Here is a 70,426-nt window from a genome sequence, read left to right as displayed (position 1 = left end):
AAGTGGCACAGACGGCCCAGGAAGCAGGAAGAATAACAGACAGCACTGGCTCTGAGTGGTGTGCCGAGGCAAGTGACCCGAGAGGAGAACTAAATCGAGAAATTTAGAGGACAATATAGTCCCGCTGTACGAGACAGAGCCAGCTACGGCTCCCACCAGTAACGGGTCCTGGAGGCCGCCTGCGAAAGAGAACAGCCGAAGAAGACAAAAGCTCCGACTGAAGGACTTTATAGTCCGACTGTGGCACTTGAGATAGTTGAGTGGTGCGGGGAGCAGGCAGAGCATCAATAACAATGCACCCGAGAAATGTGCTCATTGTCGTCCTCTGCATCGTGTGCTGTCATCTCCTATTGGTAAGCGAATGTCATCAGTGTAGGCTATCAGATTAGCGTGATAATGAATATGATATCGAGTTTTGGTTGTTGCCCTTTGCTTTATGCGATATGTGTTTTTCAATGTAAATACAAACATCTGATTCCAGCGTCTAGCACATGGGTGTATGTAACTGGCATTGCTATCGGCGGTTCCTTTCACCGTCTGTTCATTCCTTTAAGCACATTTCCAATTTCTTAAACGCTCCATGATCTTGTAAAGGCTCGCTTGGTCAACGACACTCTGCCTGTTAACGAATGCGACAGGCGTCCGTAAACAGCGCCTGACGTCTCTTCCCCGCTCGCAGGTGGACTGCGCGCGCCCTTCCATTTCCGGTGGCGGTCTGACCACCTGCTCCGTGGGGGGCAAGTCGGGCCGCCGCGTGCCTGGCGGGGAGTGCCGGCCAAGCATCATGTCACCGCCCTGCCCCTGGTGCTACCGGCGCTGCGGCCGGCACTGCTGCGCCCTCTGGTTGTGCTTTCCCGGCTAACGACGCGAGTGGATGCTGCTACAGAAGCCGTGGTTGACGATGCTGCCTCGGTTGGCACTACTACAAAGGCCGTGGTTGACGATGCTGCCTCGAGTGGCCTTGCTACGGGAGCTGTTGATAGATATGGCGCTGCAGTGGTGACCGACACCATGACGCAGTTGCACTAAAGCGGCGTATGTCTGGACACAATCCTGCTGAAGCGACGTATGTAGAAGCAGGCCTGCTATTTCTGCTGCGTCTCGCACTGCTGAAGATATCACAGTCGATGGGGTCAACACGCGGTGCTACTGCAATAGATGTAGTCTCGGCGTGGCACCATTATTCCAGGACGGCATGGTGGTCTATTCCAAGAAATAGTGACTTGAGAAAAGTGCGAAAATGCTTCAACAGACGTCTAAAAAATTAATCTTCGGTAAATGGCCGTAGTTGTACCTTTCCCATGTTGGACCAACTTTATCGCTTCTGAAACTAATTGCCGCGATACCTGAACGCCTGTTCACCAAGAATAGGTTTAAAGGTAATTTGAAAGATATTACTTCGGACATTTGATGATTTCCAACAAGATTTCGCCTCACATTAAGGGTTTAGTTTTAAGGCATAAAAGGACTAACACGGCTAAGTGGAAGTGTGTGGTAGATTAAGCGCATCGTTAACGTTGTCTAATAATCACGCGGGACTGACGTATGCAATGCTTACGATAAATGCTGCCTATTTCCGTATCAAAGACACACATGCGAAAGGGGGTACGCGATAAGCGTCTTTGAAACGTTCATGGAAAGTTACCGATTTTCTCATCTTTAAATGGTCAGCACGCGTACTGCTACCAAGTTCTAATATAAAACTTTGGAGCAAATGTTGCATTTTATTGCTACTTTGTCGTCTCGATTGTACCAGTTTTGTCACTAGCCATTTTGATTGGAAAACAAACACGTGATATGCAGTTTATTAATGCCATAAAGAAGATCGAATAAGACGTCATTACAGAAGGAGGACGTGTCCGTTGTTGCATGCTCTTGATTATTCGAAAGCAATTATTTTACCCAGTACCTTTAGGTAAAGTGTTATTACCACACCCTCTTATTGCCGGTCCTTTCCATAACGCGGACTGATAGGGTGTTTGAAGTGCTGCCTCCACTTTCCTGCTTTTTCCAAACTAAGAAAAATACAAGCTCGCGGAAAGCATCAGAGGATTGGTCCTAACTAGATGCCGCAATTGGTAATACAAGTTATGTTTCTTGGCCTGCGATAGAACCCATTATGTCACCTCAAGGCCAAATGTCAACTGTTTCAACTGTAAGTGCAGCGTGTTTGTGAAGCTGATGGCGTATAATTTCAAGTGCCAACATACCTGTTCTCAGTTTGTCACAAACACATTAGCAGGCGCTGACGGGACTTTGTGTGATGTGTGCGGCACCTAAGCAATCTGAGTACCTGTAGATGTATAAGTCACAGTTTCTGACCACGGAAGAGCATGGTACTCAGATCTGGAAGGTACTTTGATTGTACTGGAAGATCCTAGGCACTATGAATAGTGGCGGGCAGTGTCGGTAATAAGACTTTAAGTTCACATTAGGCCTACCTGACGCCGCAGGGGGCCGTATGCTTTCAAACGTGCTTTAGACCGGTTTTGCCAGCCTACCACCATCTGCCAGTTCATCCTCAGATGGGCTGCCGCCGCCATTTTTTAGTGGCCACGTGATATCATCAAAAGTTCACATTCCATGTGCGAGGACATTGGTTTGAGAAAGAGTTGAGCCTGTGCAAGCATTGTCGTCGTGTTGCCGGAAAAACGGGCTTTGTTGAGCTGCAAAACTTTGGCGAGCCCCAATGGATCTGGCAATCACGACATCTCACAGTATTGCGATCACCAGTAAGGATCAGCTTTGCTCTATGCAAGGACTCGGCTGTGGCCTCCAGCAGCCGACCACGGTTTTTCCGCGGACGCTGGTTACCGCGCCGCCACCCTCCAAAACACGGGCCCAGACGCCCTGCTCAGCCACGCCTCGAGCCGTGACTTGAGCGGGGGAGGGGCTGGTTGTGAGCGCGCGGACGACCGACCTTCGGGGCAAAACTGGCATGAGTTGTATGGTGTCGCATGCCCAGCCACGGCTTAAACAGTTTGCATTCCAACGCCTCATCTTCCAATTGTGTGCGCTTTACCAATCGATTAGACAGGGGATTGCCCGACAGTTATCTACACCACAAAAGCGTATTATAAGATATGTATAGATCAAATGCATGACACCCATCTAAAGGCTGATCTGCTACATCCAATCGGCATTCAAATTACACGCATTTCCGCCATGGCACTCGCCTGCTGATCGCCCTGAGTATTTCGCTTGTTTTTGTTCAGCTGCTTATCTCGGCACCTCAGCTGCAGCGCCTGTCTTCGAATGAGCCGGCCGGGCTCGAGTTGCTATAAGCGCTTGCCTTTGGCCCTCGTCTGGGAAAACCCACGGTTGGTGAAAGCGCATGTGCTTCACGTAAGCTGCCGTCAGAGGGCAGGACGGGGCATGTCAAACGCTAACGCGCCTTCCATTTTCCAGACAAAATTTCATCGCATCAAGACCCATAGAGCGCAACAAATGGACTTGTTTATATAATCAATAAGTGGACTTGTTTATTTCCCCATTCTGAGCCTTAGTGCTCATCTGCTGCATAAGCGTATGCTGTACAATACACGGGCAGCGGACACGACGGGGATTGGTCTCGGACACGACGGGGATTGGTCTCGGACACGACAGTGATTGGTCTGACCTCGGTGTTGCATATGAAATGCATACTGCGTAGGGATTTAAAGCCGCCAAGTAGACAAATGCATAACGAGCACATACTTGCTCACAGACACAAAACCGTTAAAAGCGCTGTAGCCGACTATTAGATCAAGGTCTATGGCGAGTACCAAAGCTCACGGCATAATCTCTACTTCATAATCAAGACTTCGCAATCGCCTGCTGAAACTTTCGCCTATAAAAACGTTTTGCCATTGCGCATCCTGTTAGCTAAGCGCTTCAAAATTGAGATGGCATACGTGTGCTTAGCAAAAAACGCTAGTCGTTGAATAGTCCAATATATCAATGGGGCTGGTCAGCAATGGCATGAATGAATAAATAAGATGGTTATGCCCAATGCAGCTATAATATTTAATGCATTATTAACAGACAAACCCCAGATTCTGCCATTCAAACGACATCACCTTGCTGCCAATATGCCGATTGCTGTTTGCGGGGCTCTTCTGGTTCACCTGGCTGGGCTGGCCAGATTAGCCGAGGTGTTCGCGACACTGCCGTGCCACACATTGTCCTGGACGGTCTGAGTGTGCGGCAGAGAAACCAATAATTTCACAACGAAATGCTTGCTCCTGAAATCAGCCTTCCACTGTCAGGACTCGAATGAACTGAAGCTAAAGCCATCTCTCTCAGAAGAGAACTATTGTCTTCTGTTTCAAAACTAAATAGAGCTAACGAATTCATGCCGTCATGTCAGCAAAGTGATCAATTATGTCTAAGCTTACGCATGCATTTCAGTTCTGGATCATTTCCCATGCCCGAACATCCATGCAACTAAGTAAGTTCGCCAAAAAATACTGCGTTTAACTAGCATGCCCTAACATTCAATGCAATGCTACGAGCTGTCATCATTCTTGTCTTCGTTTGTGACTGAGTTGTCTGAGACTGATGTCAAGCTGTTAAGTGCATTAGCGATGAACATTATTCACATGGATAAGACAGTAGTATTAGCCTTACTCCTCGGAGAAAAACCAGGAGAATGGAGATATGGTCGGGCTGATATCTCGGTAACATGCCTTTATCGAAACAATATCAAACTCAACTATATCTCCATTCTCCCGGTTTTTCTCCGAGGAATCAGGCTAATGCTACTGCCTTATTGATGACAAGCTGCTCGCATTCCACAGCAAGCATCGAGATCACTGAGGTTCCGTAGCGGCAACGCATTGGAACGTGACTACAAACGCACCTAAAGAAACGCGCCTCGGGACGGTTTCTTTTGTTGCGTTTGGTTGTCACGGTGCGCCCGTTTAACGTCGTTTTCTTATAATGCATTGTGAATACTGTGCGGGCACTTGACCGTATTCTCAGGAAGGCATGATTAATCTGCAAATAACAGCCACCAGTTACAGTCAGTTACAGTCAGTCAGTTACAAATAATCCTCTCCCGCTCGACGGACAGCGTCGTTCCGTTCCGTACCGCTACCGATTAAAGGTGCATTTAAAATGCGTTGCCGTCAAAAGTCGGTGCTGTTAAAAAGCTGTCTGCGCGGCTTCGGTGCTTTGAAAAACGCCCTCATTTGGCCGAGCTAGATGGGCCCCAGACAGCCAGTGGGTCGGCTGGCAGCAGCAGCAGTGGATCACAGGTCATCTTCAGCGATCAGTGAAGTATTGCGCAGCATAGCACCGCGGTACATAGGCAGTCCATGGAGGGTGAACGGCCAGTGGGTCAGCCCTCCGTGAAAACCGGACCACCAGCGGGCAGCCTTCCGTGGAGATCGGACAACCACCAGCGGGCAGCCTTCCGTGGAGATCGGACAACCACCAGCGGGCAGCCTTCCGTGGAGATCGGACAGCCACCAGCGGGGCAGCCTTCCGTGGAGATCGGACAGCCACCAGCCGGGCAGTCTTCCGTAGAGATCGGACAGCCACCAGCGGGGCAGCCTTCCGTGGAGATCAGACCACCAGCGGGGCAGCCTTCCGTGGAGATCGGACAGCCACCAGCCGGGCAGTCTTCCGTGGAGATCGGACAGCCACCAGCCGGGCAGTCTTCCGTGGAGATCGGACAGCCACCAGCGGGGCAGCCTTCCGTGGAGATCAGACCACCAGCGGGGCAGCCTTCCGTGGAGATCGGACAGCCACCAGCCGGGCAGTCTTCCGTGGAGATCGGACAGCCACCAGCCGGGCAGTCTTCCGTGGAGATCGGACAGCCACCAGCGGGGCAACCTTCCGTGGAGATCAGACCACCAGCCGGGCATCCTTCGGTGGAGATCGGACCACCAGCGGGCACCCTTCCGTGCATACGTCAAACTCAAACTCAAACAAGGTCAAACTCAAACTGGTGTTTCCCAGACACCCGCATGCCACCGCTGCGAAGTTAAATACTTGCTCTAAACAAGAGGTCACTGGCATTCAATTGAGGCCAGTGATCTTTTTTACCTTTAAAAGGTCAAGGTGACCAAATATCTACGATATTGCGTCTGTTTGCCATTCAATTAAGCGTCAGGGGTTACGCCAGGTGGTATGTTCCTGAAAACAAAATGTTCACTTGGGTCATCTAGGGTCATTGACCTATTCTGACGAATAAAAAGTCTATGGAACATGTCTTTTGCGGTTCCTGTCAGTCGCATATTTGCAATGAGTCTCAGAAACTATTCCATAAGCCAAGCTCTCGAGTGAAGAAGCAAGTTGGTTTTGACCTTTGTCAAATTTCATACCTGATCCTAGGTCAATGGAGCATCGCATGTAACAGAGGTCACGTGCACAGCACGCTTCTAGTGACACCTGTCCCGGCGATATGTGAGTGCCTCCAGCAGATTTGTGTTTGATTCCAGAAGAATTGACCTTGGTCTCAGAACCGATTGCTTTCCGATCAGAATCGGATAAGGATGGGAAGCAGAAACGATGGATCGGAATATGGTATAGAATAATACAAAATGAAAGGCATGGATATGATGGAATGCAATTGAAACTGGTTGTAATAGGAAATAATTAATAAAAAGAATATCCGCTGCCCAGCTTAGGAGAGCTTCCGGAGCCCCATGGCTGTGTCATGTCCGGTGTGCTTTCTGCATGACGTTGTATAGTTGTATTCGCTTCACCGGAAAGCGAGCACGTAAGTGCACGATAAATTCTCCTGCTCGACAACTTTGTGCTTGTGTGAGGTTGTGAGCGACGACTCCCAACGCTTTGAAAGTGGTGAAGGACGGTGCCCTGCTTTGTCTTTGCTCCTCCCAGGTACCTAAGTAACGTGTCTGCATGCAAATATTGCGCACATGTTTAACACATGAACACCACACTATTTGTACGACAGTTGCACGCTACAAAGTAGCGCGCTTTCCAAAATAACTTGAATACGTGGGCAAATCTTCCTGGGAGAAGTATATCTACCTTTCAAAGTATCATGCCCTCCTGTCTTCTGTCTTCCAAAGTAAGCGTGCGAATACAGAGGTCGGGTCCACCAGACCCAGTACAGAGACCGGGCTCAGCAGAGCCAGTACAGAGGCCGGGCTCAACAGAGCCAGTACAGAGACCGGGCTCACCAGAGCCAGTACAGAGGACGGGCTCACCAGAGCGAGTACAGAGGCTGGGCTCACCAGACCCAATACAGAGGTCGGGTTCACCAGACCCAGTACAGAGGCCGGGCTCACCAGAGCCAGTACAGAGACCGGGCTCAACAGAGCCAGTACAGAGACCGGGCTCAACAGAGCCAGTACAGAGACCGGGCTCACTAGAGCCAGTACAGAGGACGGGCTCACCAGAGCGAGTACAGAGGCCGGGCTCAACAGAGCCAGTACAGAGGCCGGGCTCACCAGACCCAGTACAGAGGCCGGGCGCAGAGGCCGGGCTCACCAGAGCCAGTACAGAGGCCGGGCTCACCAGAGCCAGTACAGAGGCCGGGCTCACCAGAGCCAGTACAGAGGCCGGGCTCACCAGAGCCAGTACAGAGGCCGGACTCACCAGAGCCAGTACAGAGGCCGGGCTCACCAGACCCAGTACAGAGGCCGGGCTCACCAGAGCCAGTACAGAGGCCGGGCGCAGAGGCCAGGCTCACCAGAGCCAGTACAGAGGCCGGGCGCAGAGGCCGGGTTCACCAGACCCAGTACAGAGGCCGGGCTCAACAGAGCCAGTACAGAGACCAGGCTCACCAGAGCCAGTACAGTGGCCGGGCTCACCAGAGCCAGTACAGTGGCCGGGCTCACCAGAGCCAATACAGAGGCCGGACTCACCAGAGCCAGAACAGAGGCCAGGCCAGAGCAGTACAGGCCCAGAGCCAGTACAGAGGCCGGGCTCAATAGAGCCAGTACAGAGGCCGGGCTCACCAGACCCAGTACAGAAGCAGGGCTCAAAGCAGCCGGCTTAGCGGTTGATTTGGGCAACCGGCATCCAGTGCCCCCGGTCGATGCACATTGCTGACGGCAAGACCTATTATTCTCCTAAAATTTGAGTAAACTAAAGACATCGACTGAATAGATGTCTGTAGAGGATCTCATTTGATATCATAACTTGTTCTCAGTTGAACACTTGTCGTTTGGTGGTTACGTTTAAATGGAATTGCATGAAAGCAATGTTTTTGTGGTCAGAATGTTAAGTAAATACTTAAACTTCAGAAAGATATTTCAGCTTATGATAAACTTTTCAGTGCACTTGTGGAGGGCCATGGCCCCCCTGCCCCCCCCCCCCCCCTCCCCGCCCCTTGCTCTCGCGCCATGCTTTGATAGAAAGGTATCATGCCAGCTCCCTTGATAACGAAAGTTTTCGAAACTTATTAAAAACAGTCGGTGGTATCTCTGGCGCAGTCACGACAAAATATACTTCAATATCCTTTAGCGTCCCTGTTTATAGGTATGCAGTGCTTACAGATCTTACTTACAGCATTTACAGAACTTAGAGTTTGGATGAACTAAAGACATCGAATAAATAGATGTCTGTAGTGGATCTCGTTTGATATACACTTTTACTTAGTTGAATACATGTCGTTTGGTGGTTATGTGTAAATGGAATTCCATGAAAACAACGTTTTTCTCGTCAGAATGTTAAGTAAATTATAAAACTTCGGAAAAACATTGCAGCTTGTCATAACCATTTCAGTGCACTTATCCATCGTGCAAATGATCAAAGTGTATTGCAATGTTTCGACAAAGGACTGCGGCTGACACATCAGTGTATCTCTATTTACATCTTTTTGTTATTCACGAAAACATGATAAGGCCAATCGAGATTTGTTTTGGTGTGCTTTGTGCTCTTAACATTTGCACCGACAAACTTACATAAATTCTGAACCACCAGAAGTTGTTTATGCGCGAATCATGCTGGTGCTTGAAGTTATTGGTCCCGTCCTAATAAAGCCTTGCTCGTGCATTACGTTTTGATTCAGTTTGTATTATGTATTGTTCCTGTTACTGTCATTGCTTGCAAGACACAAACACACTCATGCCAGTAAAAACATCGACAAAGTCACGTGCAAATGTCCGAAATCCTGTTTTAAATCATTTGTAACGGCCACGACACTACATGGACTTCATTCGATTGATCTAGAGCGAGCCTGTCTTGTTCTCTGCCCTTATCACCAGATACTTCACGGCGTCGCAAAAAGCGATTGGTCTGATAACCTGTCGATAAATATGCTTACATCCGCCATGGCAGCTGCTTGAAAGTCTCCTGCCTTCGGGAGTTTTTAAGACTGTTCATAGCTATTGAACTTCTGGTTACTATTATTACGAATTTGTATCCACCAATGCTCATATATGCATGTACGTCCGATCCTTCGGAGGCGTTCTGCAGTGGGCCTTGGATACTTCTTAGTTGAGAGGAAGGTCTTGCGTTTTTATTGGGGGCCATATATGGTATCCTTCCCGGGCACACTCGATCGTTCGGGGCCATCCACATCGAGTCTTGGGTACGTCCAATATGAATGAAAAACCGGACGCACTTGTCGGGCCCCATCTGTTTACCTGCTCAGGTGAACAGACGGGGGATTCTGGAACTGGAACATACTGGAGCATGAAACTGATCGAACCATTCATAACACAGGTGAACTTTGGTAGCATTATGTGTCACACACCGAAAACGACAAACGTGCCATACGAAGCCTTGAACAAACGACCACGTCGAGCGTCACATTCCCCGAACATCGCCTGTCTGTGCCGCACAGCAGTGTTATTTGATCAGTCTGTTGAAGACAGGGAATGGGTCACCCGCGCCGAAATCGGTTTCATTCTGACCACACGGATGTCTGTCGACCGAAGAACAATGCCATCAAGGCTAAGTCCGCTTAGCATTGTGAGGTAAGCTTCTAAGCGGACCTTGAAGCTTAGCAGCGTAGTAACAGTCCATGGTTCACATCATGCTGGGATGCCGGTTGTTTTAACATATCAGCGACAAATTAAACATATGTTCCGAAGAAGACGCCGCGAAGACCACATATAACCGGTCCACAGTACCGGTTATATGGACAAGGAAACAAGCGCAAGAACAACGTCAGCGAGCCTGCGTTTCCCTCCGATGTGATAGTTGGAAATCCCTGGGGTTCGCAGGCCTCTGTAGAATCAGACTGTGCACTAGGAAGAAAGGAAGAACACTAGGAAAGAAAGGCTGGCGAATGTAAGAGTTCTCCCATTTCGTAGATATACGGCACGGACTGTGCTGGCAACTGTGCGCGGACTGTGATGGCGACTGTGCGGGGACTGTGATGGCGACTGTGCGCGGACTGTGCGTGCTTGGGCGGCCGGCTCCATGTCGTTAACTTTTGTGAGGGTTCGTCAGCCAACTGCCACCGCTGTCTGGTGGGAAGTGTCTGAACTACTAGTTGTTCTTAGGGCATTAGAGCGCCTCTGACGACCGCGACGCGATTATGTTTTCCTGGGCTGGTGTGATTGCCTGTATGTTGTTATATCGTATTGCGGTGCGGTGCCCACGTGCGATATTGTGGGTAATGTGCCCGCACCGGACGCCGCACATCGCGCCACTTGACACGGCCGCGCCCCGGCCGCCGGAGCTGCGGGCGAGTTTAAGTCACGTGGCTTCAATCTCTGTCCCAATTAGCGGCGGCCCCTGGTGGGGCCGAGCCGCGATCAGGCACGGGGCGCAGACGAGGGATCAGTCGGGTCCTGGGGTAAGCGTTCCGGATGTCCCCGTCCTTCCTTTGGATCACTAGAGCCGCTAGAAACTGTGCCAAGTACTAGAAACGGTAAGTTATTAAAGGGTCTGTATCCCATCTTACTTACGGCCGACGGCTCGGGGCACCCCCAGGGAGCCGCAATCCTGTCCTCCCATTAATCCCGGTCAAAGCACCTCCTCGACGTTTACCTATGCCCATACTTACCTACACCTACCTATATCGTCGATCATTATTGAAGCTCCGGCATGCTTCGGTATAGGTAAACTTCGAGGCGGGGCTTTGATGGATTGATGTTACCGGTGTTGATACGATGTTCTGTCAGGTGTGTCAGGTTCCCGAGAGCATTGTCTCCGCTGGAAAAAAACATCGGAATAACCCAAGAGCAGCTGTTGTGTGTTCGCTCGCGTTCCTCCAGACACAGTTTCACGCAGCTTCTATCGGCGAGTTCGCATAAGTGAGGTGGCATCGGCTCATGCATTGCTCTTCTTGTGTCCACCAGCGTGCGAACGACCATCACTCCCGGTCTCTGCCCATCTCCGGCCGCAATCATTCCAGGGACATTGAACGGTGCTTCCACCGGCCTGCAGGGGACCAAAGCCTCGGAGTGTGGTAATATCGTGACTGGCGTCCTGACGCTCACCCCAAACACCCTCACTCCGTCCCTCTCCGGTACATCAATGGTCAGAGGCACTTGTTTGCCGCGGACCTCTATGGTCATATTTGACTTACCCAACACGCATAATTTTTGACTGAGGTAGTCTACCTCAAGAATGTACGGTTCTGCGAGGCTGTTTGACACATAGACTTGATGTGCTGATGTAAACTTGTCGATTTTGAGCTCAACATGCACCGGGCCTGGTAAAGGTGAAGGCTTCCTCGTGACATCGCTAAGTTCCTCCGTGGCCATAGGCAAATCGTTTTCGCCGAGCACGTTACTACGGAGTGCGGTTTGATTGGAGCCTTAATCGACGACGATTGGCCAGCGGTTTCCGTTGATGGTGCCGGTCGCCTGAATGCTGTCCATCCCATTTCGGCATCGCATCCGGAACTTGTTTGGAGACGTAGGCGTGGCCGATCGTCGCTGCCCCCGGTCAGCCCTTGCTCGTTTCCCGAGTTCCTCGGCTTCCAAGGCACAGTATGCTCTTGGGTTTGCCGTAGTCTCTGCTGATGTGGCCCATTTGGTCGCAGTTCCAGCAGAACAGCAGCCTTGACGGTGCTGAAGCTGACCTTCTGGATCCCGGTGGCCTACCAGGTCTTGGCCCGCGCGCGAAGATGCTTCCAGTTGTTCCAGTCTGTGCAAGGAAAGCTCCTTGTCCTGAATACCACGCTCCTCCACCTGGCCCTGCCGACTGCGGTACTTGTGTTCGTAGAACGTACCACAACTCGCATGGTTCACTGCGCGCCTAATAGATTCATATTGTAAGGCTGCGGCAAGCGCATGTTGAACATCAACGGGCATTGCTTGCTTCGCAGCCATTTGCATATTGACGTCTTATAAGGCGTCGATAAACTGGTCGCACGCAATGGCTGCTCTGAAAGCTGCCTCCACTCTGGGATAGGCTTAATGGGCAGTTCGCTCGATCTCCTGTGCCAGCGTGTGTACAGATTTGCCACTGCCTCGGACCCCGGCTCTGAGCTGAGCTCCAAACAGCTGATCCTGGTGTGTGGATCCAAAGCGCTGCTCTGAAGCCCCTACGAGTGTCTGGTAACTCCTACTCCTCCGCAACTCTGGTAACTCCTCTGGCTGTCGGCAGGTCGATGACCCAATATCTCGAGGGCTTGACCCTTGAGACTTGCAGGTAGATGCGCAGTTTTTCCAGCATGTCCCCACTGATTGCTCGACGCAATCATCTCAAATTGCGCCCGACAAACGGATCACGACACCGTGCCATCGAATTCCTGGGGCTTCACTTTCACCATCCGCTCCGGCTCCAGCTAGGCTGAGGCTAGCTGCACAGCAGGAATATCTACACCTTCATCGGTAACTTGCATTGGTGACAAACGATGATTCAGTTACAGTTGGCGACCTGTCCTAAAGGACTTTCATCCGAACCGGCATATCCTTCTGCATGACCTCCATTTTTGCAATGAAGGTATCTATCTGGTCCCTCGCGGCCTTCTTCAGATCCACCATCTCTCCCGACAGGGCAAATGCACCGCACTGAGTGGCTTTCGAAACCGCTGTACCTGGATCTTCGCGGTCTGGGTCCACTCGTCTCGGTGTGGCCGCTGGACTATGGGTCACTCGCTTCTCCCTGTCGTCCTGCATCGTCTTATGCGCAATTTACCGCGGAACGACCAACGAAGAAAAAATGCACGCGACGCGGCGTTCCTAAGCAAGTGCTGAGCGGCGAACTATGACAATAATAACAGGGCGAATACAGGTCCCAAATTTCTGACACCAACATTGTACCCCACACCGGATTAACTCACTCCGTGTTATGCTGGTGACATCTCGAAATCGCTCCAATCATGCTGCTATATTACATGCACGGTATCATTATACGTACACAACATCTCCCGGGCAGCAGCGGAGCCCATTACCATTGAGGCTCCAGTAGGACTTGGTAGGAGGATAGGATTGCGGCCCTCGGTGAGTGCCTCGAGCCATCGGTTGTAGGTAATGTGGGATACAAACCCTTTAAAAAACTTACCGTTTCTAGTACTTGACACGGTTTCTAGCAGCTCTAGCAATCCAAAGGGAGGACGGGGACATCCGGAACGCTTACCCCAGGACCCGACTGATCCCTCGTCTGCACCCCGTGCCTGTCTTGGGCTCAGCTCTACCAAGGGCCTTCGTTGATTGGGACAGAGATCGAGGCCACGTGACTTAAACTAGCCCGCAGTTCCGGCGGCCGGGGCGCGGCCGTGTCATGTGGTGCAATGTGCGGTGCCCGGCACGGGCACGTTACCCACAATATCGCACATGGGCACCGCACCGCACTACGATATAACAACATACAGGCAATCACACCAGCCCAGGAAAACATAATCGCGTCGCAGTGGTCAGAGGCGATCTAATGCTCTCAGAACAACTAATAGTTCGGACATTTTCCACCAGACGGCGGTGACAGCTGACTGACGAGCCCCCACAAAGGAAACGACATGGAGGCGGCCGCCCGAGCATGCACAGTCCGCGCACAGTCGCCATCACAGCCCACGTACAGTCGCCAGCACAGTCCGCGCACAGTCGCCAGCACAGTCCGCGCTGTATATCTAAGAATTGGGAGAACTCTTACATTCGCCAGCCTTTCTTTCTTAGCCTTCTTTTCTTCCTAGTGTACAGTCTAACTTTGCGGAGGAATGCAAGCCCCAGGGATTTCCCACTCGCACATCGGAGAGAAATGCAGGTTCGCTGACATTGTTCTTGCGCTTGTTACCACGTTCATTGCTCTACAGGTACTATAAACCGGTTATATGTGGTCTTCGCGACGTCTTCTTCGGAGCAATGTTGATTTTGTCGCTGATATGTTAAAGCAACCGGTATCCCAACATGATGTGAAGCATGGGCTGTTACTACGCTGCTAACCTTCAAGGTCCGCTTAGCAGCTTACCTCACAATGCTAAGCGGACCTAGCTTCGATGACGCTTTGGTCTACGGTCGACAGATATCCGTGTGGTCGGAATGAAACCGATTTCGGCGCGGGTGACCCATACTCTATCGTCAACAGACTGATCAATTGGTCGAGGCTTCGTATGGTACGTTTGTCGTTTTCGGTATGTCGACACATAATGTTACCGAAGTTCATCTCTGTTCTCAATGCTTCGATCAGCTTCATGCTCTAGTGTGTTCCAGTTCCAGAATCCCACATCTGTTCACCTGGGTATGTGAGCAAATGGAGCCCCGAATATGGCGTGGGGTCTTCCATTCATATTGGAAGCGCCAAGACCCACTGTGGACGGCCCCGAACGATCGAGTGTGCCCGAGGAGGATACTAGGTAGGGCCCCTGATAAAAACGCAAGGCCTTCCTTTCCAGTGAAAAGCATCCAAGACCCAGCGCAGAGCGTCTCCGAAAGATCGGACGTGCATGTTTGTATGGGCATTGGTCGGCAAAATCGCAATAATAGTCACCAGAGGTTTAATAGCTCTGGAGCAGAGTCTTAACCGCCACTGCGAACGTAAGCATATTTATCGACAAGTTATCAGACCAATTGCTTTTTGCGACGTCGTGAAGTATTTGGCGATAAGGGCGAAGAGCAAGGCAGGCTCGTTTTGTATAAATCGAACGATGTCCATGTAGTGGCGCGGCTGTTATGAATGATTTAAAGTAGCGTTTCGGACATTTGCATGTGACTTTGTCGATGCGATTTACAGGCACAAGTGTGTTTGCGTTTTGCAAACAAATACCTACACACACACACACACACACGTATGTGTGTGTGTGTGTGTGTGTGTGTGTGTGTGTGTGTGTGTGTGTGTGTGATTGGGTGTGGGTGTGGGTGTGGGTGTGGGTGTGTATGTGTGTGTGTGTGTCTGTTTACGTGCGTCTGTGTGCTCACATAAAGATAGATAGATTGTTTCTGTGGTGCTAATATTGGTTTTTTTATATTTCAACCTTTTAAAAGCTAAAGATACAAAGGCAGAGTGACATCAGATCAATGAAGAGCCACGATGGTCCATCGACGTTGGGCCTACCACAGGCTTCGCATCCATCCTTCACACTAATCTGACCACCTGAACTGCCTGAATTTAACTTTAAGTGAGATCCTTAGACCAATAGAGCCTGTGTGAACTTGCATCATTTTGAGTGATAGAACTTGTGTGTGTTGTCCAAATGAATTTAAATGTTGCTAGAGAGGGATTTCCTGCATTTTTGAGATTAAATCTTCGTTAAATGGCAGTAGTTGTACCTTTTCCATGTTAGACCAACTTTATGTTTCTGAAACTAATTGCCGCAATACCTGAACACCCGTTCACCAAACATAAGTTTGAAGGTAATTTGAAAGTGTTCACTTCAGACATTTGTTGATTTCAAAGGAGATTCGCCTTACATTAGGCTTTAATTCCAAGGCATAAGAGGTCTAGCACGCCTAAATGGAAGCGTGTGATAGATTAAGCGCATCGTTAACGTTGTCCAATAATCACGCGGGACTGACATTTGTAGTGCTTACGATAAATGCTGCCCATTTCCGTATCAAGGACACACATGCGAAAGGGGATACGCGATGAGCGTTTACGAAACGTTCGTTGAAAGTTACCGACTTTTTCATCTTTAAATGGTCAGTACGCATACTGCTGCCATGTTATAATATGAAAACTTTGGAAGCAAATGCTGCATTTTATCGCTACTTTGTCGTCTCGATTGTGCCAGCTTTGTCACCAGCCATTTCAGTTAAAAAACAAGCACGTGATATGCTTTTTCAATGCCATAAAAAAATCAGACAAGACATGATTACAGAACGAGAACGTGTCCATTGTTGCATGCTCTTGATTACTTGAAAGCAATGATTTTACCCAGTACATTTAGGTAAAGCGTTACTACCCTTCGCCCTGATTGCCTCTTTTCGTAACGTGGACTAATAGGAGGTTGAAGTGCTGCCTCCACTTTCCTGCTTCTTCCAAACTAAGAACAATACAAGCTCGCGGAAAGCATCAGGGGATTGCTTCTAATTGGATTCCTCAATTGGTAATGCAAGTTATGTTTCTTGGCCTGCGATTGAACCGATTATGTCAGTTCAAGGTCAAATGTCAACTGTTTCAACTGTCAGTTCATCGTGTTTGTGGAGCTGATGGCGTATAATTTCAAGTACCAACGTACCTGTTCTCAGTTTGTCACAAACACATTATCAGGCGCTGGAGGGACTTTGTGTGATGTGTGCGGCAGCTGTGTAGTCCGAGTACCTGTGGATGTATAAGTCACTATTTCTGACCTTAGAGAGCACTGAATCATCAATTAGACCTGGTTAGCACTTAAATTTTTCGGAATATTTTGGATGGGTAACAAGTTTGACCTAAGCTGACCTGACCTGACGTATTTGTCGGCCCACAATATTATTCTGCACCTGTGATATATTTGTCCCACTGATGCAACGCATTCAATATAATTTTGTTTTCTTGTACGGTGTCTGGAAGTTACAGATCCCAGGGGAAGGTAAACTTACACTCAGGCTGGGCGCGGTAGTCTCAGGCATCCGACCGGAAGCAGGCTAAGTTTTCAAGGTATATCAAACTTGATATAATTGTTTATATACCATGAATTTATCGTGAATTACCTGGATGTAAGAGAGTTGCGTTCTTGCTGAATGATTCAGTGACGTGATAACGAATTTTTTCAATGATAGTTTATACCATGGCCACTAAGTTACGCAGTGTACACGGAAGTATGCAATGAGCCTGTCACTAAGACTACCAGGTTAATGTTGCAATATATTCTGTGATGTGGAATGCCGCTGAGTACGTTACTTAAAAGCTGAAGGTAGTCACACAGCGTAATAAACCCAACAGTAAAAGAGGGGTCTTTCTAACCCACGTCGCGAGTCCTGGAGGCCAAAAGTGCTCCTTCCTTGGAAGATCCTAGGCACTATAAATAGTGGCGGGCAGTGTCGGTAATAAATATTTAAGTTGACTTTGACCTACCTGACGCCGCAGGGGGCTGGATGCTTTCAAACGTGCTTTAGACCGGTTATGCCAGCCTACATCATCTGCCAGTTCATCCTTGGATGGGTTGCCGCCGCCATTTTCGGGTCACCGCGTGATTTCCTCAAAATTTCACATTGGATGTGCGGGGACATTGGTTGGAGAGAGTTGAGCCAGTGCAAGCATTCTCACCACCATGGCTTAAACAGTTTACATTCCACTGCCTCATCTTCCAATTGTGCCCGCCTCACCAAGCGATTAGACAGAGGATTGCCCAGCGCTTATCTTCGCCACAAAAGTGTATTATAAGATACGTATAGATGAAATGTATGACACCCATCTAAAGGCTGGTCTGCTACATCCAATCAGCATTCAAATTACACGCATTGCCGCCCATGGTACTCTGAATATTTCGCCTGTTTTTGTTCAGCTGTCTATTTTGGCACCTCGGCTGCAGCGCCCGTCTGCGAATGGGCCCGCTTATGGTCGGGTGGGCTCGAGTCGCTATAACCGCTTACCTTTGGCCCTCGTCTCGGAAGACCCGTGGTCGGTCACTGAAGGGGAGGGTCACTTTGCCACTTTAGCCCCCCCCCCCCCCCCACCCATCAATCCGCGTAGTGGAAAAGGGCCAGTCAGGACGAGAGGTAATAACGTTTTGCCTAGATGCACCGGGTAAAACCATTGGTTTCAGTTGATCAAAGCCATATACCTATGGAAACTTTCTCAGCAATCATGCCTCAGCTGACTTTGTTTCTGGCATTGACAACATATCACAAATGTGTTCCTTTTTATCAAAAAGGCTGGTGACAAAGCTGGTACAATCGAGGCGACAAAGTAGCGATAAGATGCAACATTTGCTTCCAAAGTTTTCATATTAGAACTTAGCAGCATTGTGCGTGCTGACCATTTTAAGACGAAAGAAGCAGTAACTTTCCATGAGTGTTTCATAGACGCTGATCACGTGCTCGCCTCCGCATCGGTATATTTAATGTGGAAATAGGCAGCATTTATCGTAAGCACTGCAAATGCCAGTCCCGCGTGATTATTGGACAAGGCAAACGATGCGCTTAATCTAGCACGCATATCCATCCATGCGTGGTAGTTCTTCTAAGCTAATGTAAGGCAACATCCTGTTTGAAATCCTTATAGGGCTGGAGGAAGTACTTTGAAATTACCGTTTGACTTATTCTAGGTGAACATGCGTTCAAGATTGGCGGCAACTAGTTTAAGAACGTGGTAAAGTTGGTTCAATAGAAGCCAAGGTTCTGCTACTGCTATCTGCCGGAAATTAAAATTTCACACATCTGTTGACACAGCTTTATGCTTTTTTCAAGTCGCTGTTTCGACAAATGGAACATCATACCATCTCGAAATAGTGGTGCTGCGCCGAGACTAAACCAGCTGTAGCAGTACCACTTGTTTACCCCAGCCACCGTGGCATCTTCACGTACGACAGCAGTGCGAGACGCAGCGGAAGTAGCAGGCCTATTTCTGCATATGTCGCTTCAGTAGGATCGTGTCCAGACATAAGCCGCTGTAGCACAACTGCGTCATGGCATCGGTCACCACTGCAGCGTAATGTCCTGTCAACGGCCCATGTAAAAAGGCCACCCGAGGCGGCACCGTCAACCGCGGCCTCTGTAGCAGCATCCACTCGTGTCGTTAGCCGAGGAAGCAAATCCAGAGGGCGCAGCAGAACGAGCCGCAGCGCCGGTAGCACCAGGGGCAGGGTGGTGATATGATGCTTAGCAAGCACTTCCCGCCAGGCACGCGGCGGCCCGACTTGCCCCCCACGGAGCAGGTGGTCAGACCGCCACCGGAAATGGAAGGGCGCGCGCAGTCCACCTGCGAGCGGGGAATAGACGTCAGGCGCTGTTTACGGACGCCTGTCGCATTCGTTAACAAGCAGAGTGCCGTTGACCAAGCGAGCCTTTACAAGATCATGTTGCGTTGAAGAAATTGGAAATGCGCTTATAGGAATGAACAGACGGTGAAAGGGGACGCCAATAGTAATGCTAGGTATATACATCCATGTGCTAAGCACTGGAGTCATGCATTTTTTACATTTGGAAACACATATCGCATAAAACAAAAGACACAACCAAAACCCGGTGTCTTATCCATCATCATACTAATCCGATAGCCTGACTTTGTGGTATTTGCTTACCAATAGAAGATGACAGCACACGATGCAGAGAACGACAATGAGCACATTTCTCGGGTGCATTGTTCCGGATGTGCTGCCTGCTCCCGCACCTCTCAGCTATCTGAAGTGCCACAGTTGGACTATAAAGTCGCTCAGTCGGAGCTCTTGCCCTCTTCGGCTGTGCTCTTTCGCAGGCGGCCTTTGCGACCTGTTATGTTTGACTATGACTGGTGGGATCCGAGGCCGGCTCTATCTCGTACAGCGAGACTATGCTGTCCTCTGAATTTCTCGATTCAGTCCTCCTCTCCGGTCTCTTGCCTCGGCACACCACTCAGAGCCAGTGCTCTCAGTTATTCTTCCTTCTTCTGGGCCGTCTGTGCCACTTTTGACACCACCTCCGGCTACTTCCTTGGTTTGTGAGCTCGTTCCACAGCCGTCACCCACCGTCAGTCCTCCGGCCCCGGTCTCACAGTGCAGGCTCACTACTTCCAATGTCAGCGACCGGTCCTCTCTCCAAGCTTTATAGCTGCAGCGCCGAGCCAGCATGCGAACTGTGCCGCGGAAACCAGTCTAGGATTCTCACTAACCAGCATCAGTTGTCGCCAAGCAGGAGTCACCTTTGGACGTCAGGTTTCCTGAGCATGAATCGCAGTGGACTGTCTGCGACATCAGCAAGCTTGTGACTGGCTCCAGCGGAATCGACAGCGTCTCTAGAATTAATTCGCTTTTGGCCAGAGTCGATGGCGGATTTGGCTCTGTCGAGTGCATAAAGCATCGCATGGACATTGCAGGAGCCAGGGGCTCCACAGGGCTCCGGGGTTCCGGAAGTGGTAAACAAACATCGCATGGAACAGAGGTCATGTGCGAAGCAGGCTTCTAGTGACATTTATCCCGCAGAAATGTGAGTGGCTCCAGCAAATTTGTGTTTGATTCTAGGGGAATTTACTTGTTTTCGGAACCGATTCCATTTCGATCAGAATCGGATAAGGATGGATACTTGAATACTTGAATAGATGGATTTTGATATGGAATGAATGCACGAAATGAAGTGAATGGATAAAGTGGAACATAATTATGTCGATAGAGACTGTAAAAAAAAACAATAAAGTACAGTAATAAAATAAAAGTAATAAAAAGTAATATAAAAGTAATAAAATAACAATAAAGGTTCGAATATCCGTTGCCTAGCTTAGAAGAGCTTCTGGAGCCCATGGCCGTGTCGTGTACGGTGGGCTTTCTGCATGAAATTACATAGTTGTATTCGCTTCACCGGAAAGCGTGAGCATGTTCCGTAGCCTTGTGTTTCTGTAAGGTTATGAGGGGCAGCTCCCAAGGTTTTGAAGAGTGGTGGGGGACATGTCCCTCGCACGCATTTGGCACGTGGACATCACTGTATTTGCGCGATGATGGCCTGGTACAAAGTAATGCGCTTTACAAGATAACTTACATACGTGGGCAAATGTTGCTGGCGGAACAAGACTATCTGCCTTTAAAAGCACATATTATGATCTAGAATCCTCCATACCATCAATGGTGCTGCCTGTCTCTCCACCAACTGCGTAGATAGGTCGCAAATTTCCGTGTTATATTTATTGTGCTAGCTGTGTAGCGCACCTTTGTGTAAGGTGCGCCGACCATGTTATTACTTTACAGGCTGTGGCTGGATTCTTTGTTCAACCTGCTCTGTTTTTTTTTAAGTCAGCAAAATTAATGCTGATATTGTCATCTACTGCCTAAACCATTTTCGAATCCGTAACGTGCGAGGAATTAATATGAGCAATGAATATTTTGGGCTGGTTCCTCGCTGTGTGAATGCTTGCCCATGCTACCAAATTAGTTCTGTTCATATCATACTGTCTCAATAGTTAAACAAACGAGAGTACATTTCAGCGACACTTTATATTCCTAGCGCGTGAACAGTGTCATGGCCGTTCGCTGGCTCTGAAGGGATGAGCCGGTAAACTGGCTCTGGTGAGCCCGGCCTCTGTACTGTCTCTGGCGAGGCGGCTGCAGTGGGTTTCGCTGAGCTACTCCTTATTAGTATTAATTTGGTACCATATGGTGCCGTTGCTTATGTAGCAAACTTCATCGCCATAAGGCGGCTAGTTTGGAAATATCTGGCCTTTGTGAGGCATCGCTATGAGGGTGGATTACTGTTTATCACTACCAGATGTACATAACACCGCACGACAACCGTGTCATAGGTACCATCGGGGTTTTAGACGCGCTTAGTTGCTGAGGCTTTATGGCGTCGCCTGCCTGCCGTTTACCCTGGCAAGGAGGGCGGACAGCGCGGGGAATCGAGCTCCGTACCTCTGGTTTCCCGGACGCGTAGCTCAGCCAGCACGAACCTCACGAGCATTGCAGTTTATCGGGCCTTCCGGTCCTGGTCAGTGGTGCCGTTTTCTGGACATTCTTGTCCGTTGTCAAATCCAAAGTTAAGTATGGACCAGCTGTCTGTCCGAAAAGTGTCCAAAAAGTCATGTCGTCCAACAAATTTCCAGGTCGATTTTTGTACGTATTAACTAGCATTTGCCTACAACCAAAAACCTCAGCCACTACTCGCGTCGCTGCATTCCTTGACTAAAATCGAATGAAATTAAAGAAAATGGTAGTCAATAGATGGTGTGCATCACAGGCTTCTGTGAAGGCCGTTCAAAGCAAGCATTTCAGGTTGCCTTAGCACAATAAGTATGCGATGACAGAAGCAGCAGCCGTAAAACTGAATCCAAAACTGGTGTGACCTACGAATGTTGCTAGAATTGGTGGGCTCGCTCACATCTCAATTTATGTGAATCCCATAGCCTACCGGCTTTGTGGCGGTGTATGCGATGAGGGTTTTTATCTCATATTCAAGAAGAATTGTTTTCAACTGTACACTATGAGCAAATTACCAATGTTCCAGAATAAAATTATTTTGAAAGTGAGCAGCATTAAATAAGTATAAACGCATTCGTACTCGCTGCACGTTAGAGCGGTACCGGCTGTCCAGAAAAAATGTAAAGATCTTTTGCTTCTGTCCGTCCATTTTCAAATCGGACTTTGAAAATTTTTGGAACTGCAAAAATAAGGAAGTCGATCGGCACCTCAATTCCTGACACGGCACCCAACACGGGGTGCTGTGCTGGGGACTGACTGAAACACAGGAGGTCAAGTCGAGATGTCTCGATGATGTATGTCGAATATATATAGTGATGAACCTGTCATTGATCATCATTGTTCGTCAAAACGGTAACAAAACTGAGCTGTACCAGTAAAAGCCATCGTTGTTCGAATTAAGTCCCAAGGCGGCATTCGTCAATGTTACCCCGAACAAAAATTGCAAATTCGTAAAGATTTGCAACATTTTGGGAACAGGGATGCCTTTGGCGTTGCTAGAATCCCATCTTTAAAACTGCTGTTTTAAAACCATGATCGACTGCCGCATATCATGTTACCACCTGTTCACCTCGTGGTGCGTACTTGACGGTGTGCATGCGACACAAGTGTGTTCATCAGGCTGGTCACACCCATCGCGTTTCTTTTCCCGTACTTCAGATGCTCTCAGGGTAAAGTTTCAAGTCAACTCGTATGCTACGCTACGTTATCACGTCCGCATTTTTATTTCATCCGTGTTGTGTCCGTGTGGCGATGTTCACTGTCAGCTGGGTATAGATATGACCTGCCTTGAGGACTGGTCGAACCAGCATGAACTTTTCGCTTGTCTGCACAGTTTGTGAACCAAAAAACGATAGTTTGGTCTGGACAAATTTGCTCATTTGAACCTTTGGTTGTTTCGCAAACGCGATGCAATGTTTAGATCAGGAATGTGACGCACCCCCAGCAGACCTTGCTCGGTGTTTCCGCATCCAGTCTCACGGCGAAGAAGGGGTACACTGACACGACTATCATCATTAGACTGCAGATCACGAGACATACGCTCTGCCCTCTGTAACTAAAAAAGAATCGTTTTTTGGGGCGCCTTGGGTAGCGCTGACTTTTGGCCACGGTATGAATTCCAGTCCCGCGTGCATCTTCCATTCCGTTCTATGCTTAACTGCGACCTTGATGGGAGGACCTCAGTTTGTGTCCAGCTGTCCACCTCAGTCTGTGCCTGGCGGGAGGCGCACCAGTCACCTGTGAGACAGCATGTGCCATCAACTACCAGTTCATGGCGAGGCGGATGGTCGCCAACATTTCGTCGTCTCCCCATGACGTCATTGGGAGTGCGGCGGCACCGCCTAAGGAAAGGTTTGAGCTAGACGAGCTGGAGCTGGAGAGCTAAGCTAGGCCGGTCTCTCGGCCCTCACGGTTATGTGCAGAAACACAGGCTTCCAGGACTTGCATGGCGTTGATGAGGCCCAAAATATCCGTCAGACATGAAAACACGCTGCATGAATAAAGCCACAAACCATGATCAGCTTAGCTCGGCGACAGCATCCAGCCTTTGAAATCCGGGCCAGTTTGCCCGCAGATACCGCGCACCACATAAACATTGTCTAGCTGGTAGTTGGAGGTAAGAAAGAGATAAATCAACTTAACTAAGCCGTCGTGACGCAGTGTTTGGCCACGCCTGGCTGGCTTGGAGAGAAGGGAACGCTCCGCAATGCGGCCGGACCTAGATTGGTGCCGATGTCAAACGAGAGCCGGGAACTCAAAATGGCGCCGCCCTTCCTGCCCAGAGCCTGTTCATTACGCGCTGACGTGAGGTGATGGATGGTGAGAGCGAGAGTGTGCGGAATGACTGCTTCCCGGATTCGGTAAATACTGACGTCATTAACGAGGCATTGCAAGTGAAAGAAACTGGAAACGGTGTTTGCCGTGCTTCTTCACTGGCTGCCCCACAACCACCACATGACATTTCAGTAGAGCGCCAGCAGCTGGTAGATTGACGCCAAGCACCTTAATGACCTTGGTTATCTTGTTAGAACATTGTCATTCTGATGTCTCATATCCCCTGCAATTGTGTTTTCCAGGGCACATTGGATAGTGGGTGCTCAAAAGAAAGAGCAAAACTCGATGGAATGGATGAAATGCGAAATCTAATGTACCGAACAGAACGCAAATTATGCAAGTTATCTACGGCCAGAACAGTTCAGGAACATCCTCCTCTTCACTTGGCAACATATGAACGTGCAGTTTGATAATCGAAGAACTGCAAGTAAACTAAACCTGTCTCATTGTAGCGCTAGGCAATCTTTGCAAATTAATCAATTCTACGGAGTTTTTTTTAATCAGTAGGCGATCAGCAACGAAGACCCTGCTTGGTCCATTGCAGACCGTGGCTCAGTCTTGGCGTCGCATGCGGTCCTCAATTGAACTGTGCGTAGAAAATAGACCAACAATCAAGTTCAAACACGAACCCGATTCCGATCCCGATCACCCGATCAGCATCCAATCACCCAAGCATGAGCTGATCATCCCGATTATCACCGGATCAGCATCCGATCACCCGAGCATAAGCTGATCATCTCGATTATCACCCAATCAGCATCCGATCGCCCAAATATGGGCTGATCATCCCGATCATCACCCGATCAGCATCCAGTCACCCGTGCATGAGCTGATCATCCCGATCATCACCCGATCAGCATCCGATCACCCGAGCATACGCTGATCATCCCGAATTATCACCCAATCAGCATCCGATCACCCAGATATAGGCTGATCATCCCGATTATCACCCGACCACCCGAGCATGAGCTGATCATATCGATCGTTACCCGATCACCTGATTATCATCCCATCACCCAACCACCGCCCGACCACTGGTGCAACCCGGGGCCTTTTCCGTGCTGAGAGGGCACGTTCTTTTCCCACCTTGCAATGGTCAGCTGGACAGGGAGGCCTGCACATTCCTGTTTGATGTGACCAAGTTCCATCCGTTTGCGTGGGGCCGCCGCTCGTCATCAACGCAGACCACCGCCGGCGGCTGGGTCTGTTCGGTTCCGGCGATGCCGGTCCCAGAGCCGGTCGCCCCGCCCTCTCCGCCGACGACCGGTGCTGAGCGGCTACCCGCCTGTAGGACGAGCGCTGAGGGCCTGTCAGCGCCGCGGCCGGAGTCTTCTGCCGCTGCTGGAGGCCCCGGTATGCAGCCGTCTCCGGCTGGAGTCTTCTGCCGCTGCTGGAGGCCCCGGTATGCAGCCGTCTCCGGCCGTTTGAGGCCCCGGACTGGGAGCCGTCTCCGGCCGTTTGAGGCCCCGGACTGGGAGCCGTCTACCGCCGCTAAAGACCCCGGACGGGAAACGTCTCCGGCCGTTTGAGGCCCCAGACTGGAAGCCGTCTACCGCCGCTGGAGGCCCAGACGGGATCCCTCAGCGGCCGCTGGAAGCCCGGGCTGGGAGCCGCCTCCGGCCGTTTGAGGCCCCGGACTGGGAGCCGTCTACCGCCGCTAAAGACCCCGGACGGGAAACGTCTCCGGCCGTTTGAGGCCCCAGACTGGGAGCCCTCTCCGCCCGCTGGAGGCCCCGAATGGGAGCAGTCTCCGGTCGCTGGATGCCCCGGACGGATCACCGTCCGCCGTCGACGGCCTCCTGCGGACGCCGCAGGACGTTTCAAGGTCGGTGAGTGGGGCTGACGTTCGAGCCGCGACCGGCCGGGATCGCGCGCTGTCCCGTGTGCGACGCTGTCTGTATATGCGATGGCCCGATTCCCCGCCGGAAGATGGCTCCCCCCGTATCACTGCCGGTCTGTGCCGTTACCGGTCCCCGTACCATCCGGGCCCCGCTGTCCCCGGTCCCCGCTCCATCCGGTCCCCGCTGTCCCTGGTCCCCACGCCATCCGGTCTCCGCTGCCCCCGGTCCCCGCACCACCCGGTCCCCGCTGTCCCCGGTCCCCGCACCATCCAGGCCCCGCTGTCCCCGGTCCCCACGCCATCCGGTCTCCGCTGCCCCCGGTCCCCGCACCACCCGGTCCCCGCTGTCCCCGGTCCCCGCACCACCCGGTCCCCACTGTCCCCGGTCCCCGCACCATCCGGTCCCCACTGTCCCCGGTCCCCACACCATCCGGCCCCCACTGTCCCCGGTCCCCACACCATCCGGTCCCTACTGATGGATCCGGTCATCACGTTGCCGCCCGACGGCCGCTCTGGTGTCAGCCAGATGAAACGGTCGCCCCGAAGTCGCGCCTGGTGGCCGAGGTGAGATTGGATGTAACCATCAGAACATGTGGGGGAGAAGCTCCAATCTCAACGAAGCAACAGCCAGGAGTGCCAGCTCAGCCCTGGGCGTTTTGGCGGCAGCCATGGCAGTCGTTTACGGGGAATTTGCTGATCTCTTGCACGGCAACCAGGTCCTTGTAGTGGTTGATGCGTAAGCATTTCATGCGGCGTGACGACTCGATATTTGAAACATCACTCTATCCGTGACGGATTTTTAAAAAAAATCCCCACCAGCTCTGGCTCTTACAGCTCGTGGGTGGATCCAGGATTTCGTCTCAGGAGACGTGCGGGGGGGGGGGCAAAGACGTAACTGTGGGGATGGACAACAGCTTCCCTCACAGCGTCGTAAAATCACAGTAGACGCCTTCTGAAGATTTCGCTGGAATTATGCCAAAAACACGCACCATGCGTGACGAAATTTGCATTTGCGCTCATCCTGAGTACACATTTAGCTACGTGCCTTAGAGGACCACGGAAGATCATGCATATATTAATACACTAACTGTGCACAATACCTCTCCCCCTCTCACACACACACACACACACACACACACACACACACACACACACACACACACACACACACACACACACACACACACACACACACACACACACACACACACACACACACACACACACACACACACACACACACACACACACACACACACACACACACACACACACACACACGCGCACACACACACACACACACACACACACACACACACACACACACACACACACACACACACACACACACACACACACACACACACACACACACACACACACACACACACACACACACACACACACACACACACACACACACACACACACACACACACACACACACACACACACACACACACACACACACACACACACACACACACACACACTCTCTCTCTCTCTCTCTCTCTCTCTCTCTCTCTCTCTCTCTCTCTCTCTCTCTCTCTCTCTCTCTCTCTCTCTCGAGGACGATGACAATGGCGGTGACGATGGAATGAAGTGTAGGAGCTCGGCTCTGATGGGTGTGCCAGTCGCAGATGCAAGTGCGGTCAGGAAAGACCATAGTAGCCCGTGCGACCTCCCTGCCCAGCTTTTCAGAATAGGATGCTTACTCCACGATGTTGTGGTGGAACTAAGCTGTCCATGCACGTGGAAAAAGACATATATCGCAGGCATATCAGCTGGGTTCCCCCGAATTCACCAGCGCAGCGTCCCCACCAGATCAGCTCTGACCTAAGCTGTGAGGATGATAGATGATGATATGGATAGATGTCGTCATCGCTAACTGAAGGTGACGAGCCGGAGGCATGATTAATCCTGTCAAGGTAACAGATAACGCGAGCGACCAAACGGCGACACACAAGGGCCTGCCCTCTACTCCGATGCGAGTCGCGGCGGCGTGGCGCCGGGCACCGGTCTCCGCCACGCCAGGCGACAGTCCCCGCTGTATTGGGTGTTGTTCTACGCCGCTATAGACGCTGGTCTCCGCCGTACCAGGCATCGGTCCCCGCTGTATTGGGTGTTGTTCTACGCCGCTATAGACGCTGGTCTCCGCCGTACCAGGCATCGGTCCCCGCTGTATTGGGTGTTGCTCTACGCCGCTATAGACGCTGGTCTCCGCCGTACCAGGCATCGGTCCCCGCTGTATTGGGTGTTGCTCTACGCCGCTATAGGCGCTGGTCTCCGCCGTACCAGGCATCGGTCCCCGCTGTATTGGGTGTTGTTTTACGCCGCTATAGACGCTGGCCTCCGCCGTACCAGGCATCGGTCCCCGCTGTATTGGGTGTTGTTCTACGCCGCTATAGACGCTGGTCTCCGCCGTACCAGGCATCGGTCCCCGCTGTATTGGGTGTTGCTCTACGCCGCTATAGACGCTGGTCTCCGCCGTACCAGGCATCGGCCCCCGCTGTATTGGGTGTTGCTCTACGCCGCTATAGACGCTGGTCTCCGCCGTACCAGGCATCGGTCCCCGCTGTATTGGGTGTTGTTCTACGCCGCTATAGACGCTGGTCTCCGCCGTACCAGGCATCGGCCCCCGCTGTATTGGGTGTTGTTCTACGCCGCTATAGACGCTGGTCTCCGCCGTACCAGGCATCGGTCCCCGCTGTACTAGGTGTCGGTCTACGCCGCTATAGACGCTGGTCAGCTACGCCAGGCGACGGCCCCCTCTGTACTAGGTGTCGGTCTACGCCGCTATAGACCCTGGTCTCCGCTACACCAGGCGACGGCCCCCGCTGTACTAGGTGTCCGTCTACGCCGCTATAGACGCTGGTCTCTGCCGTACCAGGCGCCGGTCCACGCCGCACAAGGCGCTGGTTCCAGGGCCTTGCCGGTTCCCGCTGCGCCGGAGCGGGGTGCGAGCGCAGGCCATCAACGTTTCTCCCGAGGTAGGCCAGCGGCACCGCGGCATTAGTTGTCGGAAAGGCTTAGGGAAGCCTTCCGTCATTGTTGGTACGAGTGCGCTTTGTGTTGTGACTGGTCATCATGGTAACTGGCATCTAGTACTGGATACCCCAACCCCGGCTCGCCGCGTAATATTAACGTTGCAAGCCTGCAGTCAGTTTGATCAAAGAATATGTTACATCGGGCCTCATTTGTATTTCATGTATATTGTCCATGCGTACACGTTGTTGCCTCCCCTACGGTTATGAATGAAGAAATAAACAAAACACATTTCGCTATCGTCATCGGGGTTTTACGACGCATTTAACTACGGAGGTTCTATCGCGTCGTCCTGTCTGTCGTCGTGGCAGGAAGGGCGGGTACCGTGAGGAATCGAACCCTTTACTTCTCGTTTCCCAGACGTGAAGCTGACCACAGCATTCGGCACCGCACAAAGTGGATTTCGAGCCATGATTTGGGGGTTTGTGTGCAGCGCATGAATTACAACGGATGGGAATTATACGGAATGATAGTCATCTCAGCTAAATATGTGATACATTTTTTTCATTGCTGGTGGCCTTAAGACGCGCTTGGGTGGCTGGTTGGATACCTTTCGCTTGGGTGGGGGTTAAGTTGACCCTCTGAGATCTCAGGAACTAAGAGAGCTAGAGATACCAAATTCACAGGGTGCGTTGACCTGTACGCGAATTAACTTAGGTGAAAGTGTTGGTTCCTAGGTCATGACCCTCGAGTCAAGTAAGGTCAAGCAATGTAAAACTCCAGGTTGGTTTCCAAAGTGTCCTCAGAATCTAGATACTTGTTCTGAGCGAAAGGTCACATGCTCATTTATGGTCAGTGACTTTGTTTGATCTTAAGAAGGCCATGGCAACAAAAACCGTACAAAACTGATTTAAGTTTTGCAACTGAATAAGCAACAAAGTTTACGTTAAGCAGTGTGTTCCTAAGATCACAGTGTTGACCTCGATCATCTTAGGTCAGTGGCCTATTCGGACCATGAGGAAGCTCATGAAATATGTATAATGCAGATTCTGTTATCAATAAATTCGAAATGAGCACCACAAGCTACCCCATACAGCGAGCCTTGGGATACTAAAACAGATTGGCTTTGACCTTGGTCTGACCTTCAAAACTGACTTTAAGTCAATTGAATTTGCCCATTCAATAGCTGTGCTGCCTAAGAAAGTATCTTAAAGAGGTAAGGTCTCGACAAACACTCCGTTGTTGCATTAGATTGTCCGATTCCCCAGAAATTCACTTCAATGAATCCATGGCCCGACTTTGGCCTGCCCTAGGTCAGGTCTGCCCCGCCCTGATCTTGACCTGCCCTGCCCTAGGCGCCTCTACAAGGTACATCTTAAGTTGTGATTTAGATGTACCAAACAATCTGTCGTTCAGTTGTCTAGAGCCATGCAAAATTTGGTGCGGCTATCCGCGCCGTTCGGAACCTATTTCGCAAAATACCTTCCGGAGGGTCAATTTGACCCTAACCCCACCCGAGCGCCTGTTAAGTCACGAGTGAATCCCGAGCCAATGTCACGCGGCTGGTTCCAGTGGTGCTGTCACCTTTCGTGAGAACACAAAATTATTAGCTCCGCACTTTTTACTACCGGATCACCTTGGCTTCAAACGTATATTACAACCCGAATGATAACAAGAGAGTTTCGTTTTCGTACCCAATTAGTCAAAGCGCTCCGTAATTAGCCTTCCAAGCTACATTTTGGCCCTCATGAGATTGCTATAAGAGTTCTACCCGAAATATCCAGACATCACTCAAGTTGAAGTTATCAAAGAAATCCTGCGTGGTTTTGTGCTTTACATTTCGTGTCGTTTCTAATCAACATTCGAAATCGGCCGCTGGGACGAGCACCAGAAACCGATCATAACGCACAACTTTTCTACAAGTTACCGAATTTGAAGACCTAATATAGTACTGTCACATTCAATGAAATGGTGGATCACCATCAACATCCAACATAACCCAAAAAACAAGTGTCCAAAATCCAAACACTTATTATATGTGGGGACCAAGTCCCAGGGGGCATCACAATGTCGCATGGACCTCTTGGCCCACCCCTGGTTGTAGTTACCATGAACTATGCTCCCTACAACACAATTTATTCTCCCCTTACTGTCAGCGAGGGAAGGGGAAAGGGAAGCGGCAGTATTGAGTTGAAGTATGTAAGTAAGAAAAGCAGCAAAGAAGTAGGCTGTTGTTGGATACTTTATTTTTCTTCATATTCTAATCCGTGGCGCATGATGCGTGCTTCCTCATATTCTGCGGTGCATGAGCGTCAAACCAAAAATTAGTGACCATATTTCTCTGAGCATAACGCACAACAGCGCCATCCTCGTCGCCACTCCAGTATATGTCGTGTGGGTGGGAGGGTTAGGATGTTGTTCCGCGTATTTTGTTTTGCATTTCCGGGTAGCCAACGGTGGTAACACTTTGCTTGTGTAGGTTCTTAAACGTGCTTGTGATAATGTGCGACTTTTTGAGTTGCTTCTTTCATTGATGACTCATACATGGCTCGAAACTACGGTGATCATGCTGTTTTAGCAGTATAGCATGGCGGTTACTTCAGTTACATCAGTTAAATATTCCTCTGCTTTTGCAGATAGAAGGCTCAATATGGTTTGATGTTTGGAGGTGGACATGCTGTGCTCTAACAAGATCCATCCATTTCAAGACTTTTGTCAGGTAAGGTGAGATTTGTGTGACAAACATTCTTTGCATTTACCATTAACATTTTGTAAAATTAATTTAAGTGCAGGGTGTGTTTCATGGAGCTATGCTAAGCATTTTTCCTATTTAAATTTATCAAACATTGACTTTTAATGGCAGCAGACAGGTAGTGAATATAGCCTTTGAGCTGTTCATCTTTTATGAATTAACTTTTGTGTTTATTCTTGTTGGTAGTATAACATATCATCATCCTGTAGATGATATGCCTCTATATGAGCAACAGATTGAAACCTGTTACCTAACCAAAGGGGTATGGATTATTTACCACCCTTAAGATGTGATTGTCCTAACTTATGAACCCAATACCTTGGTAGATTCCATGGAGCAACCTTTATCATGTGGCTATAACATAACCATGAACCTGTGAGGATTCCTTTGATTGCAAGAGAAGGAATATGCCCAGTCACCATGCTATGATGCACATGGTAAGGTAGCTAGCAGTGTATGAAACATTGAAAAAAGACAATGATGGTGTAACCTGCAGCTGTTCTTGTACCCCATGTGATGAAGGTTTTATCTAATTTAGGGTGTGGCCTAAATGTGCAAATAGAACAGAGGTACAATAGTTCTATAGGCATATTTTGGGCAACATGAATTTCTGATATTTTTATTAGGTGCAGGCAGGCTGAAAAAACTGATGCAGAAAGCAGTTTTTGGTCCTCAAGAAGTCCCAAACATCTGGATTATTACCACTTACATCAGTTTCAAAAGAGCAGTGTCGATTTAGGCTTAGACAAAGTGTTCACAAATTCAAATGAAACTGATTCAAATATTGTAGAAGGCTTGTCCAGGAAGGAATTTTGATTCAGAATGGATCCTGATTCATAGAATGAATCACATTCCAATCACAGACTTAGCCTAGATGTTAACCACATGAGCTTGGCAAGAACAGAACCTGCAGGCTTCTGTCTTTTCTAAGTCCTGAAATGCACAAGTTAAGATAAGCTGATCCATACTAATGGTTCAGCAATGGTTGTAATGTACTAATAATCATGAGAAATATGAAATAGATGTAGTTTTGCAACAACAATACTGTTGGCTGTGACTGATGTGTGGTGGTATTGTATCAGGTGATCCAGGTACTTTTTACTGGTAGTAGTTCTGTGGAGAGCAGCTGAGGGAGCAGTTGTGTGCTTTGATTGGACTAGCACTGGTCATTGACTTGTCCATGGGGAATGATTCCTCTCAACATCGATGTGGGAGGGATGACCACTAGAGCTATGTTGTTGGCAAAATAATTGTTGTGCCAGGACAAATGGTTTGTGCAAACAATACAGAAAGTAATTGGTATGGCAGGTATGGTGTTCTGTTTTGTAGACAATCTCACAATAGCCAATGGAGGAGTCATTGGAACTTTATAATGGTCACATATGAAAAATGCTGGTTTTGGGCAGTCAATCATCAATGGAATTCATTCCAATAACTGCTGTGTTTTACTTATGAATGTCAGCTGTGGTGCATTGGCCAGAAGGTGGCTGTTTCCTTCCAAATCCATGGGATATGTCTAGTTTGCTTGCCTGTCCTGGAGAATGCTCTAGACATTAAGGATTTTTACAGGTCTTTCCAACCTGGCAGTCACATCAAACAGTGATGTGTTAATTAACCAGACCTTTTTTGGTAACTGCCCTAATAGATTGCATGTGTAGCTTCAGATGTACAGCATTTGCTGAGCAAAACTTGTTTGGACCCTGGACACTGCTTAAGTTGTGCTATTCTGGCTCAGTGGGTATTGCCACCAACATTTTTGGCCAGTATTGTTTGTGCCTTGTAATGTTATCACCTGTCTTGTGCCAACCTGGTACCATGTGGCTTGTAGCCATGACACCTTTGTTGTCAGCATGGCTAAATTATCACAGCCTTGGATGTTCTCACACAGTCATTCATGGGCAGGAAGAGGAATACTTTTGTGAGATGTCCTTACTTCTTGCTGGCTTAGTTATGCATGCATCACCACCAGCACATCATGGGTACCCCAGGCCCATGAAACACCCTCTATGCTCCTGGTTGCAAATTTCTGCTCATGTGCCACTTCTGCCATTAGGCAAGACCTGTGGAATGATATCTGGCATGCCCAGTATCTGTTGAATAAAGTTAGCACCAATTGAAGAGATACTAAGTGAGTTCTAAGAAAAATTACAATAGATTGGCCCTGGTGAGATGTCTATCAAATGATGCTAGTCTTCAGTGAAGATCGCCTTTTTTCATTGGAGTCTGTCATGCCTAAACCTTGGCTGGAGATGTTCACAAACTCTTGCTGAATGCTATCAGTGTCTTGAGTTTTTTCTCCTGGTAAAGTGAAGTGTTAGCCATATTTTCAGGCGTGACACAGGTGATTGGGAACAACACATCCTCAACCAGCATTGTGACAGACTTGCACTGGAAGGAATATCTTGAAAATTCTGAATGCCTCTCCCTCTCCCATGTTTGACTGGGGGTGAAATCCCTGGTTCAGGCTCAGGTTTGTGGTTCAGTGCCAGGTGTAGCCAAACTGCCTTTGAGTGAAATCAGTCCCCAAACATCTGGGGCTGAGCTAAATGCCATGCACTGCTTGCAGCGCAATATGCTCAAGCTGTGACCTGTTTACAGTGGCCAAGAAACATTTATCTTGGGGCAGTAGTGGCAGTGCTTAAAGTGTCCCACGCTGGACCTGAACGTCTCGGGTTCGGGCCCCAGCCACGCCGCTGTCGCATCCCACATGATAACATAGAAAAGGCGTGGAGCTCTGAATGGCCTGTGGCAGTCTGCGAGGCATAAGTATCCAATGTTTATTGAATGCTGACCTCCTAAACAATCAAATACAGCGGGAGGCTTGCTATCTTCAAAGCCCGACATGTCAGGTATTTGACACCGGCGTTTGGTCGATGTCGTCACACATTTACTAGAAGCGAAAGTCGATTGCGCTGTAGAAAGACGCCTGTGGTCATCGTTCTCCTGCCAATGCACTGGCGTTTGTAGCCGGCGTACCCTACTACCACGCCCTCGCGCCAGCAATCTCGCACGCTCGGTGCCGTAAGCTGTTGCATATCCAAAGCACGTGTGACGGCGGACTTGTCCCCCCGGTGACAGACACGGTGACAGGCCGCACCAGCCGAGCGCGGTGCTACCGCCCGCCCGGCAGCGGCCCAGCCAGCCTCAGGCCTGAAGGCTGCTGGAAACTGGTGCGCTTAGCGTCTGGATTGGGCTCAGGTGGAATCACGCCAATGCTGTGTACTGCCGGAGGTGTGGGCCGCGGAACGCGACTCTCCATGCTGCGGGCAGGCGGGGCGACAGGGCGTACAACGCACGCTTGGCTGCAACTACACGGCGCGCCACAGCGCTGCGCGATTGCAGCCGGGGAGCGGGTGTCGTCCGAAGCGCTGACTGTGGCGGTCGTCGACAGATGGCAGCAGCGCGCCGGCGATGAGCGGCCAGCAGCAGCAGCGGGCGGCGTCCGAGTCGCGCGGCGCCGGCGCCGGCCTCGGCATGAACATGAATAGCCCGTACGGCCAGCACATGGCCGGCAGACCGCGCAGTGAGTCCTCGGCGGCTGGGGTCGCAGGTCACTGCGGCAGGTCACAGCGGGTCGGCCGTGGGAGGGCTGCTGGCGTGTCAGGGGAGGATGTCGGACCAGCAGACGCTCGGCGCAGCCACCGACGGGGGACATTCTACCCTGTAAGGTGGTGAGGCACGTTCTCCGAATGTGTGGGAAAGTGCGTGCTTCGCGCACAAAATGTCACGTGCACACTGACATGTGCCCGCTGAAGAATCATTGCCGCTGACGAGTCGTATGGCGCTGACTAGTCATGTGGCCGTGTCCTCAGGCATGAACGAGTCGCGGCTAACCCCCGGGCCGGGCGACGAGCCGTCGCTGTCGCCGCAGGACTACAACCTGCAGCAGTCCAACCTGGCGCTGCTCCGGGCCGAGCTCAAGGTACGGCGTCCCCTCCCGTGGCCCCGGGCCGAGCTCAAGGTGCGGCTTCCCCTTCGGTGGCCCTGGGTCGAGCTCAAGTTATGGCACCCCTCCCGTGACCCCATGCCGAGCTCAAGGTATGGCACCCCTCCCGTGACCCCGGGCCGAGATCAAGGTACGGCTTCCCGTGCCGTGGCCTGGCCGGGGTCGGTCGGACTGCCGCCGCCGCTCTGTTGATGCCGTCTCCTGTCGCGTGGTAGCCAGGGGGCGGTGTGGCCTGTGGCTGCGGTGTCTGGCGACAGCCGCCTCGACAGCGATCCTCCGAGGGCGGACACCTTCGGGGCGGAGGGGTTTCTTATGTGATGGCGCCCTAGTGCGCGCCATCGTCTGGGGTTGTGTTGAAAGGCGTCGCCGTCTTTGCCCGCGGTGTAATGTGCTTTCATTGCGGCTTGCACGGAGCCGCCGTGTTTCCGTGCCATGTGACGCACGGTGAGGGCCGGTCTCGCTTCGGCCCGCCGGACGAGCGTCCGGTACGCCCCGCGGCGAGTCCACGGCTCACGTTACAGGCCGGTCTTATGTACACGGCACCACATCGGCGACCGCGCCCGTGCTATGGCGGCAGACCGCAGCCCTGCCGGGGGTTAGGACATGCTGCGTGACTGGTGGAGGTTTTGGTTCTGTATTGCGCACGCTTGGTCCGCGACTGCACATCTGGTGTGACTCGGTACGGTGACACCCGTTGTGGACCAGGGCCTACCTGTCATGAGTTGCCCCCCCCCCCCTCCCCCTCTTCCTGACCCGTTGCCCTTTGTGCGGCCACGACGTAGCCGTCGGTGGCTACTCTCCCGACATTCGAGCCGGGACTGACCGGTCGTGCCGATGTGACCCCGACACGCCCCGCGGTGACACCTCCGTGCGGCCCTCTGACCTCCCGCCCGGCCGCGAACCCTCGGCGCTCCGCTTGGCGTCCCGCCGCTCTGGCCTCGGCCTCACCTGAGCCCGCCGCCGGCCGGCAGCTGGTGACCCAGGAGCGGGACAGCTTGCGGAAGGAGCTGACCAAGACGCTGACGGAGCGGGATGTGGCGCTGCGGCGGCTGGGCGCTGCCTCGGCCAGCTTCGACGCCTCTACGAACGAGGACATGCCCGGCCGCTACGGCCAGCTGTTCCTGCACCCGGGCGCGGACAGCACCGCCGCCGCCTACGGTGAGCTGACGGGCGGTGGCGGCTCGGGTTCGAAGCCGGCTCGCGGCAGGAGTTTTGCCGTCGTTCGCGGCGATCGGCGCGCAGCGGGGGCCGCTGATTGCCCTGAGGGTCTGGGTCGGGTCGGAGCCCCTCCGCGGCGCTCGAGTGGGAGGATGGGATGGCGCGCCGGCGCGCGCGGGAGGGGCGTAGAGCGCTGCCACCCGCGTGTTGCGCGGGCCGGACGGGATGGGGGGCCATCGCCGGCCCCGCGCGGCCGGAGGGACGGACAGAGCTGCCGCGGCGGGGCACCTGCGCGCGCGAGCTTTGTCTGTTCGAGGTGACCTGTTGGGCGTGTCGATTGTGGAGAGAGTCCACCGCTCCGTACGGTTGGGTCGTGGTTGGAGTGGTGACGGCATTGGCGCGCCGCGCGGAGCACCGCACTGACGCCAGTCTGGACGGGGTGAAGCGGGGTGCGACTGTGAGTGACTGAGTGTCGCCCGGCCGCCGCAGCCACGTTGTCGCGCCACAGCAGCCCCAGCATGGAGAAGTGGACACCGCCCGGCTCCAAGGAGCATGAGAAGCTCAAGCTGCATTACGAGCGCGCCATCCTGGACCTGCAGACGCTCAAGAGGTCAGGCCCGCACGTGTGCCGGTGCCGTGCCAGGGGGAGGCAGCAGTCCCCGCTGGTGCCGTGCGGAGGCGTGTGGCGAGCACGGCCGAGGCTGTGGTGATAGGGGCCTCTACAACAGCCGTGCGTGGGGCGTTGTTTTGTTCGAGCTTTGCTGCGGAGATTGGGCCGGGCCGTTGCGTGTTTGCCATTTGCTCCAAAACAGGTGTTCTTAACTGGCATACTGTAATCGTCCTAGACCACGGGCTTAAAAAGCTACCCGACGCCCGGTGTGTGGGCCTCACTGGCCGGCGTCCGTGAGGGTGGTCAATAGCCGCCCTCTCCGCCTGCGAAACACCGCCAGGCGATGGCCAGCTCTCGCCACGCTAACCATTCGGCGTGTCACCTGGTGTTCTCGTCAGCTGGCAGCGGCGCTGCTCGCTGTCCGGTGCCCGGCCGGCCGGCCGGGCACCCGCCCTCCGAGCGCGGTCAGGCGTCGCCGCGCGCCGCCAGCGACGGCCCTGTCCAGCCCCACCCACCCCGCCCCGCCTACAGGCAGCTGAACGAGTCGCAGCGTGCGTGCGAGGTGGCCAAGCGGGAGGCGGACAGCGCGCGCGGCAAGCACAAGGTGTCGCTGGGCAAGCTGGAGGTGCTGGCGGCCGAGGCGGGCTCGCTGCGCTCCCAGTTCAGCGTGGCTAGCGCCGAGCGCGACCGGCTGCAGCTGGAGCTGAAGCGGCTGCAGGCGCTGCTCGACACGACGGACAGAAGGAAGGTGGGTGGCCGCCGGGCTGGGCTGTGGGCCGGCGCCCGACATAGACAGGAGGAAGGTGGGTGGCCGCCGGGGTGGGCTATGGACCGGCACCCGACACAGACGGGAGGAAGGTGGGTGGCCGCCGGGCTGGGCTGTGGGCCGGCGCCCGACACAGACGGGAGGAAGGTGGGTGGCCGCCGGGCTGGGCTGTGGGCCGGCGCCCGACACAGACAGGAGCAAGGTGGGTGGCCGCCGGGCTGGGCTGTGGGCCGGCGCCCGACACAGACAGGAGCAAGGTGGGTGGCCGCCGGGCTGGGCTGTGGGCCGGCGCCCGACACAGACGGGAGCAAGGTGGGTGGCCGCCGGGCTGGGCTGTGGGCCGGCGCCCGACACAGACAGGAGGAAGGTGGGTGGCCGCCGGGCTGGGCTGTGGGCCGGCGCCCGACACAGACGGGAGCAAGGTGGGTGGCCGCCGGGCTGGGCTGTGGGCCGGCGCCCGACACAGACGGGAGCAAGGTGGGTGGCCGCCGGGCTGGGCTGTGGGCCGGCGCCCGGCACAGACGGGAGCAAGGTGGGTGGCCGCCGGGCTGGGCTGTGGGCCGGCGCCCGACACAGACGGGAGCAAGGTGGGTGGCCGCCGAGGTGGGCTGTGGGCCGGCGACGTCGCTTCTGGTGGGCGGCGTCGGAAGCGCGCGGGCTCTGCCACTCGGCACGGCGATGGTGCGCGCGCTCGGCGGCGCCCGGGCCTCCCAGCGACCGCCGTTGAGGGCGGCCAACTGGCGTCCGGGACGGTAGGCCACGCTGAGCTGTCTGAGGCTGCCCTGGCACCGGGTCACGCCCGCCTGCTCGGCTCTGGCCTGCTGCAGGATCGGACGACACCTCACCTGGATCTGACGCGCCGGTCTGACTGGGGTTGGTGTGCATACCGACCCTGACGGTCCGGATCTGACTGATCGGATCTGGTCTGGCTGACCGGATCTGATTTGGCTGACCGGATCTGGTCTGGTTGACCGGATCTGCTCTGACTGATCGGATCTGGTCTGGCTGACCGGATCCGATCTGACCAGCGTCTGACTGGCGGGATATGATCGGCCTGGTCCGATGTGATCTGACTGACGCGTCGTGTGCTCACTAACTGGACATGGTCCGGCTGACCCTGACCGGGCTGACGCCGACCTCGACCGGACGCGCCGGCAGGACGCCGGCGGGAAGGAGGCGGGCCCGGTGGACGCGGCCCAGCAGTCGTACCGCAACGCCGTGTACAAGTACGAGACGATGCGCGAGGAGTACGAGGCGCTGCGGAGCCGGCTGGACGATGTGGTCGCCTCTCACTCAGCCGCCGTGAGCAAGCTAGAGCTCTGTCAGGTGAGTCGGCGGGGGCTTTTGGATGTGAGAGGCTGCGTTTTCACGGGTGAGCCGACTGGGCTCCCATGGGCGAGTTGGCTGGAGTTGCGCAGGCGGGAGTCTGGGACTCAAAGGTGAAGAGGTCGAACCCTCAAGTGACAGCGAGCTGGACTCCGTGGGTTAGTCTACGACTCGCACGCGTGAAGAGGCTGAATCCTTGCTGTTTAGCAGACCGGGGTCGCACAGGCGAGCCATTGGGGCTTCTCAGGCATGAGCACCTTACCGGGCTACCAGCACCACGCACGTGCTTAAATACCCGAGCGATGCCTGTTGGCGACCTCCCACCTGCCTGCGGCTTCCGAGAAATCGCCTCAAGAGCTCCCTGCGCCCTGCATGTCCTGCATGTCCTGCACGTTCGCACATCCCGTACGCCCGCACGTCCTGCACGTCCGCACGTATTGCACGCCCGCACGTCCTGTACGTCCGTTCGCCCTGTACGCCCGCACCCCCCGCACGCCCCGCACGTCCACACGTCCTGTACGCCTGGCTCCAACCTATTTACCTCTGAGAGCCCCAGCCTGCTCTCAGGAGGGTTCGGCCTCTTCGTGTTAGAGGGTCCGGCCTCTTAGTAAGCATTAGTCCCAGACTTGTCCGGGCTAGCACCAGCCCGCCGAAGTCAGCCGTCCCCATCCGCACTCCATGCGCGCGCCAAGCTCGGGGCTGGGGTCGGGCGCGGCGCGGCTGTCGGCCCGCCGCTGGCCGCTGTCGCCGCACTGCCGACGGCGCGGGCTGGGCAGGGCGGCGGGGACTGACGGAGGTCGCGAGCGTGGTGTCTGGCGCGGTCGGACCGCGCCGGTCGACCCCGTGACCCATGACCCCATGACCGCGTGACCCATGACCTCGTGGCCGTGGCGACTTCGGCCCGCAGGAGGAGGTGGGTCGACTGAAGAGCCAGCTGGAGGAGGTGCTGCAGGAGAAGGGGGCGGCGCTGCGCGAGCGCACGGCCGCCATCCGCGAGCGGGACGGCCTCAAGCAGCAGTGCACGTCGGCCATCCGGCAGTGGGACAACGCACTCCGGGAGCGCAACGAGTTCAAGGACGCGCTCATCAAGGTGGGCCGAGCACCAGACCGTGGCGGTACGGGGATCGCACCACTGGTGGCGGTTAGAGGGGGAGGAGCAGGGGGGGATCGGACCGCTGGTGACGGTTGGAAGAGAGGGAGGAACAGGAGGGGATCGGTCTGCTGGTGACGGTTGGAGGAGAGGAAGGAGCAGGAGGGGATCGGTCTGCCGGTGAGAGTTGGAGGAGAGGAGCAGGAGGGGATCGGACCGCTGGTGAGGGTTGGAAGAGAGGGAGGAACAGAAGGGGATCGGTCTGCTGGTGAGGGTTGGAGGAGAGGAGCAGGAGGGGATCGGACCGCTGGTGACGGTTGGAAGAGAGGGAGGAACAGAAGGGGATCGGTCTGCTGGTGACGGTTGGAAGAGAGGGAGGAACAGAAGGGGATCGGTCTGCTGGTGAGGGTTGGAGGAGGGGGGAGGGGGGACAGGAGGGGAGGTGGGGAAGCAGGGCGGCGGTCTTTGAAAAAAAAATGTTGGTGACTGAACAATCTCATGCATGAGTGGTGGCAACATCGCTGTGGTTGGTGTCGTCGATAATTGCAAACGTACCTCTGGTTCATTTGAATTCTGATCGTTCGATGTTGAAAACTTGCATTTCTGCGGGCGTGCGATAAGGTTGACTATCGTTCCTGCATCTGGAGGACCTAAACGGGAGTAAACGTTTGTCCTGTTTGGCGGTAGTTCTCCTTCATGTGACCTTTGCTTTGCTGGAGCGGTGCTGCAGTATCACAGAGTGTGCAGCTTCTGTCAGTCCGGACGGTGCTGTCGCCTCGCGCTTCCGTTGGTGGTGCAGCACTCTCTTGAAACCTCCGCTTCTCTCGAGTGTCTGCTGACGGCGGCAGCGGCCGGGCCCTCCGCATTCCGCCGACCGGAGGAGCGCGTGCGATCCCGCCCCCGCCCCCCTCCCCTGCCCCTGATCACCGGCCGCGGTTGCCTCGCCGGCAGATCCAGCAGAAGCACGAGGATGCCAACAAGGAGGTGAACGAGGCGATGGCGCTGCGCATCAAGGCCGGCAAGGAGGTGCGCCGCCTCACCGAGGAGCGCAACACGGCCACCGTCGAGATCAAGTGAGGCGCGCGGCCGGTCCGGACGGCGGGCCGGCGCTGGGTGCCGGCAGGCCCAGGCGCCCGGCCGGTCCGGACGGCGGGCCGGGGCTGGGTGCCGGCAGGCCCAGGCGCCCGGCCGGGCCGGACGGCGGGCCGGGGCTGGGTGCCGGCAGGCCCAGGCGCCCGGCCGGTCCGGACGGCGGGCCGGGGCTGGGTGCCGGCAGGCCCAGGCGCGCGGCCGGTCCGGACGGCGGGCCGGGGCTGGGTGCCGGCAGCCCCAGGCGCCCGGCCGGTCCGGGCGGAGCGTGTGCGGGCGGTGCTGGGTGCGGTTCGGCGTTGGGGCGTGGGTTTCTCGTGCGGTGTCCCGCGTCCGAGCGTCCGGCGGCCGGTCGGTCTCGGCGGCTCAACTCGGTAGCGGCCGCGGTCCTCGCCAGCGGACCGCTCGGTCTCGGCGGCTCAGCTCGGTAGCGGCAGCGGTCCTCGCCAGCGGACTGCTCGGGATCGCAGTCTCACCGAGAGCGAAAACGATTCTCAAAGTTTCACGGAGGCGAGAACGCTGCCGCCGCCGCCGCCGCCTAAGTGAACCGAGCCGCCGGACAGTTTGGCGCCAGCCTGGCTACCGGGCAGTAGTGCTGATGTTGGCTGGGAGCCCCGAGCCCCCCTGGAGGCCCCGTCCCTGCGGCCCGAGGCCACAGGGCGTCTGGGGCCGAACCGTCGCACCAGCGCGGTTCGAGGATGTCTGACGTGGACAGCGGACTGGAGGCGGGACAGGATATGCTCAGTGTCGGCAACCCAAACAGAGAACAGCAAACTTGGTAGTCCGCAATCCGGCCCGAGGCGCGGCGGGTCGGCCGCGCACAGACGTGTGGTTTTGGCAGGGTTATGTGCACCTACTGATCGCCTGCGATTCCGCAGCCGAATCCTGGCCGAGCGGGACACCGTTCACAAGGAGATGGAGCGGCTCCAGGAGGACTGCACGGCGGCCGAGACGCGCGCCAAGGAGCTGGAGTCCAGGAACAAGGACCTGACGTCAGAGGTCGGTGTGACGTCACCCATGTGAATGAGGTCACGTCTCATGCTGCGACATCAATCACCCCAAGTGCTGAACTGTGACAACGGCGGCGACGCGCACGCAGCGCCACGGCCTGAATATGTCATCTGCGTGAACTGTATAAATCTGAGTAGATTATGAATCAGCTTGGTGCTTGAGTTAATGTGGCCTTGACCCTGACCATTGGCCAGCTGGGGTCGCTCCGACGGCAGGTCAGCTCGGTCCTGTAACCTTAACCCTGACCTTGATCCTGACCGCTTACCAGCTGGAGTCACTCCGTCGGGAGATCAGCTCGGCCCTGTAACCTTGACCCCAACCCTGACCGCTCGTCAGCTGGAGTCGCTCCGACGGCAGGTCAGTTCGGCCCTGTAACCTTGACCCCAACCCTGACCGCTCGTCAGCTGGAGTCGCTCCGCCGGGAGATCAGCTCGGCCCTGTAACCTTGACCCCAACCCTGACCGCTCGTCAGTGGATCCGCGGAGATCTCGGCCCGAACCTGCCCACCCTGAGCTCGACTGAGTCGCTCCCCGGGGTCAGCTCGGCCCTGACTGAGACGCTCGCAGATGGCTCCGCCGGAATCTCGGCTCCCGGAGCGGGACCGGGCGTTCCGGCGCGCCTACGAGCTGAGGGACCAGCTAGGCGCCGGACACGACGCGCCCAACAAGAGCAGCTGGAACAGCAACATCAACAGCTACGACAACATCCAGCAGGAGAGGTGTGCGGCCGCCCTGGCACGGGCACCCAGCTGCACAGACGGACTGGATGCTGTGCAGCAGTCGGGTGGGGCAGGCGGGCGCAAACGCTTTTGCCTGCCTGTCAATTAGCACTGGTTGTGCTAAAAAATGGTTGGTTATTTCTCGCTAATTGAGGAAGGCATATTTGTCTTTGGGGAAACACCCAAAGGCATTGTTCCAGTGTTTAGTGTTGTCAGCATGGCCTTGAGCGGGATGTGAGCCTACCACGGCGTGCAGCGTTAAACGGTGGGCCCACCGAGACGTGCGCCGTTGTACGCGCCCGCCGGCGGGTGCTGTTCTTCGCCTGGCGCGGCGGGACGGCGCCGGGGCGTCGGCCGACCCGCCGTGACGACGCCGCTCCCGCCGGCCGCAGGACCAAGAGCAAGGACAGCCTGGACTCGGGCCGCCTCTCCGACTCCAAGTCCTACAAGGAGCGGCTGGACGACATCGACACGGCCAACGTCGAGGTGGAGAAGCTGCGCAAGCTGGTGGAGAAGCTGCAGCAGGAGCTGCATGGTTAGTTGATGACGTTTAGGCTTTGTGACGCCGCAGCATCTGAGACTATGTGGCGTTGCCTGCCTTTCACCATGGCAGGAGGGGCGGGCACCGCAGGGAATGGAATTGTGTACCTCCGGTTTTCAAGACTCGCCGCTCAACCACTGGGCTACGTGTGCCCTGTGTGGCCGGGTAGCAACGCGTTAATGGCGTTCACAGTATTTCACGATGCGTTCGATTAAAGGTGTTTGACGTCATAGTGGGGTAATGTGTGCCATGCGACCGGCCCGGGTGTCACCGTTACAGCCGCCCGTGTGACCTCACAGGCGAGAGACGTGGCGCTGGAGCCGAACCGCTTAACGGCACCGGACCCGCCGGCGACTCCCGCCCTCTCGCCCCGTCTCCTAACGACAGAGACGCAGCCGGGCCCGTCGGGAACTCTTGCCCTCTCGCTCCGTCTCCTCCAGACAGAGGCGCACCCGGACCCGTCGGGGACTCTCGCCTTGTCGCTCCTTCTCCTCCCAACAGAGACGCAGCCGGACCCGCCGACGACTCTCACCCTCTCACCCCCTCTCACCCTGTCACCCGTCTTGCCGACGACTGTCACCATCTCACCCGTCTCTCGACAGAGGTGCAGCCGGGCCCGCCCTGCGATTCTTACCCTCTCACCTTGTCTGCTCCCGACAGAGACGCAGCCGGACCCGCCGACGACTCTCACCCTCTCGCCCCGTCTCCCCCAGAGACGCAGCAGGAGGCGGAGGTGTCGAAGCGACGGCGCGACTGGGCGTTCGCCGAGCGCGACAAGATCGTGATGGAGCGCGAGAGCATCCGGCAGCTGTGCGACCGGCTGCGGCGCGAGCGCGACCGCGCCGTCAGCGACCAGGCCAAGGCGCTGCGCGACGCCGACGACGTGCGCAAGCAGAAGAACGAGGCCAACAAGGAGCTGAAAGACCTGAGGTAGGCCCGCGGTGGCGGACGGGGTGGGGACGTCCCCCGACCACGACCCACACCCCGGCAGGGCGGGGTCGGGCAGCGGTCGCCGGCTGTGTGCGTGTGTGGCCGCCGGCTGTGTGTGTTTGTGTGGCCGCCGGCTTTGTGTACGTGTGTGGACACCGGCTGTATGTGCGTGTGGCTGCCGGCTGTGCGTGTGTGGACACCGGCTGTGTGTACGTGTGTGGCCACCGTCTGTATGTGCGTGTGCGGCCGCCGGTTGACGGAGCCCGTGTTGGCTGTGTCGGCAGGGAGCACATGGAGCACTGTCACCTGGCGCCGTATTCGATGGCTGAGGAGGCGCCGCTGCTGGATCCTTCCGACCGTGCCGAGTGGGAGAGTCTGCAGCTGAGTCTGGACACGGTCAGTGGCGCCAGTCTGGACACGGTCAGTGGCGCCAGTCTGGACACGGTCAGTGGCGCCAGTCTGGACACGGTCAGTGGCGCCAGTCTGGACACGGTCAGTGGCGCCAGTCTGGACACGGTCAGTAGCGCCAATCTGGACACGGTCAGTGACGCCAGTCTGGACACGGTCAGTGACGCCAGACTGGACACGGTCAGTTACGCCAGACTGGACACGGTCAGTGGCGCCAGTCTGGACACGGTCAGTGACGCCAGTCTGGACACGGTCAGTGGCGCCAGTCTGGACACGGTCAGTGGCGCCAGACTGGACACGGTCAGTGGCGCCAGTCTGGACATGGTCAGTGACGCCAGTCTGGACATGGTCAGTGACGCCAGACTGGACACGCGTCAGGACGCCAGTCTGACACGGTCTGGCGCCAGTCTGGACATGGTCAGTGGACCCCAGTCTGACACGGTCAGTGGCGCCAGTCTGGAAACGGTCAGTGGCGACAGTCTGGACACCGGTCCGTGACGCCAGACACTGGACACGGTCAGTGGCGCCGTCTGGAACACGTTTCAGTGGCGCCAATCTGGACACGGTCAGTGGCGCCAAATCCTGGACACGGTCAGTTACGCCAGACCTGGACACGGTCAGGACGCCCGTATGGAACACGGTCAGTGTGCGCCAGTCCTGGATACGGTCAGTGGCGCCAATCTGGACACGGTCAGTGGCGCCAGTCCGGATACGGTCAGTGGCGCCAATCTGGACACGGTCAGTTACGCCAGTCTGGACACGGTTAGTGGCGCCGGACTGGACACGGTCGGTGACGCCAGTCTGGACATGGTGACAGACGCGCCGGTCAGAGCTCGCCTACGAAGCTGTGGCAATCTGGTGGCTGCGACGGCTTAGTGACCGAGTCCCCGACGCTAGTCCCTGACGCTAGTCCCCGACGCTAGTCCCCGACGCTAGTCCCCGACGCTAGTCCCCGACGCTAGTCCCCAATGCTTGTCTCTGTCGCTAGTCTCTGTCGCTAATTCCTGCCCCTAGCCCCCGACGCTAGTCCCAGACGCTAGTCCCTGCCCCTAGTCCCAGACGCTAGTCCCAGACGTTAGTCCCCGACGCTCGCCGCGGCGCGCTGACTGTCTCGAGAGGACGGTCCCTCAGTTCGCCGATCCAGATCGCAGCATCGGCGCCGCACTCCAGCGACGTCCCTCCCGGCTGTGGGAGGCGGGGTGGGCCTGACCGCAGCCCCCGTGTCCCTCCACGTCCCCCTCTCACCCGCTTTAGTGACGTCCCTCCCGGCTGTGGGAGGCGGGATAGGCCTGACCGCAGCTCCCGTGTCCCTCCACGTCCCCCTCTCACCCGCTCTAGTGACGTCCCTCCCGGCTGTGGGAGGCAGGATGGACCTGACCCCAGCTCCTCTGTCCCTCCATGTCCCGTTCTCGCCCCGCCGGTTCCGCTGCGTCCCTTTCGCCGGCCGTGCCCTGACGCGCGCCCTTCTGGCCGACCGACAGGGCTGCAGTTCGGACGGCCTCCGCGGCGTGGCGCTGAGCGGCGGCGTCGACAGCGACCGCGACTCGGACGGCGCGCGCTCCCCGCTGACGGTGGCCGCCGTGTCGGCCGACAGCGTGGCGGCCGGCCGGCTCATGCCAGGTCAGTGCTGCGGTTCGGGAGGCGGCCGGCGGCGGAGGTCGGGCGTCATGTCAGCCGGCCTTGTCGTGGGCGCTGGGTGTGAGTGTGTCACGCGTGTGTTGTCTTCCGGCCTGGGATGTCAGGGTGCTGCCCTGTTGTCACCTGTTGACATGTTGCATGCTGGGTTGTTGACAGCGGAACGCCTGTTGGTCATGGGTCGGAAGAAACCAAACTAGACATGGCTGGGCTGAAGTGACCTGGCTGTGACCTGGCCTCCTCTTTATTGTGCTGTGGCAGTTTTGACCGCACCGTGCCGCGACTGTGACAGAGCCGTGCTCTGACCGGACCCTGACCCGGCCTGCCTTGTTTTGCGCCGCGGTGTTTTCCTGATCGGACCGTGCCTCAACGGTGACCGAGCTGTGTTCTGACTTGACCCTGGCCTGACCCTGACCTGACCCTGATCTGACCTGCAGGCGATCACCTGCTGCGCGTGGACAGCCTGGACTGCGCCAACATGAGCGGCCGCCTGGTGCTGGACGCCATCCGTAACAGCGTCGGCCCCGTCCGGCTGCTGGTCCGGCGGCGGCGGCCCGTGCGCACCACACAGGTACGTCGGCCCCGCCCGGCTGCTGGCCCGGCGGCGACGGCCCGTGCGCACCACACAGGTGCGTCGGCCCCGCCCGGCTGCTGGCCCGGCGGCGACGGTCCGTGCGCACCACACAGGTACGTCGGCCCCGCCCGGCTGCTGGCCCGGCGGCGACGGCCCGTGCGCACCACACAGGTGCGTCGGCCCCGCCCGGCTGCTGGTCCGGCGGCGACGGCCCGTGCGCACCAAATAGGTACGGTGGCGGCACGGCCGGCGACCGCGCCCGGCCCGCGCCCGCCCGTGGTGGCCAGGGTTACGGAGCGCCCGGTGCTGCATGCCGCCGACGCGGTCCGCGTGCGGCTCCGGTGTGGCGTCTTGTCGCAGTGTGCGTATGGGTGTCCTGGAAGTGGAGATTTTATCATGATATGGGTCTGAGGCGGTGCGCGCACAGGTCCCGCCTTTGACACAGTTCCCCGTTGCAGCTGCTGCTGTCGGACCGAGAGTACCACGGCATCGGTCTGGAGCTGGTCCCGTCTCTGACACAGATCCCCGTTGCGGCTGCTGCTGTCTGACCGCGAGTACCACGGCATCGGTCTGGAGTGGGTCCCGTCTCTGACACAGTTCCCCGTTGCAGCTGCTGCTGTCGGACCGAGAGTACCACGACATCGGTCTGGAGCTGGTCCCGTCTCTGACACAGTTCCCCGTTGCAGCTGGTGCTGTCGGACCGAAAGTACCACGGCATCGATGTGCAGCTGGTCCCGTCTCTGACACATTTCCCCGTTGCAGCTGCTGCTGTCGGACCGGGAGTACCACGGCATCGGTCTGCAGCTGGTCCCGTCTCTGACACAGTTCCCCGTTGCAGCTGCTGCTGTCGGACCGAGAGTACCACGACATGGGTCTGGAGCGGGTCCCGTCTCTGACACAGTTCCCCGTTGCAGCTGCTGCTGTCGGACCGAGAGTACCACGACATCGGTCTGGAGCTGGTCCCGTCTCTGACACAGTTCCCCGTTGTAGCTGCTGCTGTCGGACCGAAAGTACCACGGCATCGGTGTGCAGCTGGTCCCGTCTCTGACACATTTCCCCGTTGCAGCTGCTGCTGTCGGACCGGGAGTACCACGGCATCGGTCTGCAGCTGGTCCCGTCTCTGACACAGTTCCCCTTTGCAGCTGCTGCTGTCGGACCGCGAGTACCACGGCATCGGTCTGGAGCAGGGCGTCTACATCGCGCGGATCCAGCCGGGCAGCGCGGCGGCGCGGGACGGCATGCTGGCCGTCGGCGACCGACTGCTCATGGTGAGCAGGGCCAGCAGCCGGCCGGCGCGGCCGGCGTCCGGCCGAGAGCCCGGCCTCGGACACGCCGGTCCGACCAATCGGATGGGAGAGCCAGTCGGGGACGATTGGGGGCTGCGGTGGCCGAACGCTAGTGTGTGTGTGTGTGTGTGTGTGTGCGTGCGTGTGCGTGCGTGCGTGCGTGTTGTGACGCGTTTTGCCCCTCTGTGACGCGTTGTGCCCCTCTATGACCCGTCATGATCCTCTATGATCCGTTGTGCCCCTCTGTGACGCGTTGCGCCCCTCTGACCCGTCGCGCCCCTCTGTGACCGGTCGTGACGCTTCGTGACCCTGTGACCCGTCGTGACCCTCTGTGACCGGTCATCACCCGGCCTCCTGTCGTCAGGTGAACGGTCGTGTGGTGGACCGCGTGGCCGGCGCCGAGGCGGTGGCGCAGCTGCTGGACTCGTCGGCCAGCCTGACCATCACCGTGCGGCCGGCGCCGGGCCTGGCCGAGCCGGCCGCCGGCTACGGCGGCCGCGGCCGCGAGCGGCTGTCCGGCGGCCAGCGGCTGCAGGGCGCCGGCTCGCCGGAGCGGCCCGCCGCCGAGAAGGTGCCCGCTGGTGGACACGGCGGGGCGCGCCGCGAGTGGAGCTGGAGCTGGGGCTGGGACCGGGACCGGGACCGGGACCGGGACTGGGGCTGGGGTTGGGGTTGGGGTTGGGGCTGGTACCGGGAGGGGGGTTGGGGCTGAGACCAGGACCGGGACTGGGAGCGAAGGCGGGAAGAGGGGGAGCGGGCAGAGGTGTGTGCACAAGTGCCGGCAATTTTGTGAAACGTCGGCTGCTTGCGACGTGAGATGGGAGTACCGAAGGCCTGAGAGCTGAAGGACCGTCCTGGCTGTGGCAGGCGTGGTCGAGAAGTGAGGCTGAGTGTGTGAGTGGGATGTCTAAAGTTGAATTTGGATCGCCCCGGGGGGGGGGGGGGGGATGGACACATGTTCGGAAGGCGTGCGTGCGGTCTGATTATTCCTGTCGAAGATGCCAATGCAAAGACATATTGAGTGAGCGGCCGGGAAGCGGAGGCTGTGAACGGCCTGGTAACTGCCGGCCGGTTTTGCCCCGCCCCCCCCCCCCCCCCCCCGTCGTGAGCTGCTGACCTCGTCTCGCCGTGCTGACGTGACTGCGTGAGGCCTGACTGAGCCAGCCGCGCCACCTCTCCGCTCTCGTCCGCCTCCTCACCGGGCTGCGCTCGGCTGCCGCCAGACGAAGAAGTCGGGCGAGGGCGTGCGTAGCCCGCTGGAGTTCGTGCGCGACATGGTGCGCGGCGGGCGCCACGGCAAGGAGCGCTCGGCGCCGCAGCCGCCGCCGCCGCAGCGGCGCATCGACGCCGAGACGCAGCACGTGCTCGACCAGTTCAACGCCGTGCTCGAGAGTGAGTGGCGCGCCCCGGGCACGGCGGTGCCGACCGGCCGCCGCCGGCTGACGGGCCGAGCTCTGACGGGGGTGGCTTGGTCTGAGGCGGGTGGGCGCCGGTACGCCGTGTAATCAGTGCTGTGTCGCGCTCGTGCCGGTGTGGCGGCAGTGGCTCGGCCCGCCGGCTGACGGGCCGAGCTCTGACGGGGGTGGTTTGGTCTGAGGCGGGTGGGCGCCGGTACGCCGTGTAATCAGTGCTGTGTCGCGCTCGCACCGGCGTGCGGCGGCAGTGGATCGGCCCGCCGTCCCCCAGCCGGTGGGGCCACACGCTGCCTGTGGGGTCACACGCTGGTGGCGCGCTGACCCTGTCCCGTCCCCCGCCCGTGTCCCGCAGGCAGCGAGAAGGCGGACAAGCGGCGGCGCCGCGGCAGACGGCGCGAGGAGCGGAACGGCACGTGGCCCAAGTACCGCGGCGGCGGCGGCGGTGGCGGCGGCGGCGGCGGTGGTGGTGGTGGCGGTGGCGGCTCCCCGGCCGAGTTGGCGGCGTTGGCCGGCGTCCCGCTGGCCGGCGCCGCCACCGTCAGCCGACCGGGCCGGCGCCGCGAGCGGCTCCCTCTCTCGGTGAGGCTCGGCCGGGACCGCGGCCGCGGCCGCAGCCGCGCGCGCCCTTGGCGCCGGCTGACAGCGCAGAGCGGAAGGTCGCCTCCGATGGCGGTCGTGTGTGGCTTGTGCTCGGGGATCCGGGAGGGCGCTGCTCGTGTTGCAGTGTGTGACAGTTGTTGTGTCGGCGGTCACTTCGAGCGGTGTTTCTGTTCGCGTCCGCGTGAGTCGAGTCCTCCCGCGTGAGCCGAGGCCGCTGTCTCGGAAAGGCGCCTGTGTGCCGTCCCAGCGGCGGCTGGCCGGCGCGGGCCGCCTGCCTGCACCGCGTGACCTGCCCCGGCCGCCGCCCGCCAGATGCTGGTGGACGAGCCGTCCAAGCTGGACAAGGCGTACGAGAAGAGCGAGGAGTCGCTCTCGTCACCGTTCGAGCCGTACTACCTGCTGGAGGAGAAGTACGGCGGTCGGTCGGCGGCGCCGCCCGGCCTCGGCGCCAGCCTGACACCCTCCGACACCAGCATCGACTTCAGCGTCAAGAGCGTCAAGCTCGGTCAGTGGCGGACGGCGCGGCGCCGCGGCCGCCTCGAGGCGGCATGGCTGGTGGACGACATAGCGGCGCCGGCGGCAGGCCTTGTGCTGGGTTAAGGTCATCTGTAGGAAACGACACGGAGAACGGTCTATGATAAGAACCATGTGGAGGCTATTCCGTGCATTTTTATGCGTAGCTCACGACAACTAGCTGTAGTGAAAGATGATGATCTTTTAAAGATTTCATCCGAGCCTTTTGAACGGATGGATTTCTGTGATCAGAGCTAATGCCAAGCGGTGCTTGTTTGGAGCCCTGGCCCGTACCATGCGATCGCGCAATTTCAGGTCAACGGCAGAATTTGCTGGCGAAATCTTAACGAGCCGCGATGCTCGACACGGTCCGTCCTGCCCTCTGACGTCACCTGACCTTTATCGCGACCGCTGCCACCGGCCGCAGGCCACACCTGTCGAGGGCCAATAGCGAGCGCCCAAAGCGACTCGAACCCACCCCGCCACGGGTGGGTGAATCGGAAGGCAGGCGCTCTGACCATCTGAGCCACCGGGTGCGAACATAGACGTGTCGGACAAAACATGGGTCGGGGATGATTGAAGGATGGATGAAACTTAAGTACCGGTCGAGGAGAGACCTGTTTTTTGCAGCGATGGCCTCTGACCTTCCCTTGAGCGAGCGGCGTCGCCAGTGTGACGATGTTAGATCCACACGGCCACGGGACCGCTGTTTCGCGGCCCGGCGCCACCAGGGACCCCGGCTACCATTGCCTGCGCGTCATCATGCCCGTCGCCCGCGCCGTTCGGCCTTTCGAACGCAATGTATTGCCTGTTGGACGATCGGAGTCAGCGCGGGACACTCGATGTCAGACGTTTGACTCTGCTCGGTGACGGACGGGCCTCGGGCGCCTACCTGGCGGCCGGCTGAGCGTCCAGAGCGGTGTTCTGCGGGCTGACGGGCGCCTGCCTGGTGGCTGGCGGTCGGCTCAGCGTCCAGAGCGGTGTTCTGCGGACTGACATGCCGGGAGTGAGCTTTAGCAGGGCATGTTGTGTTGGACTTTCGTCATGTGGCGCGTTCACGTGGTGCAAATGCTGCTTGGGTGGAGGTTGTACTAGCGTTGTCATGTGGTGCATTGTGGAGGGAGACCATGGTTCGGCTGCATCAGTCGTTTTCCTGTGTGCTCGTGCTGAGTGCAGGCGTGACACGTCGGGTTCCTAAGCTCTCGCTGATTTTATTCAGCCGAAGCAACAACAACAGAAAAACTGGTGGGGAGCGCGGTGTTAGGACGTCATCCGCCAAATATCATGCTCACCCCCTCCGCCCCCTGAGCAGCCGCCCCCAGCCATCTACCTCCCGCCGTTCAGCCGCTCGCCCCTGGCGACCCTCTCAGAGCCTTGCGACGCCTCTCGCCGTCTCACCGTCTCACCGTCTCACCGTCGCCGCGTCCGCAGACAAGGAGGGCCTCGAGTACTACGTCAAGAAGAGCGGCAAGTACTCGCAGTCGGACTCGGAGTCGAACTATCAGCCCGGTGGAGACGGGCTCGTCGCTGGCGGTCACCTACCACATGACGCCGGAGGGGGCGGCGGCGGCCGGAGCGGCGGCCGGCGCTGGCGCCGCGCCCGTCGCCGGCCGCGCCCACCTGCGCTCGCTCTACGGCTCGCCGCTCTCGTTCACGCCGCCCTTCATGCCCTACACGCACACGCACACGCACACACACGCGCCCACCGCCAGGTGAGTGATGGGAGAGGAAGGTGGTTTGGAGCGGTGAAGAATCTGTATTTGCACGTGCTAGGGAAGTTGAGCGCGGTGTGGTTGATTGCGGCTGCCACTGTCTGCTTATGCAGACCCCAACCGTTTGCGATGCACCTCAGAAAATGCAAGTATGCTAGCTATGTATGCTAGAGTTAAGGCCATGTTAAGGCTTTAACTGGAGTATGCTAGAGTTCAGGCTACGAGCGGCCGTCAGCGGTCCTTCGCCGGGCGGATTCGGTGCGCATCACGGACGCGCCCTACCAGCTGTGAACTTGTGCCGAGTGCCGGCGGTCTGGATGCTGGGCCGTCAGTGCCATGACTCCCTCTCACATCCTGGCTGTCCTGCGGCCGGCTCCCGTCGAGCCGGCCTGCTGCCGCGCTGCCCCGGCCGAACGCCGTCTGCCGGGTCCCTGTGTCGGCGCGCGAGGCCGCGTCTCGTGCCGGGCCGCCCTGGCTGACCGCCGTCTGCTGGGTCCCTGTGTCGGCGCGCGGGGCCGTGTCTCGTGCCGCGCCGCCCCAGCCGACCGCCGTCTGCTGGGTCCCTGTGTCGGCGCGCGAGGCCGCGTCTCGTGCCGGGCCGCCCTGGCTGACCGCCGTCTGCTGGGTCCCTGTGTCGGCGCGCGGGGCCGTGTCTCGTGCCGCGCCGCCCCAGCCGACCGCCGTCTGCTGGGTCCCTGTGTCGGCGCGCGGGGCCGTGTCTCGTGCCGCGCCGCCCTGGCTGACCGCCGTCTGCTCGGCCGCCGCCGCAGGTACTCGTCCCCGGTGCCCGTCCACCTGCCGTCGGCCTCGTCCGCCGACGAGCGCCGTTCGGCCGCCTACGACCCGACCTACGAGCCATCTGCCGGCGGCGGACACAACCTCTACTTGCACGGCCCGTCGCCGTCGCTCGACTACGGCGCCGGCTATCAGAAGCCCGCCTACCTGCAGCTGCCAGAGCACAGGCACAACGTCGGCAGCAGTGAGTGACCGGGGAACGGAGCTGCAGCGAGGAGGGGGGCGGGCCGTGCTGGCACTTGATCAGCCGTCATGGGACTGGGAGAGAGCGAACACGCCCCGCCCGCTCGGGCGTCTGTGGCATCCATTTCGGTAATGCCAGCTGAAAAAATAACTGATAACCCGGTCGAATATCCATGAGGATAGTATTGGAATCAGAAACCATGCTGGATACACGTTGCTGTGAGCGTATGACCATTGCTGTGATTACGTGGCCATTGCTGTGAGCACGTGGCCATTGCTGTGATCACGTGGCCATTACTGTGAACACGTGACCCTGTTGCGGTCACCTTGCGGAGAGCAGCTGGTGGACGGCGGCGCGGCGCTCTGCGGCGGGCCGCGCTGGCCGGCCGCCGGCGGGTGGTGACGCACCCCTGCCCGCGCCGCCGCCGCAGGGCAGGAGGGCCCGCCGCAGCAGCGGATCCGGATCCCGTCGGCGCCGCACAGCCGGCTCTCGTCGCCGGCCGGCCGGGCGCCGTCCAACACGTCCGTGACGTCGCGCGCGTCCAGCGGCAGCGCCGAGACCACGCCCGACCGCGACCACTGCACCTCGCCCAGTTTCAGTGTCGAGGTCAGCCAGCGCCCGCTCCGGACGGGGTGTGGCGGCGCCCTGCTGCCGTCGCGTGACGACCAGGGGTCGGGTGCGCTCGGTTGCTGGAGCTCGTTGTAGTAGCTATTAGCCACAGTTCCGATGGTCTATAGGCTAGTATGATGTCAAAAACTGATCGCAGTGTAGTGTGTGGTGTCGGGAAGGGATGTGGTTGTATAGTGGGTGCTGTGCTGACTTAGCTGCTTGGAGCTTCGAACAGTTAGGCTCGCTCCTTGGGAAGTTCGCTGCGGCGGCTGACCGTGCAGACCGTGGCTCGAGGGAGCCCACCGCGTCAGCGTGCTCGCTGAGCTGGTCAGTAAACGTCGTGTGTCGGTTGCGACGTGTGCCACTTTCAGCACACAAAATAACATGTGGGCATGAATCACGCTCAGACACTAGACGACAACCACCGACAAGATCACACGAGAGGACCCCCGCGCCAGCGCTGCCCGTTCTTCACGCGGCGTCCCAGCGCCCCCTGTAGCGCAGCGCCTGGGTGGCGTGCGCCGGCGGCGTCGCCGGCGTGGCGGGCCCGGCACCGGCCGCGGCCGCGCGCGCGTGCTCGCCTCAGCGCCGCCGCCCCGCCGCCGGCAGGTGATCAACCCGGGCGGCGGCGCCTGCTCGACGGGCGGCAGCTGGAACTGGCGCCAGAAGCCGCTGCCCGGCGAGCTGCGCAACATCGTCATCGAGCGCAGCGACAAGCCGCTGGGCATCTCCATCTCGTGCCTGCAGAGCGGCGGCGTGTTCGTCTCCGAGGTGATCCAGAGCAGCCTCGCGTCACAGGTCAACCTGCAGGTCAGTGAGGCGCCCGTCGGTAACGTCACTGTCGCCGTGGTGACGTCACTGTCGCCGTGGTGATGTCGCGGTCGCCGTGGTGACGTCACTGTCGCCGTGGTGATGGCACTGTCCCCGTGGTGATGTCACTGTCGCCGTAATGACGTCACCGGTGACGTCGCGTGGCGCACTGGCAGTACGCTCGTGTGGGTTCTGGAAAGAACGACAGCGATTCAGCTCGTTCGGTTTTTTTTTGCGAAGAGCGGGCCAATTTCCACGCATAATGTCACTGTCCTGCGAAACTGACTGGCGCGCACCGCATGCAGCAGAGTGCCCCTGGCCGATGGTGAGCACGACGGTCTCCACCCTGCTGCGGCCCGAGTCAGTGAACCCTGCTCTCGTGACGCGGCCTGGTTCTCGCCGCAGATCGGCGACCAGATCCTGGAGGTGTGCGGTATCAACCTGCGCACGGCCAACCGCCAGATGGCGGCCAGTGTGCTATCCCAGTGCGGCGACTCCCGCCGCATCCTGGTGCAGTACAACCCGGACCGATACGAGGTCAGTGCCGGCCCGCCGGCGGGATGGCGCGCCACGCTTCCGAGGCGCAGCGGCATCCGAACCTGTGCCGGGCCCGTGTACAAATATGCCAGTACAGCTCGGGAAATGTCAAGCCGGACGCGGCCTGGACGAAGGCGGCTCGGTCACGCGTGTGGCTGTGCCACGGCGCGAACAGCAAATACACGAGCGTACCGCGCAGGTCACGATTGGCAGTCACTTACGCCGCGGCTCCGTCTGCAGCGTGCCGCATTTTCACTCCGTTTCAATCTCGTGGAGAACCCAGAGCATGGGGCGTGAGGCGCGAGCTGTGTCGTCATGCCGCTGATCTCCGCTGGTCTCCCCTGCTCCGGTGGTCTCCCCTACTCTCCGCTGGTCTCCGCTGGTCTCCGCTGCTCTCTGCTGGTCGTCCCTACTCTCCGTTGGTCTCCCTTGCTCTCCGCTGGTCGTCCCCACTCTCCGCTGGTCGTCCCTACTTTCCACTGGTCTCCCTTGCTCTCTGCTGGTCGTCCCTGCTCTCCGCTGGTCGTCCCTGCTCCCCGCTGGTCTCCGCTGCTCCGGTGGTCTTCCCTGCCCTGTTTACTGTTGTTCTTTCCTTTTCTCCCCTGCTCTCCGTTGTTCATCGTTGTTCTTCCCTGCTCTCCGCTGTTCGCCGCTGTTCTCCCTGTTCTCCGATGTTCACCGGTCTTCTCCCCTGCGTTCCCGATGTTCACTGCTCTCCCCTGCTCTCCGCTGTTCGCCGCTGTTCTCCTCCGCTCTCCGCTGTTAGCCGTTGTTCTCACCTGCTCTCCGCTGTTCGCCGCTGTTCTCCTCCGCTCTCCGCTGTTAGCCGTTGTTCTCACCTGCTCTCCGTTGTCCTTCCGTGCTTTCCAATGTTCATCGCTGTTCTTCCCTGCTCTCCGTTGTTCGCCGTCGTTCTCCCCTGCTCTCTGCTGTTCACCGCTGTCCTTCCGTGCTCTCCGATGTTCACCGTTGTTCTCCGCTGCTCTCCGATGTTCACCGCTGTTCTCCCCTGCTCTCCGCTGTTCGCCTTTGTTCTCCCCTGTTCTCCGCCGTTCACCGCTGTCCTTCCGTGCTCTCCGACGTTCACCGTTGTCTTCACTGCTCTCCGTCGTTGACCGCTGTTCTCCGCTGTTGACCGCTGTTCTGCCCTGTTCACCGCTGTTCTCCCCTGCTCTCCGCTGTTGACCGCCATGCTGCCCTGTTCTCCGCTGGTCTCCCCCGCTCTGCGCCGTTCGCCGCTGTCCTCCCCGACAAAACAGGCCCGGACGCTGCTGAGCACAGCCCGCCCAGCTGCCAGCCAGTCGTCCGGCCTCTGTTACCACAACTGGAGCGGCCGGCTGCGTGGTGCCGGGCGCATGCGGACGTCGCTCCCCTGGCCCCGCTCCCACGCGCCCCGCTGGGCTGTCCCCGCCGCCAGCTGTCGCGCCGCTACGACACGCACTCGCGGCTGTCCAGCGGCCCCGAGGACGAGGACGACGAGGATGAGGACGAGGACGAGGACGAGGGGGGCGGCCGGGCGGCGCCGTCGCGCAGCGGCTCGCCCACGCCCTGCAACTCGCCCAAGCCGCGCCGCGACGACCGGGAGCGTGACGACCTGCCGCAGGTGAGGCCGCAGAGGGGAGGGGAGGGGGCACGACGGCGGGCCGATCTGCCGCGAGGGACGGCACAGAGGGGCCGGAGCGGGGATGACCTGGGGTGTCGGTATCACGGGGTTTGTACGAGCTGTCACCGGGGATGGGATTCCACAGCTGTGCCCCGAGTAGCGGCACCGGGATGACGTGTGGGGCGCAGACCCGAGCTTTCAACAAAGGGCATGGGACCAAAAATGCAAATCGTGTCGAGGAGTATCTCAGGTGAAGTTCGGTTTTTTCGCTTCTTGGTTCCGTGTTAAATCGTGTGGGCTGCCGTGCTTCTGCCTCTGACCTTTGATGGGTGGTCGCGCCTGCGTCGCGTGCGCCCATTGGTCGCAGTGACGCCGTAGCGTCCGCTGATTGGCCATCCCTGTCGCCAGTCGGGGAGCTCGACGCTGCGTAGTCCGCTATCGCTGGCGCCCAAGCAGAACACGCTCACGCGTCAACAGATGTCGCAGGTTAGAGGACAGGCCTGCCTTTGCCATGCGACGGCCGTTGCTTCGTGACGGCAGGAAATACGTGTAATACAATCCCGGTACGGTGTTCGTGTATCTGGCTATCGAGCCCGGTTGTGCGTGGCGATTTAAAATGAAAAGATTAATTTAAATAGCAGTCCATTGTGCCTCCGAAGGTGGGCTCGGTAATGCGTCGCCGGTTGTTGTGGATGCGGTCTCTAGCTTGCGACTCGGGCAACCTATACGACAGGGGTGGCGAACTGGGGAAAGGGAGGATCAGCTGTCCGCCATTCTCGGCAAATTCAGCCAACTTCTCAGCGTTGCTTGGAAGGGAGGGAGTTAGTCCCATTCGTCGCCGCCATGTCTTTCTAACTCCGGAGAATGCATTGCTGCCGCTGTGATGGCTGCGGATGGCCAGCGAATTGCCTGCCGGCTCGGTGACAGTTTGCGTCTTTGGCCGCCAGGTGGCCACGTCCCTGAAGCGCTCGGAGACGGTGAAGCGCTCCGATACGGTGAAGCGCCGCCAGGGGTCGAGCTCCGAGCCGCCGCCGCCTGCCGCTGTCCACAGGGAGACGCAGCACCACGTGAGTCCGGGGAGGCAAACAGGGAGTCCGGGTGGTCCACAGGGAGGTCCAGCACCACGTGAGTCCGGGGAGGCAAACAGAGAGTCCGGGTGGTCCGCAGGGAGACGCAGCACCACGTGAGTCCGGGGAGGCAAACAGGGAGTCCGGGGGGTCCACAGGGAGGTCCAGCACCACGTGAGTCCGGGTAGACAAACAGGGAGTCCGGGTGGTCCACAGGGAGACGCAGCACTACGGAAGTCTCGGATGACACGCAGGTAGACGCGGTCATACATGAGTCCTGGGAAGCCCTCGTGGAAACCCAGGACCACGTGAGTCTGGGGAGGGCGGGACGGAGGCGTAGCACCACTTACGTCTCGGCGTCATTGCTCTCCCCTCCACCGTTCCGTGACTGGTGGGCCTGCGCCGCCCGCGTCCACCCCTGCTCAGCGGCTGGCTTCTCTCGCCGTCACCGCCGCGCATGACCCCGCGCCCGCGTGCCGAGGCGGCCGCGCCGCCGCCGCCGCCCCGAATGCCGCCGCTGAAGCCGGCCGGCGCTCTGCGGCAGGACTCCTCCGACGAGGAGGAGGAGGAGGAGTCGGGCGCGCGGCTCGTCTACCTGGAGACGGCTAGCTCCGGCAACCTGGGCATCCAGCTGGTGGGCGGCAACGCGGTGGGCATCTTCGTGCACTCGGTGGAGCCGGCCAGCGCCGCCTGCGCCGGCGGCTTGCAGTGCGGCGATCGGATCCTGGAGTACAACGGCGTCGACCTGCGACACGCCAGTGCCGAGCAGGCCGCCTGCGAGCTGGCCAAACCAGCCGACAAAGTCAGCATGCTGGTCGTCAATCGCCACCAGCGTGAGTGACGGCGGGGGGTCCGGATACGGCCGGGGGGGGGGGGGGGGGCGTTGTGAGGCGCGGCGGAGCGATGTGAGGGTGGGTTGGTGTTGTCGGGGGCGGAAGCGTACCAGTGAATGCGGCTTGCACGTTGGCAGCCCAGAACGCACGTTGATGCCAGCACACCCTTCCAACACTTCGTATTGTGTTTTGTGATATTTATAAAGTAACGGATGTTGTATACGTTGGCAATGCTTAATTTCAGAGGTCATCAGCTGTTGTGCGTCCAGTTCAACTGCTCACAATGTCATGCTAGGGAAGACACCTCCGAAAAGACCATTTGTTTGGACTGGAACGAGCATTTGGCTTGTGTTTGACTTGGTTTTTAGCCTTTGGGCCTGGAGTTGAGCACTTTCATATTTCACAGAGCGGTCACGACCACCTTTGCTCGTGTTGGTGGGCCTGTTGTGACGTGTTTTGTGCGGACATGGTGTTACGCATCACAGTGGTACCTGGGGATGTTCGCGTGCGCATTGACTTACCGTTGTTACGCGTCGCGTTCGTGTTTATAACCCCGTGTTACACTCCGCATGTGTGTGAATTATCAGGCGTTGCGCGTCAGTTGCGTGTTCATCGCCCTGTGTTACGTGTCACGCGCGTGCGTATTACCCCTTTTCCGTTCGTTTCACGCCACGTGCATTTTGTACCGTGTCGCACATCACGTGCTTGTTGATTACCCCGTTCCGCCCTGGGTTGACTGGCGCATGGATGACCCGAGTTACGCGCGCCGCGCCGCGCTAGCCTGTCACCGACGCTGGTGGTGCCGCAGGCTACATGCAGGTGTACGACCAGCCAGGGGACCAGTTCTACATCCGGGCCCTGTTCGACTACCAGCCGGAGAGCGGCAACGGCACCGAGCTCAAGGTTAGTCCGGCTCGCCTCGCGCGGAGGCTGTGACTGACTGTGGCGGGCCCGCCGCGGCTGTAGGCTGTGACTGTGACTGTGACTGTGACGGGCCCGCCGCGGCTGTGGCTGTGACTGTGACTGTGACGGGCCCGCCGCGGCTGTGGCTGTGACTGTGACTGTGACGGGCCCGCCGCGGCCTTGGCTGTGACTGTGACTGTGACGGGCTCGCCGTGGATGTGACTGTGACGGGCACGCCGCGGCTGTGACTGTGACTGTGACGGGCTCGCCGCGGCCGTGGCTGTGACTGTGACTGTGACGGGCTCGCCGCGGCCGTGGCTGTGACTGTGACTGTGACGGGCTCGCCGCGGCTGTGACTGTGACTTGACGGGCCCGCCGCGGCTGTGGCTGTGTCTGTGACGGGCCCGCCGCGGCTGTGGCTGTGACTGTGACGGGCCCGCCGTAGCTATGACTGTGACTGTGACGGGCTCGCCGCGGCTGTGACTGTGACTGTGACGGGCTCGCCGCGGCCGTGGCTGTGACTGTGACTGTGACGGGCTCGCCGCGGCCGTGGCTGTGACTGTGACTGTGACGGGCTCGCCGTAGCTATGACTGTGACTGTGACCGTGACGGGCCCGCCGTAGCTATGACTGTGACTGTGACGGGCTCGCCGCAGCCGTGACTGTGACTGTGACAGGCTCGCCGCGGCCGTGACTGTGACTGTGACTGTGACGGGCTCGCCGCGGCTGTGACTGTGACTGTGACTGTGACTGTGACGGGCCCGCCGTAGCTATGACTGTGACTGTGGCTGTGACTGTGACTGTGACTGTGACAGGCTCGCCGCGGCTGTGGCTGGGTCTGTGAGGGGCCCGCCGCGGCTGTGGCTGTGACTGTGACGGGCCCACCGCGGCTGTGGCTGTGACCGTGGCTGTGACTGTGACTGTGACTGTGACGGGCTCGCCGTAGCTGTGACTGTGACGGGCTCGCCGCGGCTGTGACTGTGACTTGACGGGCCCGCCGCGGCTGTGGCTGTGTCTGTGACGGGCCCGCCGCGGCTGTGGCTGTGACTGTGACGGGCCCGCCGCGGCTGTGGCTGTGACCGTGGCTGTAACTGTGACTGTGACGGGCTCGCCGTAGCTGTGACTGTGACGGGCTCGCCGCGGCCGTGGCTGTGACGGGCTCGCCGTGGCTGTGACTGTGACGGGCTCGCCGTGGCTAGGGCTGTGACTGTGACTGTGACTGTGACGGGCTTGCCGTGGCTGTGACTGTGACGGGCTCGCCGTGGCTAGGGCTGTGACTGTGACTGTGACTGTGACGGGCTGGCCGTAGCGGTGACTGTGACTGTGATGGGCTCGCCACGGCCGTGACTGTGACTGTGACGGGCTCGCCGTGGCTGTGGCTGTGACTGTGACGGGCTCGCCGGGGCTGTGGCTGTGACTGTGACGGGCTCGCCTTGGCTGTGACTGTGACTGGCTCGCCGTGGCTAGGGCTGTGACTGTGGCTGTGACTGTGACGGGCTCGCCGTAGCTGTGACTGTGACGAGCTCGCCACGGCTAGGGCTAGGCGGACGAGCAGTGCGACTGCGGCGGGTCCGCTTCCTCCGGTGGATCGGGCCGGCGAGGCCTGTGACGGGCCCGCCGCCGCCCTCCCCTCCCCGTGCGTGACACGCGTTCACTCGGTTTCCTGGCGCGTGTGCCGCCAGTTCCACAAGGACAACATCCTGCTGGTGGACAACACCATGTTCAACGGACAGCCGGGGCTGTGGCGCGCCTGGCTGATCGACACGAGCGACGGGCGTAAGCTCAACTGCGGCATCATACCCAGCAAGTTCACGTGAGCACGGACAGGGCGTCACGGGGGCAGGGCGTGACGTGACGGCAGTGGCTTGGCATCTGGCGTGCCTGACCTATGGCCGACTCAATGGCTGGCAAAAGGCGTACGTGCCGGCTGAGCTGTTGCACGGTGTACTAATGTTTTGACAATTTGACAAGTTTGAATGCACGTTATCGCGTTATACAGGACTACTGTTGTAAGGTGCGCCAGCCTTTCGTGTGCACTTGTCTCGCGTTTCTGGCGTGCACCCGGTTCGCTGGAGTCACGAGGCCGCAGCACTCACGCGGTCGCGCCGCTCCCCCGCCCGCGCCTCACCTGGCCCCGCGCGTGTGCCCCCAGCGTCGAGGACCTGATGCTGAAGAGGTCCCAGGGCGACATATCGGGCGACCCCGGCCGCCGCAGCGCCGTCTCCTTCCGGCGCTCTTTCTTCCGGCGCATGTCCAAGCATCAGCGCTCGTCTAGCAGGTGGGACGCGCCCAGGCTCGTCCAGCAGGCCGCGCCCTCTGCCGGCCGAGCGGGGCGCCGCGGCACGTGGGGGTCTGCACGGACGCGGCCCGACCCGTGTCCGGGGCCGTGCCGGGCGCGTCGGACGCTGGAACGACGCGCACCCGCCGCCTGCCGTGTCGTTATCGTCTGCGCGCTGTCGTGCGTCTGGTCCGCGTTCGCGTGGCGGGAGTGGCGTCAGCTGAGGTGTCACGTGACGGGCGTGACGTCAGCAGTGACGCTTCACGTGCCGCGGCCGTTTCAGGGAGAGCAGGGAGCTGGCTAGCTTCAGCGACGTCAGCATTAACGAGTTCCCGCAGGAGCCGTCGGTGGCGGCCGACACGGCCATCAGCAGCTACCAGCGCGTGGAGCGGCTGGACAGCTGTGAGTGCCGGGGCTGCGGAGGAGACCGAGAGAGGGTGGGAGGAGACGTGCCGGGGCTGTGGAGGAGACCGAGAGAGGGTGTGAGGAGACCGAGAGGGGGTGGGAAGAGACCGAGAGAGGGCGGGAGGAGACGTGCCGGGGCTGCGGAGGAGAATGAGAGAGGTTGGGAGGAGACGGGGAGAGGGTGGGTAGGTGTGGGTCAGTGTAGAGAGGACGGAACAGTGTGACTGAGACGCGAGGGGGGGGGGGGGGGGTGTCGGATGGCCGTAAGTGGACGCAAAGCCAGATCGTTGTGACGAAGTAGGCGTGGTGGCCGAGTGGTTAACGCCTTCGCCTCCTGGGTGCTGGACCCTGGTTCGGGTCCCGGCGTCTTCGTATCCCCCCAAACGCTCATGTGACCCTTGCAGTCGCTGGCGTTCCATACAAGGCTGTGTACCAATGTCGATTGGTCGCGATCCGTTAGCGAAGGGTTGTGCTAGAGCGTTATATTGGACGTATAAGCTCGTGTTGGGATAGAGACCAGGGGGGCGTGAGCGGACCTGAGGGCACGTGTGGGTGTGAACGAGGGTGAAGGCATATGTAGAATGTGCGGATATAAGTGCAAATATACGTGTCCCCACGCGTTGTGGTGCGGGAGCCAGATGTCCCCCCCCCCCAAAGATCTGTGTCGGCACGACTACGTTTCGTGCTCGTTGTCTGTCCCCTTTGTCACCGTCTTGTGCGGCCGCGCCGGCTCTCCGTCCGGGGCCGGCCGTCAGACGTTTCCGTCCGTTCGGTGCTGGTGTGTTAACCGTGTCCCCCGAGTCTGGCCGTCAGGCGTCTCCGTCCGTCCGGTGCTGGTGTGCTAACCGTGTCCCCCGTGGCCGGCCGTCAGACGTCCCCGTTTGTCCGGTGCTGGTGCCCTGACCGTGTCCCCCGCGGCCGGCCGTCAGACGTCTCCGTCCGTCCGGTGCTGGTACTGGGCCCGCTCTCCGAGCTGATCTCCGAGCGGCTGTGCGCCGAGTACCCGCACCAGTTCGTGCGGCCGGCGCTGGAGGTGGTGCGCGCCCAGCAGGCGGCCATCGACCAGCGCGTGCAGCAGGCGGCCATCGTCGACTACCGACGCCGCGGCAGCCACTTCCAGGTGCTGACGGCCGCCGCCATCCGGGAGTGGTGCGACGGGGTGAGTGCGGACTCCGGCTGACGCGGCCTGGGGCGAGGGGGCCACCTGCGGCGCCACTCTTGGGACGCTGTGTGCTGGTGTCATGGCCTTCAATTCGCGTCCTGTCGGCCGTCATCGGCTGCCGCAGGCTGTGGTAGTACTTGACACGAAGGATCACTGCTCGCTACCTGGCTTCAAACGACTAAGAAGCAGAAGGCAGGTTTTGCAGCCGTGTGAAGCTGCGTTCTGGGGGTGCTGATAGTGCAGTGGTTGACGCGTCTGCGTTAGCCCCCGCGCGCCGAGAAACCCCGAGATAACGGGATCGATACGCCGCGACGCCCGCCTTTCCTGCTGGGGTGGAGGCAGGCGGCGCCGTACAGCGTCAGCAGCAGTGACATGGCACGGGGCAGCTGCGATGCTGATGCTGCGTGGCCGGCCGGCTCGCGACCCCGCCGGCAGTGCTGCTGCCAGCCGTGGCTACACGCTTCTCGTGACGCAAGGCAACGCGATGCGCCAGGGCGGCCGGCAATGATACCATCCATCCTTTACCACGTGCCTGACCACGCTCAGCCGGCACTGGCATCATAACCATACTGGAGCCGCGGACACTGGCATCCCAACTATACTGGAGCCGCGGGCACCGGCATCATAACCATACTGGAGCCGCGGACACTGGCATCCCAACCATACTGGAGCCGCGGGCACTGGCATCCCAACCATACTGGAGCCGCGGGCACCGGCATCCCAACCATACTGGAGCCGCGGGCACCGACATCCTAGCCATACTGACGACCTTACTGTGAGCCGCGGCAACGGCATCCCAACCATACTGGACCGGTGGGGCACGGAATCCCAAACCATACTGGAGCCGCGGGCACCGGCATCATAACCATACCGGAGCCGCGGGTATCGGCGTCCTAACCATACTGGAGCTGCAGGCACCTGCATCCTAACCAAAGTGGAGCCGTAGGCACCTGCACCCCAAACCATACTGGAGCCGCGGGCACCGGACATCGATAACCATACTGGAGCCGCGGGTATCCGGCAGGTCCCGACCATACTGGACGCATGCTAGGCATCCTGCAATCACTAACCATAAGTGGAGCCGTAGGCACCGGCATCCTGATCGTATTGGACATCCAAAGCACCGACATCCAAACCATACTGGAGCCGCACTACTCATGTCCAACACCCAACTCGGCTGCGGCGTCCCCTTCGCGTTTTGTCACGTGCCCGCGTGCTGCCCAGGCCACGCTCGTCCGTGTCAAAGGGTGTACGTAGCGCCGTTGGGCGGCGTCGGGCGGGAGCTGGCGGCATTCTCGTCTGGGGCCGAGGCCGGCCGGGGGTGACCACGGGCGCGCTGACACGCCGCCGTCGCCGCAGGACCGCCACTGCGTGCTGGACATGGACGTGACGCTGATCCCGCGCCTGCAGCGGCACCGCATCCACCCGATCGTGCTGTTCGTCCGCTTCAAGTCGGTCAAACAGATCCGAGAGGTCAGTCGGTCGGGGGAGGTCAAGGTCAGGGCGGCTCGGCCACGGCGGGCCACGGGAGGTCAGTGTCAAACGGACGGGTCAGGTTCGTGTTCGCTGACGGAATCGGCCGCCGTGTGCCCGCCGTCGGGGAGCTTGCCGGCGCCGTGGCGGCGCGCGCGCGCCTGCTGACGCCGTCCGCCGGCCCCCCCAGGTGCGCGAGTCAGTCTACCCGATGGAGAAGGCGTGCAACAAGGCGGCCAAGGACATGCACGTGCACGCCTGTAAGCTGGAGCACGACTACAAGCACACGCTGTCGGGTGAGTGGCGGCCGCTGTTGCCGCGTCGTCCTCGTCGCCCGAGGGAAGCTCGGTGAGTGACGAGGGGCCGGCGCGGCCGCCAGCAGCGCCGCGCGGGGCGGGGAGCCGGCCGCTCCTCGGGCCGGACCCGGGCCGGGCGTGCACCCGTTCCGGTGGCGTGGCGTTGAGCCGCCGTGCCGTCGGAGCGGTGCCGGGCTCTAGCCTCGGCCGCTACGGAGCGCCGCTCCCGACACGGCGGCCGGAGCGCGATGCAGGGCGGAGCCAGGGATGGGCTGATAAACTCACCTGGCAGATTTCGTAGTGACGTGCTGATGGTGCTGACCGCATGTGGTGAGTATGCCGACCTCTGGTTCCAGCCACGGTGCAGGGCGGCGGCAACATGGCCTACCTCTGCACGCAAGTGAAGGCGGCTGTTGAACAGGAACAGAATAAGGCGCTCTGGGTGCCCAGTGGCACCATCTAGCGGGTGGAAATGAAGCACTAGTGCAGCAGTTGCCGACAGACGGCGAGCGGCCTGGCAGTTACCAATACGCGCGTGTGCGCGCGATGCCCAGCGGACGGCCGGGGCACTGTGAGCGCATTAGATGTGTCGTAAGGTGTGTATATTGCATCACGAGAAGAAGACAGCTGGGTTTTGGGCTGCTCGTGACACCGACGTGAGATTCGCGTGGAGACACTATGCTCTCCCTGCTGTGACTGTCCTCAGCTGTATGGTGCCGACAATCACGTGCATGGTAGTGAGGGGGCGTTCCGCTTGCGGGGAATGTCGCGAATTTTTTACAGCGCGAGCGTCGTGGGACGTGCGTCAAGCTTTATCTTTGGAGCCTTATTGGAGAGACGAAGGGGCGGTGTAGCGGCCGCCGTCATGTATATTTTCGTATATGTTTGAGCTGTGTGTGATGATTACCAAAGTGCCGGCGCGTGACGCTGCGCGCCCGGAGGGCCGGCGCCGTCCGTGGGTGTGACGCCTCCGGCCTAGCGGTGAGACCTGGCCGTCGCCGGGGGTCCGGGCCCGTTCGCCTTGTGAAACCATGTCTTCCCACGCACTGTCCTGCTGCCTTCTACTCCGCCGTTTTGCACTTTGGGATATTCGCTGCTCCGATATTGGATACAATAGAGCCGGGGCCGGAGTAGTGTGGTTTGCGGCAGCGGTGGCGCTGGAGAGGCAGCTGCTGGTCGGACGCGGCCGATGGGGCGGGGCGCGGAGCCGGCGCCACCACGACCGTCGTGGTGTCGTGTCCCTGCCGTCCCCTGAACTCGCGCGAGCCGCTGCCGGCCGGGACAGGCGCGCTTGGACTGGGCGGCGGTGCCGCGTCGGCGATGAGCCGTCCACACCCATAGCCTGACCTTCCACTGCACCCGGACCTCGACCAGCGTCTTGGATCACAACCGGGACACGGATCACGAATGGGACGTGAGCCGGGCCGACGCCTGAGCTGGTAAGACCCGTGACAAAGTCCTGGCGCGGGCCTTTAATTGGATGGGACTGGGACCCGGTTCCGGGACCGGGACCGGGACGAGGACTGGGGCCCGGAGCTCGGCTCCGACCTGCACCGACGCCTGCGCCGCTGGCACGGTCCCGTAGTCGCTGAAGCTACCTAACCAGGCGAAGTGCCGGTGAAGCAGGTGTGAAATGGTGGCGGAAATGGCGCATCGCGTCCTGCGCGGAAACGAAATGAACAGTGGGACGTATTTTACGCATCCTCTATTTCAGGTCCTTGGAACTGTTTAGTGCAAGAGGTACGTTTGTAACACGTAATAACTTACTCCTTCTGGCGCGGAGAAGGTTAGATTCTTACTTTAGATCTTTTGGACATAGAAGGTAGATTCCTAGTTTTCTACACGTGTTTCGTCAGGTGACAGTCGGGAAATATTGTTACCATTCGGGTCCATCAGCCAGCACCAGGAATACGGAGAATCATTTAGCTGGTGCGTTTCACGTTGCAACTATATGCAACTTTATATGTGCACAGCACGTCGCATGTATGGTTTGTAACTACATCGGCGTTATTTTGGATTATCCGTGATCTAGGTTTTCGGATATCCACGTTAATTCAAAGAGGCAGTTCGTACAAACAAAACGGTGACAACACAAGTGTGGACTAGCACACAAATACAGATGTTAGGGGAAATCTATAACGTGCGTTTTCCGTAGTGCTAGGGCTTGGCGTACTCCAATACGCGTGTTAAGACACACTTTGTGCGAATAAAGCCGTGGCGATGCACAAGGTATGAGCGAGCGTGCAGACACTGGATATGGCCCCTTGCAAAATCTGGGAGATGAGGAAACTTCGCACCTTTGCGGGAACACGGCTTGGCGCCGGGCTAGCGCGCCATCAGACGGCGGCTATGGTTGACATCAACCATGTCTGAGTAGCATTACATGTTCCGTACACACAGATGCAGAAAGGGATGAGTGAGATGACTAGAGTAATGAGTGTGGCCTGGGGCAGAATGTGCCGGCTGTGTCTGAGGCCGATAAGAACGCCAGTGCATCGCCGCACGACGTCATCAGTGTGCGCAGTGAACGTCATGCATTGGTCAAATGCAACACCCAGGTTTCAAGCGGAAGCAGAGCTGGCTACAGTGGCGCCCATAAATTTGATGCTAGTCGGTGGCAGGTTCCGAAGATTTTGACGCGTGCCGAGGACTATGAGATGTGTTTTTTGTGCGTTAATTTTCATCCCGTTTTTGCCAAACCATTTGGACAGGTGTGAAAGATGTTGCTCCATGGATGTGCTCAGCGCACCAATGTCACCGGGCCTCCCACTCACTAGAACCTGCGTGTCGTTCGCGTACTGCACAATACATGCGTCATGAGCGTACAGCGGCATATCATTAGCATAAATGCTGTACAGCAGCGGGCCGACCGCTGAGCCCTGGTAGGTTCCGATCGGGTTGTGTAATGCCTCGGACAGAGAGGAAGCGCCACCTGGATTCTGGACGATAACCTGCTGAAAGTGGTTTTGGAGGTAACTCGCAAACCAACGTACACCAACATTGTACAGCAGGAGCTTTCTAAGGAGTCCATTATGTGGAACAACATCAAAGCACTTGGATAGGTCCAGTAGGCCTAACAAGGTGATTTCCCTTTGATCCATGACCTGCAAAGCTTTGTCGGTTACCGTGAGAAGCGCCCTGTCAGTGGAGTGATGTGATGTAAAACCATGTTGACTAGACGAGAACAGGTGATGGGAGGTAAAATATGCGAACAGCTGCTCGTAAAGTAAACGTTCGGTAACCTTAGCGATAGTCGGTAAAACTGAGATAGGCCTGTAATTAGAAACATCAGTGGATTTTAGTGTCTTTTGGATAGCATGTACTATTCTCAACATCCACGAGTCGGGAGCTTCATGGGCTGTCAGGCTGGAATTGACAATATGGGCGATCACGGGATAAGTAACGTCTATACACAGCTTGAAAAACCGGATACACAATCCGTCTACACCGCACGATGTAATGTTAGGCATGCGGGCTATGACGCGTCGCGGTTGCTCCGGTGTGACGGGCGATGCTTGGAACCGGCCGGTGGCCGCGCGCGGCAGGCGTGTCGCCAGCTTCGGCTCCGAGGAGTCCCCCTGGCGGGCGGTCGCGGTACCAATGCTGGCGAAGTACGGGTTGATTTCCGCGTCCGCATCAGGTGTGGACCTGGTTGGCTCCTTAGATGAGACGACAGGCTGCGCACTGCGCCACATCGAGCTCGGTCCACCCTCCCGTACACGCCTGTCAATCTCCTCTCGTGGGTCACGCCGCACTGCCGACCTGACCTGCCGGTTTAGGTCCTTATACGTCTCGCGGTCATAATCACGGAGTGCGGCACGCCGCCGGGCCATCAGGTCTTTGGTAGCTTCCGTGACAGGTGATGCTGTAGGATTGCGCACTTTTAAATGGCTGGCTGTGGCCATTTGGCTAGGGCTGTAGGCTTCTGCTGGCTGTGTTCGTGTCGGGAGATGTTCATCAGCTTGGCAGATGTAGTTTTTCTGGCGTCGTGTGGCTCTTCTGAGAATCTACCATGGAGGGCGGTCCTGGTAATAATGCTGGAAATCCTCGCCGATCCCAAAATCCCATTGTTTCTGGGTACATAAGCTCGAGAGGCATTTGGAGGACGTTGAGCGAGCTGTTGTTGAGCGACACGTGTCAAGAATTCATCCGGGGCTTTCCGCTCCTGATAGGAACAGCAGGTTTGCGGCAAGAGGCCTAGTTCCGCGGGCGGAAGCCCCGAGATCCTCGCCGGTAATGCCGGTGATTACGCGTAGATTAGGTGTAGAAGCAATTTATTGGTTAATTTTTCGTTTCTTTTCTCCCTATCCACTTGTGCACATTCCAAGCATCGTGGTGTTGGCGTAGGTTTGACGTTTTGCCCCACTGCGCCCCGTTTTGCTCTGTCTAAGCGTGCTTTCACCACCGTACGCACCAATG

The 70,426-nt window shown here is 57.8% G+C and overlaps 1 protein-coding gene across 1 annotated transcript; it reads left to right on the top strand.

Annotated features, from left to right (window-relative positions):
- The first annotated feature begins 31,359 nt into the window (after positions 1-31,359).
- Dlg5 (MAGUK family member discs large 5) lies at positions 31,360-67,137 on the top strand. The gene is made up of 44 exons (XM_037228033.1): positions 31,360-31,448; positions 31,610-31,692; positions 35,117-35,248; positions 35,538-35,647; positions 36,643-36,829; positions 37,319-37,439; positions 37,971-38,187; positions 39,364-39,531; positions 40,439-40,621; positions 41,573-41,694; positions 42,589-42,709; positions 43,126-43,155; positions 43,288-43,439; positions 43,832-43,974; positions 44,694-44,910; positions 45,195-45,306; positions 46,800-46,877; positions 46,914-46,938; positions 47,391-47,524; positions 48,670-48,795; positions 49,178-49,261; positions 50,037-50,090; positions 50,148-50,205; positions 50,581-50,650; positions 50,872-50,884; positions 51,141-51,333; positions 52,259-52,347; positions 52,773-53,053; positions 53,824-54,032; positions 54,463-54,638; positions 55,251-55,451; positions 55,857-55,988; positions 57,406-57,591; positions 58,000-58,077; positions 58,539-58,658; positions 59,203-59,491; positions 60,300-60,394; positions 62,076-62,206; positions 62,546-62,671; positions 62,955-63,073; positions 64,006-64,235; positions 65,598-65,711; positions 65,902-66,007; positions 66,364-67,137. The coding sequence occupies exons 3-44, from the start codon at positions 35,137-35,139 to the stop codon at positions 66,468-66,470; spliced, it is 5,619 nt and encodes a 1,872-aa protein (XP_037083928.1). The 5' UTR covers positions 31,360-31,448; positions 31,610-31,692; positions 35,117-35,136; the 3' UTR covers positions 66,471-67,137.
- The last annotated feature ends 3,289 nt before the right edge of the window (positions 67,138-70,426 follow it).

This window comes from Pollicipes pollicipes, unplaced genomic scaffold, assembly GCF_011947565.3.
Source record: "Pollicipes pollicipes isolate AB1234 unplaced genomic scaffold, Ppol_2.1 Scaffold_6052;HRSCAF=7182_pilon_pilon_pilon, whole genome shotgun sequence".
Taxonomy (NCBI): domain Eukaryota; kingdom Metazoa; phylum Arthropoda; class Thecostraca; order Pollicipedomorpha; family Pollicipedidae; genus Pollicipes; species Pollicipes pollicipes.
This window is presented reverse-complemented; position numbering and strand designations above follow the sequence as displayed.

Coding starts and splice junctions, on each gene's coding strand:
- Dlg5 (XM_037228033.1), top strand. CDS start 35,137: ATGAGCGGCCAGCAGCAGCAGCGGGCGGCGTCCGAGTCGCGCGGCGCC. Junction 43,156..43,287: donor TCCGCCGGGAGATCAGCTCG/GCCCTGTAACCT, acceptor AGACGCTCGCAG/ATGGCTCCGCCGGAATCTCG. Junction 62,672..62,954: donor CATCAGCGCTCGTCTAGCAG/GTGGGACGCGCC, acceptor CGGCCGTTTCAG/GGAGAGCAGGGAGCTGGCTA.